Raw genomic sequence first — 72,089 nt, forward strand, 5'->3', positions numbered from 1 at the left:
ATAGCCGGACCGTAGATCAATCTTGGAAAACACAACTGCCCCATGTAGCTGATCCATCAAATCATCAATTCTAGGCAAAGGGTACTTATTCTTGATGGTTAATTTGTTAAGTTGCCTATAATCCACACACAATCTTGAACTGTCATCCTTCTTCTTTACAAGTAATACAGGCGCACCCCAAGGAGAAACACTAGGCCGGATGAACTGCTTCTCCAACAACTCTTCAACCTGCTTTTTCAATTCGGCCAATTCGGCTGGCGCCATGCGATATGGGGCTATAGAGATAGGCCCTACTCCAGATACAAGGTCTATAGAAAACTCTACCTCTCTTGGAGGAGGTAAGCCAGGAATCTCCTCAGGAAATACATCTAGAAATTCACTGACTACCGAGAGGTCTACGCCAGAATCTCCTTGCTTCACTTCCATGTGTGATAGTATCAGGAAACAGCATGCACCTTCTATTAGGTCTTGTCTCAACACACCAGGAGTCAGAGGTGTGTAATCCTCCTCATTGGGAAATACTAGCTTTTTCTCTCCACAATCAATGAGAATACGATTAACAGACAACCAATCCATCCCTAGGATGACATCCAAACCTTGCAAAGGTAAACATATCAAGTTTACCTTGTACTGACGCCCCTCAACCACTACTGAACATCTAACACAAACTGTAGATGTCTTCACTATCCCAGAAGTAGGAGTAGATACAATCAAGTCATACTGTAGCTCTCTCACTGGTAACCCCAACTCTCTAGCACAAGTCTCAGACACAAATGAGTGTGTCGCTCCAGAGTCAAACAACACCATGCAAGATCTACCACTCAATACACATGTATCGAAAATCAAATCACCTGAGCTAGCTGCTTCTGTCCCTGTCAGTGCATAAACACGTCCAGTGGCCTGAGGTCTGATGCCACCTCTGTGCTGAGATCTCCCTGCATGCTGCGGCTGGGAAGTAGCTCTCCTACCCATAGGGCAATCACGCTCATAGTGGCCCTCCTTGTGGCATCGGTTGCACCTCCGAAAATTAGTCCTCTGGGGACATGAAGACAAGTAGTGCGAACCGCCACATCCATAGCATCTCACGCCACTCAGAGATGAGGACTGGCTCGGCTGAACAGAAGGCTGAGAAGATCCTCCAGAGCTACGAGAAGAAGAAGATCTGGAGTATGGTGTCTTCCTGGAACTGGACCCGCCTCTAGACATGGCTGGTCCCCCAACCCTCAGTGGCTGGACCTGACGGCTCGGGTATCCCTCAGCTTCTCTCTTTGTCTTCTCCATATCCCTAGCCATCTCCACAAGAGCTGGAAACTCCCTCAGACGGTGACTTCTCACCAAGAGCTTGATGTCACCGCGCAACCCGTTTTCAAACTTGCGGCATTGCCACTCTTCATCCACTGACATGGTGTTAAGTCTAAGAAGATGTTTGAAGCGGTCAGTATACTCAGATACCGACATATTTCCCTGCACTAGCTCCAAAAACTCCACTTCCTTAGCATATCTAAGAGTGTCAGGGAAGTATTCCCTATAGAACTTCCTCTTAAATAAGTCCCATGTGATAGGGGTTCTAGTCCCCTCCAAGATCATCCGTGCACTGCTCCACCAGTGGCTTGCCTCTCTAGTCAATAGATACTCAGTATAGGACAACCTGTTTTCATCAAGGCACCTCTTGGCGTTGTAGACTCTCTCCATATCATGAAGCCACTGATCGGCTTCATCTGGTGAGCACTTGCCATCAAACTTGGCGGGATGATGCTGCAAGAAATTTTCCAAACTCCATTCTTGAGTTGGAGCAGCCGAAGAAGAAGAAGGACCGGTGGGAATCCTGCCACTAGTCATCACCTCCAAGAACTGTCTTTGGGTGGCCTCGGCTGCCACCCTAGCACTTTCCGAGGCCACTCTAGCGGCTTCTAAGTTTTGGAGTGCCATGGTATTTTGCTGGACTAGTGCATGATTTTGTTGTTGCATGGAGTTCATCACTCAAGAATTTAGAAAGCTTCCGTACATTTAAGGCACACAAGCACAAGTAAGGAATGTACATAACCTACAGGTTCTCTAAGGATAAAAACTGCTCTGATACCATCTGTAACGTCCCGGCAACTCATAGGGACCATCGACTGCCCCCACAGATCACCACCAGGCTTTCCAGTGTGTTTTGTCCTCACTCGCACACGCTTAACTATGGAGTTCTTATGAGTCAGGCTACCGAAAAGCAAATGCATTTTGGTGATATGAGTAGTCAAATAAATTCCTTTAAGCTATCTTTTAACTGTATAGTCCCATACCTACACAGTCTCCAGATCCCTCTCATTTCGGTGTATGTTCGATTCATCCATGTACCCCTTCCACCCGAAGCTGCCAGGAGCCGCTCCTTGTCTGTGCCCCCTGCACCATGCCTCTTGCACCGGCGTCACTCCCCGCCCTCGTCAGTGCCCGGGTGTCACATGCCCACCAGCTTCCGCATGGTTCGTCCTCGAACCACACCGTACTGGGAGAGGCTAGGCTCTGATACCATAAATGTGACATCCCAAAATATATAACAATGTATATACGTAGAATGCATCGATTATAATAATAGAAAGCAGTTAAGAGTACACAATAGATTGAATTAAGGAGTACAGTTATCCAAGTCTGGCTGGAAAACTTTTAAAACTTAAGTACAAGTTCACAATTCTCCAAAACACAGATCATGCTAAAAATGAAGGCTAGAAGTCTTTCAAAATAAAGAGCCATTTAACATAATAGCTAGTAGAAATCCTAAGCACTAGGAGCTGGGTCTTCCTCAACTTCCAAAGCTTGCTCCAAAGGTACATCATCACCTACTGCTCACATCCAAAGGATTGGATGATCATCGCGAGGGGGAAAGCAAACACATGCAACACATACAAATGCAAGGGTGAGCTAGGTCTCAAACAATCATACAATTCATTTTAAATCAATCTAGCATTTATTTCATAAAACTCATCAAGACAAGCATCTTATCATGTTAAGATTCTAGACACGTCCGGACATAGAATGTATGTAGAGCTGGGGCGGGTTGTGCACTTGTGATGGCCTCTACTGCTTTGCAAAGCCATTGCCGAGGGGTTCCACCCGACCATACACAAGGCTAGTCCGTTACCGCGGAATAGACCTCCAGTGATAGCGTCTACCCTAGGACCTCCCACTACTCCCACCACACGCGTCAATCCTCTCTAAGTGAGAATGAAAGACCGTTGGAGTGTTAGGGATAACCCCCCATATGGAAGCCTCTTACATTCATTCAATACACTAACCGATCCCACCGAGAGATCTTAATTTCCGATTAAATCCTACCATTTTAAATCTCATGATATTTCTTTTGGATCAACAATGTACATCATAAACCATTTATAACCATACACTTTCAACCAATCTGGATCACATGAAGATGCATTCATAAATTGTAATCGAAATATTTAAATAACATAACTTACTGGATGAGAGAAAACATAACAGAAAATATCACCACTGAACGAACACTATTTGGACGAGCGCCAAAAGCCCTTGGGCGGACACTGCTTGGACGAACGTCAAAAGCACTTGGACGAACCCTATTTGGACGAACGTCAAAAGCACTTGGATGAACCCTATTTGGACGAACGTCAAAAGCACTTGGACGAACCCTATTTGGACGAACGTCAAAAGCACTTGGACGAACCCTATTTGGACGAACGTCAAAAGCACTTGGACGAACCCTATTTGGACGAACGTCAAAAGCACTTGGACGAACCCTATTTGTACGAACGCCAAAAGATTAAACCTCCTGACCGAACGCTACACTCACCAGGACGAACGCTCAGTATAATACTTAAGGACAAACGCTCACTATAACATTTAAGGACGAACGCTCACTATAACATTTAAGGACGAACGCTCACTATAACATTTAAGGACGAACGCTCCCTATAACATTTAAGGACGAACGCTCACTATAACATTTAAGGACGAACGCTCACTATAACATTTAAGGACGAACGCTCCCTATAACATTTAAGGACGAACGCTCCCTATAACATTTAAGGACGAACGCTCACTATAACATTTAAGGACGAACGCTCACTATAACATTTAAGGACGAACGCTCAACATAACAACGAACGCGAACGTTCATACCACCAAAACCGAACGCGCATAATATTTGGCCGACCACTAATTGGTCGAGCCATTTGGAACGAACGCGCGTTCTACAGAATTCTGCAGAAACGCACCAGATTTCCAGAAAACCCAGAAAACCCCAATTTTTCATCCCCTTCTTCCCAGATTTTCTTCAACAACACAATTTTACAACCACTCATGCAGATTTACATACAACCAGGTCACTCTGAGTACGAAATTTGTTCATGAACGAAGCTATATTATAGATTTTCCTAAACACATACATGATTCATACAATCTAAAGAAAAGGATCTAGCTCCCCTTACCTCTTGAAGACTTCCTTTGCAAAATCTTTGAATCTCCCTCCCACGGTCTCCTTGCAATTGCAGAGCTCTCAACCTCACCTTTCAGATTTTTGCAGCCCAAAACTCTATTTTCTCCTCTCTGTAGTTTTAAAGCCATGCCTCAGCTCCCTTGTTGCTCTTGGACGGTGCAGGTTGAAAGAAATGGACCCTCTGAGTGTTGCTCCCCATTAGCAATAAAATAGAAGCCCACTTCTGATATTGGGGCGGCTGGTGCTTCTAAGCATGATGACTGCCGCCTCCCTCCCACTGAGAACGTGCGACCCTTACATTGTTTATGTAACCTTTTATATATATATATATATATATATATATATATATATATATATATATATATATATATATATATGTATATATATATATATATATATTATGTAATCGTTAATTATACCTGTGTTATATTTAAAATATTTCAAGTAAAGAGATATAATATAAAAACATGTTTGATACAATGTAATCAATTAATTTAATAAATTATTATAGATTATTTTAGTTTCTATATTTTGCATTCTTGTTTGCATAATCCATTATGACTCACAAAAAAATATTAATTATATTAATTGCTTTAATTTTTATAAACGAAATATACTTAATTATTAAAAATAAAATTTATTTAAGATTATAAAAATAGGTCAAAAATTATATTTTAGTTTATCATTATCTTCCGTTATTAATTGTTCTTGGGTTTTATTAAAAAAGTAATATTGATAAACAGTTATTTAAAGGATAAAATTAATAAAATAATTATTTTAATTAAAAAAAAATCATTTAAAGGGTATAATTGAAAATAAAATGTGGACACTACAAAAGGGTTTTATTATAAAAGTTATGGTCGCCTCATATTTTTATATATGCCTTATTATTCCTTTACAATAATGACTCCTTTTATTAATACTAGTGGAAACAGAGATGTTGTTGAGTCTTTGTGTATGTATCTTTAAAATATTTATACTAAATACATACACGCACACACTACTTACAAGAACTCATACACGCACATACTAGTACTCACACTATCAACGTACAAATATTAATAACTTATGTCATAATACAAATATATAAAAATATGATGTAAAATCGAACACAGATAGAAAAGAAGAGGAAAAATATTAAAACATCGAACATAGATAGAGAAAAAGAGAAACAAGCATTCAAAATCCTTTCCAAATTAGAAAGAAAAGTACTGGAAAAAAAATACTGAAGATGTACTGATAAAAATTTCTTTCCCACTTTAACAATGAATCTTTGTCTTTTAAAAAGTAAATTTGGAAATCTATTCTTAAATCACAATTGTGCTTATTAAATGTTTCTGTTATATCATTAATGTTTTCTGTTTTGTAATTACTGTTCATAAGAACACTAATATTGTTTTAGGATTATTTGATTTAGGGGTTTTTATTTTTCTGTTAGGGATTCTAACGAATTCCTTTTGTATAATCAATACTCACCAGAACCCTATATAATAGGGATTCCAGCGTTTCTATTCTATACAGAAAAAAAGCATAAAATAATCATCATTTTCTCATTCAGTAAAATATAATACTCTGATTCTTTCTTACCTATGTTACACGCTCCTTCATCTTTAATCTGTGCTTTGCGTTTTCCGTTCGAGCATCGCCGTTGTAAGCCTCGTCGGAGCACCATGGAGATTGCCTTCTTCTCTTCTCTCTCGCATGAAAACTCTCGATGTTGTAGCTCACCTAACTTCTGACTTGCAGAAGGTTCAAGTGAGATTTTTGTCTCACACTATTGGGCCACAGATTTTGGGCCTCAGTCTTTCAGACTTTGGGCCTGTGTTTTCATTATGGTACCAAAGCAGGTCCTGTACTTGTTCTGCCACTGTTTCCGCTACACATACTTCTTCTTCTTGCTCTTATCTTGGTATTAATCTTTTCTTTAAGCCTTTCTTGCTATCATGGAGAATATGGATCAATTCAACAATCCTTATAGTCCCTTTTATCTTCACCCAAGAGAGAACCCAGACACCTCTCTTATTTCTCAGGTTCTCAACGAATCTAACTACACTTCTTGGAGTAGAAATATGAGAAGGGCCCTTCTTTCCAAGAACAAATTAAAATTCATAGATGGAGGGATCAAAAAGCCTCAAAGAGATTATCTCCTTTTTTATTCTTGGGAAAGAAGCAATATGATGGTGTTGTCTTGGATCATCAAGACTCTTTCACCCTAAATAGTAGAAAGTGTGATATATGTGGAGGATGCTCAAGAACTATGGGAAGAATTGAAAGAAAGGTTTTCCAAAGGAGATTACTTTAAATTTTCAAACTTACTCCAAGAAATTCATTCTATTAAATAAGGAGAAAGAAGTGTAAACCAGTATTTTACTGATCTGAAGATCTTATGGGAGGAATTGGAGTTTCTTAGACCCATTCCATGCTGTAGCTGCAAAATTCCTTGCAGCTGTGGTTTATCCAGAGTTTCTCATAAATACAGGGAGATGGAGCATGTTATTTGCTTTCTAAAGGGCTTGAACGAATGTTATAATACTGTTAAGACACAAATATTGCTTATGGAACCTTTACCCAGCATTAACTGTGTATTTTCTCTCATTATACAGCAAGAAAGACAGGAGAAACATGACTCTGGCCTCACCAATCAAAATGACATCAAAATTCTTGTTAACACCATTGAAAAATAGAATTAGTGAAAGAGTGACAGGGCTGAAGGACTCATGGACGTGGAAATCCCTCTAGAAGTCAAGGAAGAGGGAGAGGAAGAAATCCCAATTATGGGAAACAATGTTCCCATTGCCATAAAATGAACCACACAGTTGATGAGTGTTATTATAAACATGGATATCCACCGTGGTACAAGAAGAACGACAATAATGGTCAAAGTAATATGGGACAGAATGAATGGGGTTTGGCCAATACTTGTTCTACCTCTACTGCATCACAGACCAGCCAACAGAGTGTTGTTCAAAACTTTTTCACTCATGAACAGATGCAGAAGATATTACAAATGCTGGAAAAGGCTGATAGCTCTTCTCATAGAATCAGTCAAATAAAAAAAGACAATGCAGAGGACACACAAGGTATGTTCTCATGGATTATAGATACAGGGGCCACTGATCATGTGACCCATGACAAGAATCAATTCACAACTTTCAGTAAAATCAAGCCTATATCTGTTAAACTGCCCAATTATTCTATTGTTACTGCACACTATGCAGGGACCATATAATTTTCTAAAGATTTTATAATTTTCAATGTTTTATACATACCTGAATTTATATTTAATCTCATATATGTTCAATGTTTAACTAGAGATATAAATTGTACTCTAACTTTTTCCTCTAAGATGTGTGAAATTCAGGACAACTCTACATTGAAGATGATTGGATATGCTAGTGTGTGCAAATGACTTTACTACTTGTAATCTTTTGGAAGGAATCTGGCTCCTAGTTTTGTTTTCTCTTATGAACATGACAATGTAAATCTGTGGCATTGTATGCTAGGCCATCCTGGACATAAAATTGTTGAAAAAATATGTAAAATTTTCCCTTATGTTCAAACTACTTTTGATAATGATTGTGACATTTGCTATTATGCTAAGCAGCACAAACTACCTTTTCCTAAGAGTAATTCTTTATCTGCTAACTGTTTTGATATGATTCATTGTGATATTTGGGGTCCTATCTCCATTCCATCTATACATGGGCATAAATACTTTCTCACTATTATTGATGATTGCAGTAGGCATACTTGGGCTTTTCTCATGCATAATAAGGGTCAGACTAGGGAACTCTTACAAGCTTTTATCATGAGAATTAGGACTCAATTTAATAAGACTATCAAAGTCATTAGGAGAGATAATGGTCCTAAGTTTAATTGTTCCAACACTTATGATTCTTATGGAATTGAACATCAAAGGAGCTGTGTTGAAACTCCACAACAAAATTCTGTTGTGGAGCACAAACACCAACACATATTGAATGTTACTCGTAGTTTAATTCAATCTAATATTCCTCATGCCTATTGGTCTTATGCTCTATCCCATGCTATATATTTGATTAATAGGCTGCCTTCCCCTGTCATTAAAGATAAAACCCCTTTTGATGTTCTGCATAATAATCCACCCACCTATCTTTATCTAAAAGTTTTTGGTTGTTTATGTTTTGCTTCTACTTTAGAAAGCAACAGAAATAAGCTTGATCCTAGAGCTAGAAAGGGTATATTTCTAGGATACAAAAATGGAGTAAAAGGGTATATTGTTCTCGACATTAACAATAGAGAAATATTCATTAGTAGAAACGTCATTTTTTATGAGGACATTTTTCCATACAAGAACAAACAAGGAGGTAGAGAAAATTGTAATAACAATAAAGACAACATATTTTTTCTTGATGATGTTACCTACAGCTATGAGAAGGACTCTGTTGAGGATAGAAGAGGAAGTCCGAGCCCTACTAAGAGCACCAATACTGGTACTGAAGACACTAATATCATAGAACAGGAATAGGGAAACAATCAAAGGAGATGTAACAGAGTTAAAAGAACTCCTGAATACTTGAAGGACTACATACAACAAAGTGATCAATCCCCATATGCCTATTTGTGTGCCAAGAATGGTTTGAGTACTCCTTACCCTATAACAAATACTTTGTCTTATAAATCTCTGTCTGATAAACATTTAAGGTACACTCTTGCCATAACTGCTAACAAGGAACCCAACTCCTATGATGAGGCTAAAAACAACCCTAAATGGGCCGATGCTATGCAAAAGGAAATTCGGGCTCTACAAGACAATGAGACCTGGTTTTTGACTCAACTTTCTCCTGGAAAGAGATCCATTAGGTGTAGGTGGGTCTACAAGGTAAAACACAAGGTTGATGGCACTATTGAAAGATATAAGGCTCGGTTGGTTGCAAAAGGCTACACCCAACAAGAGGGAATAGATCTTTTAGATACTTTTTCCCCTGTTGCTATGCTTACTTCTGTTAGGTTATTACTTGCTCCTTCTGCCTCGAGGAATTGGTTCCTACATCAACTTGATGTACACAATGCTTTCTTACATGGAGACTTAAATGAGGATGTGTACATGGATCCTCCTCCTGGTTTAAATACTAGCATCAAGGGACAAGTTTGTAAGCTCACTAAATCCCTATATGGCTTGAAATAAGCCAGTAGACAATGGTTTGACAAACTCTCCACCTTTCTTATTTCTTCTGATTATGTTCAATCCAAATCTGACCATTCCCTTTTTGTTAAGAAAACTCCTACAGATTTCACAGCTTTACTTGTGTATGTTGATGATATTGTTTTAGAAGGGAATTTCATGAATGAGATCAGTCACATAAAGACTCTTTTGCACAACCAATTCCAAATTAAGGATTTAGGAGAACTCAAGTATTTTCTAGGTTTTGAAGTCGTTGGATCTAAGAAAGAGATACATCTTTGTCAAAGGAAGTATGCCCTTGATATTCTTGAAGAAATAGGAATGTTAGGGAGCAAACCCTGCTCTACTCCTTTTCTGAGTAGCACCAACTCCTTATACAAGACAGAGAATTATATGGACAATCCTAGTGATTATCGAAGATTGATAGGGAAGCTCTTCTATCTTACTAATACTAGACCTGATTTGTGTTTTACAGTTAACCTTTTAAGTCAATTTATGTAGGAACCTACCAACTATCATTATCAAGCCTTACAACATGTCCTTAGATATGTCAAATCTAGTCCTTCTGAAGGACTCTTCTTTGCTGCAGATTCTGATATACAAATAAAGGGGTTTAGTGATTCGGATTGGGCCACATGTCCTAATACGAGAAGGTCTACTACTGGTTACTGCATTTTCATAGGTGCTTCTCTTGTTTCATGGAGGTCAAAGAAACAAAACACAGTCTCGAGATCCTCTATAGAAGCAAAGTATCGAGCTCTTACAGCCACTGTTTGTGAGATGCAATGGCTACACTACCTCCTTCAAGATCTCCAAATTCAACCCATTGCCACTGTTTTCCTCTACTGTGACAACAACTCTGCCAGACACATTGCTCATAACCAAAGTTTTCATGAGCGAACCAAGCACATAGAGTTGGATTGTCACGTTGTAGTGAGAAGATACAAGCCAAGTTTCTATATCTACTTCCCATTCGGTCAGAAGAGCAACTCGCAGATGTCTTCACCAAGTTTCTTCACTGCACTCATTTAAGATCAATCATTCCCAAGCTTGGATTGGTGAATATCCACCATCCAGCTTAAAGGGAGGGGCTATTAAATTTTTCTATTTTATCATTAATGTTTTCTGTTTTGTAATTATTGTTCATAAGAACAGTAATCTTGTTTTAGGGTTATTTGATTTAGGGGTTTTTATTTTTCTGTTAGGGATTCTAACGAATTCCTTTTATATAATCAACACTCATCGGAACCCTATATAATAGGGATTCCAGCGTTTCTATTCTATACAAAAAAAAGCACAAAATAATCATCATTTTCTCATTTAGTAAAATAGAATACTTTGATTCTTTCTTACCTCTGTTACACGCTCCTTCATCTTTAATCTCTGCTTTGCGTTTTCCATTTTTTGCACCGTCGCTGTAAGCCTCGTTGGAGCACCATGGAGATCGCCTTCTTCTCTTCTCTCTCGCACGAAGACTCTCGATGTTGCAGCTCACCTAACTTCTGACTTGCAGAAGGTTCAAGTGAGATTTTTGTCTCACGCTGTTGGGTCACAGATTTTGGGCCTCAGTCTTTCAGACTTTGGGCCTGTGTTTTCATTAGTGCTTACAATGGTGCAGTGAAAGAAAAGTATGTTTGTTAAGTGAAAAATACAAAAAGAATAAAAGAAAGAGTAGTTAGTTTAGTTGATCTTCTTGGTCCTGTTGTTGAGAACCACCCGCGCCGAGGACACGACTTGGTCACCATCACCAAGTGCTCGATTTGCCGAAAAGAATTTCCACATCCTTACCAAAGACCTTGTGGTTGGTTGGCTTGCCGTAGTGAAGGTTGTCATTGTCCATGCAGGGCAAATCATCATGGATGAGCAACATAGTATGGATCATTTTGACAGGAGATAAAAGTGGCCTCGTTTCCACAAACGAGCTTGCATGCAATGATATTCAATTTAAAAAGTGTTGTATACATGACTATTCTTGACATTAATGACACTTGGGGTTAGGTTTGAAAAAGAAACTAAGAATAAAAAACATAGAGAAAAGGAAAAAAGATAGTACCGTTCTTGGTCGATAGTGTCCCAGATCTGAACAGAGTCACCAATTAGCACCCACGACAGAAAACGAAAATGAAAATCCTTAATACGAGCACAACAACGGTAGAAAGCGAAAAAAAAATCCAGCAAACACTTAAACCTAATAAGAATAAAAATGTAATTTCATTTTCTAAATGGGTAGCGAATTCATGCCAGTACAAATAGTGTGATACACGAACATGATCCGTTAGTTAGTTGGTACTAATTATTTAAGTTTTAAAAGTTAATAACTAGGGTAAAATTGAAAAAATAAAAAATAAAAATAAAGATGTGTATCCTCTTTATATATCTAGTTAGAGATATGAAACATTTCTTAAGTGCAAAAACGAGATTATGAAAATTAGGGTAGGAAGAAAAATTTGGGTGTAGGAAGAAATAATGGGTCTTGAATTTTTGACTCTGTTTTCGAAACCATAGGTTTTTTAATCCAATTTCATTAATTATTGGGTTATATACAACCTTTATATATTTTTTTTATGATTGAATAGTGGTAAAAAACTTTGATTTAATATAAAATCATAAGTTAAGTACAAGCATGATAAAAGAAAGTTATTTTTTTTTGGATAATATATATATATATATATATGGGGTTTGCTAACGCGCGTACGCCTGTTTTTCAGTTGGTACGTTTTAGCAATGTGTACCGGGTTTTAGTAGACAAAATTACCCTAATATATCATGGATTCTAAGTTTTAAGGTTAAGGGTATTTTAATAATTTTCATTCTCAAAACTAAAAAAAAAAAAAAAAGAAACCCCCAAACCCTTACTCACCTCCCTCATTCCTCTCAACCCTTTCTCTTTCATCTTTCTCACTCCAACATTTTCTCTGTCATCCTATGGTAGCTCCAACTGAAAAAATCAGAAACACTTACCTAACCCTAATCCACCTTCCTCACTTATTCAATATGTTTCTCTCTCATCTCCATACTCTCTGTCATCTCCATACTCTCTGTCTGTCACATACATACAGCAACCCGCGACACCGTAATTTGTTGCTCTTACTCTGTTTGTTCATTTGTTTTCCTTCTTCTTATTATTAAATTTCATTTTTCAAATTTTAGAATTAAAAGTTTATTTTGAGGAGATTTAATATTTTGACTATTAAGTTATTCGAAAATACTGCATATCGCATAAATAAAGAAATTAGATATACTGTTACTTTTTAAATTGATTCCATTTTTTTTATAAACCCTAAATTTAATTGTATGCAATGTTACTCAGCTTATAAGAAAATACACTACAAGAAATTAGCCAGTTATCTGCGGATCAGTATATACGGATTCAGATCCGTATATAATATATTTATTATATACGGATGTGATATACGGATAAGCTACATACGGAAAATTCCGTATATAATGACAAAAAATATTTACATACGGAATTGCCGTATATAAAATCCTTATGTAAAATGGTTAAAATCTTACCGGCTGATAATACATACGGATATAAGGAAAAAAAATTAAAAAATTGAAAGTCTGCCTAAAATGCTATGTGCTCTCTCTCGAAATGTTTCCCCTTTCTTTCTCGACAAAGCTCTTTCTCCAGAAAACCTAAAATGCTCCCTCTTGCTTGTCCTTCGATTCTCCCAATCACGAGATTGCTTTTCTTCATTGAGCTGTCGCAGCTAAGTTGCAGTGTGGCAGTAGCATTTTGATCTTTTGACCATCGCGAGTTGGAAGCTTTGAGCTTGTTTTATTGATTGCTTTCTTTGTCGAAGCCTGGAGCTGTGGTTGTCCCTGTCTCGAGCCCTTTCCACTTTCGTTGTCCATCGCGCTCTGGTTCTTCATCCTCTCTCTCGAGCTGTCTCCTTCATCAAACACTGTTGTTGGGCGTCATTGTTCGGTTCGGTTCGGTGTTGGAAAGAATACTTTCATCTGGTAATTAAATCCTAATTTTGAGCAATTGATGAAATCCTTAAATAGTGAAAATGTCGAACCCTAATCTGGTTTTTTTTTACATATTTGTGGTTCGGCTCCCAAGCTGTGGTTGGAGTGTTAGGAAGCATCCATTGAGGGTACTGTGTGGCGGTTTAAGAAGATTGTTACTCGTATTAAGGACGAAGACATATACTATTTGGAGTTACGAAGGCCCTTAGTGAAGGAAGCAAAGGTGAGTGAGTTCCTTTGGACTATTACAATTTTGTCTTTGTTTGATTCAGTGTTGTGTTGATCTGTATGGCTGTTATTAGTTGTCTTCAATTCACATGTTGTTCATCGTTATCCTTTACTGTCTTGTGTTCTGAGTTTTTAATCATTGTTTGTTTGATTAATTAGGTTTCGAAATCCTGTTGAATTTGTGTTGGGTATATAGGGAAGTATTGTATGATTTCATTACATGAAATAAGGTTACATGTTAGCAGTAAGAAACCTGTCATAACAATTTGAAGTCAAATAACCACATATAACAAGAAAAATAACGTACTATCAATATGCCGAATCCAATGTCTCAAATAACTTCCCAATAATCAACAAATTTACTAATAATAAAGCAGTCCAACAATGACAAAGGTAAAAGATTTCAGTGATTAAGAATATATAGAGGATGATGGAGAAACTAATAAAAAATTTAAGCAAAATAATATTAAGCCAGAGATGAAGTTCAAGTTGTTGAATGTGACGAGGTTGGAACACAAACAGAGACAACACTGACACAATAACCACACAAAAATATTAGCAAAATTTATGCTTCGTAGATCATATAGAATACCAAAGATGACATGAACAAATATTCTTAACAATAGACCACTAACACGCAAAATGTATACTAACAATGTCCTCAACCTTGCCGAAGCATAAGTTAAAATAAGATATAATTCATTTCCTAACTAAGATATAATTCATTTCCTGATCATGTGGGTAGAATTGGGTGGAGTGGTATAAATTCAAAACTTTGAGTCTGGAAATCTGCTGCCACAGGGCATGTATTTTTGCCCAAAAGAAAAGAATTTTGTCAAAAGATGAAGGGTAAATTTCCTTAAGTCACACTATACTGCTCATCTATTCATTATGGTAATCAATCATTGTTTGTCCATGACAACAGGCAAATTAATACTATGTTGTTATATGATATCTCAAAGCAAAGAAAAGAGCCTGAGTAATGATTCCTCAAGATAATGCATCCCTCAAGATAAACCAAAACAATATATTCTGCATGACCAATATCTAAAATAAAATTAATATCCCTCAAGATAATGCATCCCTCAAGTTATATGTGTGTTTTCAAATCATAATTGTAAACAAAAGCATTACAATTACTAGAACTTGCCACTGTTTTCAGTGGCAGCAGCTGGAAGAGATAGTCTTAGCTCCAAATCTGGTTATGTGGTGTTGAAGGATGTTCCACCAAGTTCTACTACTGTTAAATGTTTAGAAGTAATTTAGAAGTGCCACTCTATTTTAGATAAAATTTAGAAAAACTTGGCATCACCACAACTTTGTGACGTTAGTCTTGATGATATTGATGATCAACACTTCCTGTGCTAATTAGTTGTTTTTAGACCATTATTAGTGTAGTGTCTTAAATTGATAGATTTCACTGACTTAGTTTAGTAGTAGTTTAAATTGTTTGGCTTTTCATTGTAAATTTGATTTGAATTTCACCAAAAGAAGTACTTCTTAGTTGTGTTAGATGAACATTAAAAACTGTTTTAGACAACTTAGTGGATTTTTAGATTACCCTTAGATAGATTTTGTTGTACTTAGTGTGCATGTTAGATGAACTGACTTTGTGGATGCCCACACTGGCCACCTGCTAGCAGGGTTCAGCTCTGAAACTCCTTTCTCTGCCTCATCAAAAAACATCCTTGTCCTCTTTACAATGTCCCGTCATGAATTTACTAGGTTTATCTATAACTTTACCTAGGAAAATGTCATCATCTAAAAGCCTAGCTTTTGCCAATTCATCTTGTCCCTCCTCCTAGTTTACTTCCCCTTTGTTGACAATGGCATAGTACCTTATCTGCTACTCTTCTTTCTGTTAATTACGAATAATCTTCTGCAGATCAAGCTTTGTTTGTCAAATCTGCTTCTACTTCTATTACTGCATTATTTGTTTAGGTGGATGATATTGTTTTAATTAGCAATGATATGGCAGAAATTAATCATCTTAAGCACATCTTAGATACCAAATTTTAAATCAAAGACCTAGGATCTTTAAGATACTTTCTCGGTCTTGAAATTACAAGGTCCAAATCTGGAATTCACATGAATAAGAGAAAATATATTCTTGAACTTCTCGATGACAGTGGTTTGATTGGTTCTAAACCTACTAACACTCCTTCTCATCCTTCTATTAAACTTATGGCAAATCATGGACAAGTTTTATGTAATGCTGCTGGTTACTGGCAGTTAGTTGGCAAACCTTTTTACCTCACCATCATCAAGCAAGATATTGATTATGTGTACAACAACTCAGCCAATTTCTATGCAAACCTCTTGATACTTATTACAATGCTGCTCAAAGAATCTTTCATTACCTCAATGGATCCCCTGCTCATGGCTTGTTCTTCTTTGCTTCATCAGACCTTAGAATCTCGGCTTTTGCCAATTCAGCTGAGCATGCTATTTGGATACCAGAAGGTCTATCATTGGCTTTTGAGTTTTTGTTGACTCTTCATTGATCTCTTGGAAATCAAAGAAGCAGACTACTGTTTCCTTGATGTAAGAAACCTTTTTCTCAATTTGAATACAATGAGAATTCTTGCAAAATGTGAGAACTAAGAAAACTGTTGTGTCTGCAAGCTCTATATAATATAACAACTAAACAACTATTTTCTACTTTCTTTAAGATCAATAATAGAACAACAACTATATAAAAAATCTTTCTTTTCTTTTCTTACTTAATCCCCAGTTTTTCAAAATAAACATAAACACCAGATGAATTATATTTACTCTGAACTGCAATGAGTTGTTACAGTGGTAATGATAATTAAAATCTAAATATTATCTATGTGTATGTATATCTAAATCCCCAGTTGTCAACGTCACCCTTCCACTTTGTCTATGTCTCTCTCCCAACCTTCATTTTGCTTCCCTTGTCAATGGATGGTCATGGTCTTCCTTGCTCCCATGCCACCCCAACTATCTCTTCTTACATTGGTTCTTCACCCCCTTATGTCCCCCTCCTCCTGTTCTTTCTCATTTCCACTCTCTCATGACCAACCATCACTTCAAACACTCCATTCTGTCAGTTTTTCTCATGCCGTCACCATCTTCATCTTCCTCTGCATATTCCCTTTACAATTCTTACATGGTTTCCAACTTCATGGTATCAATTACAGTGGCAAAAATAGCAGTGGTGCTGCTATCCAGGAGCTGGATTTGTCCAGCAAATTTTTTAACGGGACACTTCCAAATTCTTTGCTGGAGAACCTGGCAGCTGCTGCAGCTGGAGGAAGTTTGGTGTCTTTGAATTCAGAAATTCAGGTTCCTCTCCCCTTCCTAAGATGCTACCTTGGTAAGGAAAGGCCTCTGCAACTTGAATGCTCCAATTGGACTTCACAACACCATTGCAATCATCCAAAACACTCACCAAACAGATTAAAAATCTGCACCAGTTTCAACACCAAAATTTTACTTCAACTTCACAATTTAAGAGGCCAAAAGCTCAAAAGCAATAAAAAAAGGTTTACAACAGAAGTAGGCACTCAAATGGATCCTAATGTAAGGTTGTAGAACAGATTAAGAAAGCAAGAAAATTGGATTTCAAAGTACATTCATGAAAACAGATTCAGTTTTCAACACTGCACCAGAAAATTGGCTTGGTTTTGGTGGTTTGAAACTCAAATTTCCACATAAGTGTCTTAAACTCTAAATGAATCACTTCAGCAACTTTAATTAGTGATTTGAAACGTGTTAAAACTCTGAAATGAGTTAAAAACAGATTGCTACTCAAATTGACCTTGCCACTTCCTAATATAACTCAAAATATTATGGTTTAAGACAGAAGTCTGCACTTAGGCCAAGATATTACTAATTGAAATCTGGTAGGAACTTTTAAACACCATTTTAAACTTGTTCAACCTATGAAATAGCTCAGAATTATCCGAAATCAAAATCAGACTTTGTTATGGCCAATTTGTGCAGAAAAATACAGCAACAATCCACCAAAAACACTAGTTTTGACTAGTTTGATCTCAAATTTGGTATCACCACTGATTTAACATTTTTCTTATTCCAGTACTGTTTTGAGCATTTTATCATCTTTCTTTAATGATCTGTGAACCCCGAATTACTCCATTCCATGCATTTTACATGTTTTGACTCATTAAGCACATTTTAGCGTACCTAGACTTAAGAATTTTTAAGTTGAATGCCCCTCTATTACTTAATTATAAATTGATATGGGATGTTTTTTCTTTTGTAGTTGCGCTGAGTACCAGCAATCCAGAATAGAACAAGTCATTTTGACAATCAACCAAAGGTCCTAGTAAGACCTAAACCTTCAAATAATTGTCCTTTTGCAAATGTATGCTTATGCAACTGTATGTAACATATTAGGAGGGTTATTTAGTTCTTTAAATGTTGAATTTTTAATTAAAATTATTTAGCTAAACAATTAAACACATCAAGCACTATTTACTGTAATTTGATATTTCTTTAATTATGGTAGGTTGTAGTGAAAGTTTTAGCTCAACTTGTAGGTTGGCCAATATCCTTCTATCTTGAAAGCTTAAAACAATATTGTACATAGTGATTAATATAAAACAATAACATTGTACATAGTGATTTACATGTACAAAACAAGTATTAAGATAGAGACATGTTGAAAAACAAAATAAAGATATTGTGCAGAGAAGAGGACCTAAATTAATTTAGGTTATTGTTTAGGAAGCCATTTGATAGGGCACGTGTCCTACTATGGAGACGTGTATTAACCGTTGGCTAATTGTTTTGTAATCGATTTATGTACAGAACATGGATGATGCTCAACCAAATCGTTCATGGATGTACGATAGGTGTCATAGAGGAAGAGGTGCTTTGAAAGAGTCTTTTGTATTGGGTGTTGAAGAGTTTATAAGTAAAGCTTGTGAGCAAGAACGTTATCGTAGAGACGGGGGTCTTCGATGTCCATGTTTAAAGTGCGATTGTACAAAAATTCTGCACGAAAGAGTTGTAAAGGTTCACCTTTACAAGAACGGTTTCAAGCCTAATTATTTCATTTGGGAAGATCATGGGGAAAGATTGCCAGAAGATCATGTACAGAATCATGAAAGTTCGATGGCTGTAGAGACGGAAGGTGGTCAAATTAACCAATTTCAAACAATGGAAGACATGGTGCATGATGCTCTTAGGCAAAATGAGTCGTGGCAAGCATCTACTTCTAATAACATTGAAGAGGCTCCGAATGAAGAAACACAAAGGTTTTTTAATTTTTTGTTGGATGCAAACCAGCCGTTGTATGGAGGAGCATCAGACTCGAAATTATCAATGTGTGTCAGACTATTAGCTTGCAAGTCAAATTGGAATATTCCCAACCAATGCATAGATTTTATTGCAAAAATGGTTATGGATGCAACACCCATCAAATCAGGTTTGCCTAAAACATACTACGATGCAAAAAAGTGTGTATCAAAGTTGGGATTACAATCGCAGAGGATTGATTGTTGCGTGGATGGTTGCATGTTGTTCTATGATAATGAATATGGTAAGAATGATGGCGCCTTGCTTGAATGCAAATTTTGTGGAAAGCCAAGATATCAACCACGTAACACGGGAGCAACTACTAGCAAACAAGTTCCTATGAAATCAATGTTCTATTTGCCATTAATTCCCAGACTACAAAGAATGTATGCCTCAACACAAACTGCAGGACAAATGACATGGCACTATCAGAACATGTCGACGAATGGTGTTTTGCGTCATCCATGCGATGGAGAGGCTTGGAAGCACTTTGATAGAGTATATCCTGACTTTGGTATCGAGCCACGCAATGTTCGACTCGGTTTATGCTCTGACGGTTTTAACCCATATGTACAGGCATCAAATATACCATATTCATGTTGGCCAGTTATTGTCACTCCTTATAATCTTCCTCCTGAAATGTGCATGTCTAAACCTTACATGTTCTTAACATGTCTCATTCCCGGGCCATTCAATCCAAAGGTTGGCATAGATGTGTACTTAGAGCCCTTGATAGACGAATTGAAGAAGCTGTGGACGGGTGTGGTAACATATGATATTTCAAGGAAACAAAACTTTATTTTGAGGGCCATGCTAATGTGGACAATTAATGATTTTCCTGCTTATGGTATGTTGTCCGGCTGGAGCACTCATGGTAAACTAGCATGCCCACATTGCATGGAGCATACAAAGGCTTTTAGATTATATCATGGGGCAAAAAATTCATGGTTTGACTCTCATCGGAGGTTTTTACCGAAAGACCATGCTTTTAGGAGGAATAGGAATGCTTTCAAGAAGGGGGAAGTGGAGATGGATGACGCACCACCATATCTTACAGGACCAGAAGTTTGGAATAGAATCAATGGTTATCCTAAAATAACTGAAAACGGTGCACCAAGAATTGATGGATACGGTGAGTGGCATAATTGGACGAAAAAAAGCATCTTTTGGGATCTACCCTATTGGAAGGATAATTTGTTAAGGCATAATCTTGACTTCATGCACATTGAAAAAAATTTCTTTGACAACATCTTTAATACTGTGATGAATGTTGCGGGGAAGACAAAAGACAATGACAAGGCCCGAATGGATATAGGTTTGTACTGTAGACGAAAAGATTTGGAGCTTAAAAGTCATAGCAATGGAAACATGTATAGACCAAAAGCAAATTATACACTATCAACAGACCAAATAAAACAAGTCTGTCATTGGGTAAAAGGTCTTAGGATGTCTGATGGACATTCTTCTAACTTGTCAAGGTGTGTTGATGTGAATAGGGGAAAGCTCATTGGGATGAAAAGTCATGATTGCCATGTGTTTATGGAATGCTTACTTCCTATAGCGTTTAGTTCTTTACCGGCTCATGTTCTTAATCCCATTACAGAGATAAGTCATTTCTTTAGAGATTTGTGTTCTACAACATTGAACAAGGAAGACCTGGCGAAGATGGAAGAAAACATTCCCATCATTCTGTGCAAGATGGAGAGAATATTTCCTCCCTCATTCTTTGATTCTATGGAACATCTCCCTATCCATCTTCCATATGAGGCACGACTTGGTGGACCAGTCCAGTATAGGTGGATGTACCCATTTGAAAGGTACCCATATGACATGTTATTGTTCAATTTACCAGGCATAATTCAAAAACCCTAACACATCAATTTGAAATTTGTAGGTTCATGGGATATGCTAAACGTTCAGTAAAGAATAAGGCTAGGGTTGAAGGATCTATTTGCGCATCATACTTACACAGAGAAACAACTCATTTTTGTTCCCACTATTTCAAAAACTTCATGTTAACACCACAAAGCAATAGAAATGAAGTACACATTGAAATAGAAAGCTTTACGACAACATTATCAGTGTTTAACCAACCTGGCCGTCATTCTGGAAGGGAATCAACACATTGGTTAAGTGATGAAGAATTGAGATCAGCTCATGTTCATGTATTGATCAATTGCAATGAAGTTGAACCTTACCTTCAGTAAGCCTCCAAAATAAATTATATTTCCCAATTCTTTCATTTGATATAATTAATTTTCTTTGACCTAATCTGGACATACATGTCGACAGCTCATTCTTACATGTCTATCAACTATCTGAGTCAAACAGTTCGACGTACGTACATGCTAATTTCCCATTGTGGTTCAGGCAAAAAGTACGACTTCCTATCAATCTTACACATTCATTTCTTCCTTAATTTTTTAAGATTCCATTGTTGAATAGTTTCATATCATGAATGGTTGTAGGTTCATAACGATCCTTTAAGTGTGAGAAACCAACATCTTAGAGATTTATCACTTGGTCCTTTAAGGTGTGTAAAGGAATGGCACACCTTCTTTGCTAATGGATACAAATTTCATACCCATGCATGGAGTCAGGGCAAGAGGACAATAAATAGTGGGGTTCATGTTAAAGGCCTAACAGAAGGAGGTCAAGATGATTTTTATGGTGTCATTAAACACATCTATGAGTTGGAATACAATTCAACAACCACTGAAAAGAAAATTGTATTATTTTATTGTGATTGGTTTGATCCATCGAGAGTAGGTACAAGGGTGGATTCAAAGTATGGCATTGTGGATATTCGAATGGATAAAAGATATGTGTTGTTTGATCCTTTTATCATTGCACACAATGTACAACAAGTGTATTATGTACCATATCCTACATCACGCACGGACAAACGAGGTTGGTGTGTTGCGATAAAAACGAAGCCTAGAGGTCGCATTGATTCTAATGATGTAGAAGCCGATGTGCCATACCAAGTGGAGGAAATGTCACATGTTAATGACATCATTGAAGTTGAAGAAGTGGTCCGATTACAAGATGTAGAAGCTGGTCTTGAAGAAGTTGACCCTAACAATATTTCATCATTTCAAGGGCAAATAGATGAAGATACAACGGAATCAGAAGAATACAATGCAGAAGGACAGGGTGAAGATGACAATGAAGATGAATTTCATAGTTCTAGCACTGAATAGAGTTAGGGTGTATTGCTCCTTATTTTTGTCGCTTTATTATAATGTTCTCCACAATCTTAAGAGTTAGGGTGTATTGCTCATTATTTATTTAACTTTATTAATTTAGAAAGTGTTTGATAGAAACAGTAAAACAGTTAAAACCAAAAAAAAATTAAAATTACAGCAGGAAATAATAACAATACAAACAGTAAGTACAAAATTTTCAAACATATTCTTTCACCTGTTCTTTTGAGATCTATTGAGTTTCGGCCTTGATTTTTTTTCCCTCCATGGCCATCGATGTTATCTCATTAGTAGATACTGTTTTAGACCAATTTCCCAATGCTGAAGATGGGGATTTGAAAAATTAAAAGCAAAGCAAAGAAAAGTCTACATTCACCATCATATATGCAATATTATATTCATATTCCCATAAAAGCTGGACATTTACTTCTTGTACAATACAACAAGAAGTCACATACTCAGACCTTCCTCTCTGTTTCTGTCTCTCTCCATTGCACCTTCCCTTCTTCTTTTCTCTGTCATTTCTGAGATTCCTTTACTGGTTTTTTCTCTTGTACATATTTCTAGCTACAACACCCAGATATCAATTTCTGTAATTCTGTGTGTTCTGTGATGTTTATGTGAGTTGTTTTAAGGACAGTAAAACAAACTCTTCTGGGTGTATTGGCTTCTGCTGCCTTTGTTCTTGCAAACTGTTTTCTGGGTTTGCTGCTGAAGAAAGCCTTCAATACCCTTTTTTTCTGCTATTTTTTCTACATATTTTCCCCTTTACTTGAGGAAAAGTTTGAGGCATGGGCAAGCAAGGGAAAATTTCTGGCCAATTTAAACAATTGGGATAATTTAGTTTAATGTTCTTTATTTGGATGTATTAGAATTCAACCATATAAACATTCCTGTTGCCCAGAAAATTTGGAAAAGGAAGTTCTGGAAAATTCAATTATATTAACTTCCTCTGTTGATGTGTTCTGTGTCTCATTCAGTGGGTCTTTGCGTTCCTTGACTATGTCTGAAGTGTGTGAAAATGTAATTCATGCAAATTTAATCTCGGAATGGATTGAATATTACAACGAACCTTTTTCTCAATAAGCAAAACATCTGTTGTTCTAAATCATCTTTATTAGAAGAGTCAACCCAATCTCCATTCATTTGCATGTTATGTGAACAAGAGAAAGTAAGAAAAGGAAAGGAAGATAACTGTGCTTTTGCAAAATGTCCATAGTAATCTACTCCATTTCCGAAAGGATTTTACAGAGTTGTTCGTTGTCACTTTGTCTACCTAGCAATTTCTCATTGTATGTTACAATTTTTTTTCTCCTTGCATTGCAGTCATCCTACTCAAATCTTACTTAATTGTCTCTGGCTGGGATGACAGTTCAATTGCTATGACTAATCATTTCTATATCTTCAATCTTTCTCAACTTTGCTGATAACCTTGATACAACTTAAGCCTTAGAGATGTTCATTGTTTTTCTGATAAACTTCAAACTGTTGTCTGTGTTATTGGTTTGCACTTCAGAATTTGAGTGCCAGTGTTTGAGAAAATGTTAATATAACTTACAAACAAAATTAAACAAGTATTTAATAAGTATAGTCTGAACAGTTCTGGAATAGTTTTGCTTGTTTACACTCGTAACAATGAGGAAAAAGATCACCATATACATGGTGGATGGTGTGACGGCCTATGGACAGCTGTGATGAATGATAAAAAAGTGTACAAAATCTAAAGAGTAAATGGCAAAAATATATCAAAGAAACAGCAGAACCTTATGCTAAAATCCAATAAAATATCATTAGTCTCAAAAGAATGCTTTGGAGGCAATGACATTTCTCTATAAATGAAAAAAACTTGGGAACATCGTAGGTTTAATAAAAAAAAGCATAGAACATGAAATTCTAAAAGACAACTAAATTCTGAGTTTCTAAAACATAACTAAATCCTTTAACTTTGATAAAACAGAGTGCAAACAGATGAAGAACAAGTATAGCCACACTTAAGTTGCCGTTGACTGGTGGTCACTAGAGAAGGTCTCCAGAGTTGCTTGCTTAGGTAGTTCCCAATAGAAAAGACAGGGTTTCACATTTAAACACCAGGGAGAAAGAGTGAACACAAAAATGAAATGGGGGTCCGATATGTTCTAAAGAATAAAGTACCCCTTAAAAGGGATTTTAAAACTGAAAAAAAAAACATGGGATGTTCTGCCATGGGTGTTGCAGTGCTGTGGCATTATAGGTGCCTTGGCAGATACCACAGATGGTGCCATTCATTGGGAAAAGTAAATTGTGGTAGCAAAATTCGGTGCTGAAGCAGAGTTCTGGGCAATGGCTCAAGGGTTCTGTGAATTACCATTGTTGAAAATCATCTTGGAATACTTAAGAGTAAAGTGGGATGAACCAATGCAACTTTACTGTGATAATAAATTTGCTATTGGCATAGCCCATAATCCTATTTAACATGATAAAACTAAACACTTTGAAATTTATCAGCATTTTATCAAAGATAAATTAGTGGTCAAATCTGCATTCCAAAATGTTAATATAACTTACAGAAAATGTTAATTGTTTTGGTTCAAATGAAAGCATTGTCTTTCTACCATTATGCACGTCTTCTTAACTTGAGTTTGTCCATATCTGCTGCTGGATGAATGTGAAGTGTACACTAATCTGTGAAAACTACTGTGAAAAACTATTAACGTGATTTCATATGTTCTACAAAGTTCCACACATCACAATCACAATATTATATTATCTTGCTGAAAAATTCTTGCCAAATACCTTTATCACAATCACATTATTATATTATCTCACAAGTTGGTTACAGAATAGAGTTTTATTGCATTTATCTATGATTGTACTATTTCTAAATTTTCTTTTCTTCTATTGTATACAAATATATATTATGTTCAAGAATATGGCATCAGGTCCTTCTGGCCCTCCTATTCCACCTTCAGGAAATTATGATAAGGGCAAGGGGAAGAAATCTTACGTAGTCAAGTTGATGACACGTTTCAATAATGAAATTGGTTCAACCAGTCAACCAAATACACCTACCTCTACCTCTACTGGTAGATCTATTCCACCTCCATTAGTTGTTCCTGCCTTCACTCCCACTCCACATCAAGTTCCTACATCTTCACCTACCTCTGTTGGTACATCTCTTCCACCTCCAATACAAGTGCCTGGCTTGACACCCACTCCATACCAAGTACCTCCTTATCTTCAGGCTTCACTCTCTCCCAATGTTGGTTCTAACCCATCAACTCCCAGAAATATTGCACCATCACCGGGTATAGAGGATGCATATCCACATTCTAGTTCAGCCGCCAATAACATGGAAGAATGTTCCAATAGTCGTCCAATGATTACACCCGTTGGAGGAGGGTAAGAAAAAAAAATACCTCAATTAATATATACACAATTCATTGTTATATTATTGTAATGTTTGAGTTTAATTTTGTTTTAGGTTTTATCCTACAAAAACTGCATCCAAGGTAATCACAGCCACCATCAAGGAACAGTTTGATGAGCCATGGCTAACATGGGGTGCAATCCCTAAGTCAACCAGAGATGTCTTCTTCGAACGTTTTAAGGTAAACACTTTTGATTCCTAATCCTGTTAGAAGTCAATAGTTGATGTCCTGCATTTAATTTATACTTTGAACTTGTTTACTTATTCAAACCTATTATTTCTAATATAACAGAGAAGGGTTTCATGGAAGCCTGAAGATGAGGAAAAGGTCAAAAAAAATTTTCACACCAAGGCATCTCATAGACTCTCAGAGATGTATAAAAAAGCTAGAACTCTAGGAAAAAGACCTGATTGGCTGGGGGACGATACTTGGAATGCTCTTTTGGAAAAGTGGAACATGCCACTTTATAGACAAAAGTGTGAAACGGCAAAGAAGAATCGGACATCTGAAAAGGGTGGTTGTTTGCACACTGGAGGATCTATAAGCGTGCATGAGCATGCTATTCGTTTGGTATATAACTTGTACATTTTTTTTCTTATATTTGTAATCATAAACTTTACAAATATTTATTAACAACTCCTTTTGTTTGCAGTCACAAGAGCTTGGTCGGTCTGTGCATGTTGATGAAATATTTCAACAGACACATATTCGTCAATCAACAGGAGAATTTGTGGACGAAAGGTCTAGGCGGACCCATGTAAGTTTCTACTAACTCTATCACATTATAAAATTTCGTTTTTTAAACCTCATGTGTAATGATAATATTTATTCATTTAACAGGAACAATTTGTTGCAAAATTTTCTGAAATTAGATCTGAGACTGCATCTGTTGGTGTCTCAACATCTCCTCTAGACCCTGCGGAGGAGGAAAGATTGAGAAACCGATGTTGGTTAGAGGCTGCTGGTGGAAAATACAAGGGACGCGTATACGGCATTGGAAATGTCACTTCCCAAGATGACTGTGTTGATAGTTACATCCAACAGACACAGGCATCTTCTACTGCTCAACCTCAAAATTCAGAAGAAATTCTTAACCTGAAATCGCAGTTACAACAATATGGTCAGCAACTTCAAAATCTTGAAGGCTTTATTGGCGTCCTCCTGCCATTCCTTCCGGCTTCAGCAGCCGCGGCTGCACAACAATTTTTAAACCTTCAAAATCCTCAAGTTCAAAATGGCGTACCCAATATAGTCCAACCAGAACAGCAACCTCCAGAACAGCAACCTCCAGAACAGCAACCACCAAACCAGCAACCACCAGATGAACAACCACAAGATGGAAATGATGATTACATGCATTATTAGGCATTTTATAGAACTTATTTCCATTACTGTTGAACTTATTTAGAACCACAACTACAATCTGTTTATGAACTTACCAAATGTTGCAGTTATATGTACATTATACAATATTTATGTATTCATATACAATGTTTTCTTTGTGGATTAAGTGTATTTGAAAACCTTATTAAAATTATATGTCAATGTGCAATGTATCCAGGTTTGCTTGTAACAATTATGAATGTTAACTATAATGTCCAGGTCTGCATGTATATTGTGGATGGGGAACTGCTATATACAGAGAATTTATTTAGCTCCTGTTAAACCATTATATACGGAAATATCCGTATATAATTTCCGTATATAAGTTATATACGGATAAATCCGTATATAACTTATATACGGATTTATCCGTATATAATTTATATACGGAAATTATATACGGATATTTCTGTATATAAGTTATATACGGATGAATCCGTATATAATTTCCGTATATAAATTATATACGGATTTATCCGTATGTAAACTTAGCTACGATGGTATTATATACGGATTTTTGTCCGTATATAATCCGTATATAAACACAGAATATATACGGATTTTGGGTCTTATATACGGATTTTTGCTGTATGTAAGTCACTTTTTTCTTGTAGTGATAGAAACATATTGGCGTTTGTGTGAGACTGAGAGGAAGGGTTGCATTTTCTGATCATTCAGAGGACGAAAGGCTAAGTTTCTGGAAGGTTCCCGGTGCGAAGGAAGTCATGGAGCGTGGGATTGGTAATTGCGTGGATGAAGTTGTAATGTCATTAAACAACTCCCAACACAGGTATGAGAAAAGTGTATTCAAGTTTTAAATTCTCGTAAATTTGAAAAGTGTTTATTATTATAAGACTCTCCATATATAAGAAATTGTCTCCATATATAAGAAATTGCTGATCTTTTATAATTTTTATAACTTTTGCTTTTCATATTAAACATTAAGAATATTTATGCGTTACTAAATGATAAAAAGAGAACATTAAAAATTATTCATATATTGGTAAAATGCATGATTATGTTAGAAGTATATGGAAAAAGAGCAGAAGTTAAATAGTCTATTATATGAATATATATATAATTTGTACATCTAATTATAATTTTTGTCTTATCTAATTTTATCTAATTTTCACAAGTATAATGACATCCGAAGGAATTGGTAATTGGCCTCAAGGGTTATTTAGAGATGATGATTCAACATCTGCAGATAATGAAATTAGAGAGGTTAGTGAAGATGATGAAATGGAAGAGATCTTGAATAAACCTATGGTTGAAGGCGAATATGCCAATGACTCAACTCTTTACAAAGGAAAATTGTTTAACAGCGACACCGATGCTTACAATTTTTATTGTTTATTTGCAAAGACTTCTGGTTTTTCAATTAGACGTGGACATAGTTACAAACGGATCAACAATAACATTGAAGATATATATAAAAGAAAGTTTATTTGTCACCGAGCAGGTGTTGCTAAACAAAGAAAAATTACTGAAGTAGAAAACCAAAGGAAACGAAAAAGTTCCAGATGTAATTGTAGTGCAAAATTGTTGATATCTAAAAGAACATTTGGCTTCGAGGAAAAATGGATGGTTACATGTTTCGAAAACTCTCATAATCATGCGTTATTAGATGAGAAAGAAATTCGATTTCTTCCAGCTTATCGTGATATCCCTATTAATGATCAAGCTCGTATATTATTATTATCGAAAGTTGGTTGCTCGGTAAGTCTCATTATGAGAGTGCTTGAAGCGGAGAAAGGGATAGAGGCAGGACATCTACCATTTATGGACAAAGATATTAGAAATTTTATTAAATCTCAAAGTAGCATTGATAAAGAGAACGACGCTTCAGGTGTTCTCAAATTATGCAAAGATTTGAAAGACAAAGATGATGCTTTCCAATATGATTTTACATTGGATGAAAGTAACAAGTTGGAACATATTATTTGGGTATTTGGTGATTCGATGCGAGCATATGAAGCTTTTGGGGATGTGGTTGTCTTTGATACTACGTATCGGATTAATCGTTATGATATGCCTCTTGGACTATGGGTTGGAGTTGATAATCATGGAAGTTCCATTTTTTTTGGTTGTGTTCTATTAAGGGATGAGAAGATACCTTCCTTCACATGGGCTTTAAAGGTAAGTTATAATTATTTGTTGTTATTTTTGTTTCTTAAATATTAACTTTTGTATTTTCATAATTTTTATTATTTTTTATATTTTCAGAGTTTTGTACGCATTGTCAAAGGAAAATATCCACAAACAATTCTAACTGATCAAGACCATGCACTTAAAGAAGCTGTTTCAACAGAATTGCCAAATACAAAGCATGCTTTTTGCATATGGCATATTGCGACAAAGTTGCCAACTTGGTTTTCTTTCGTTTTGGGTACAAAATATGACGACTTCAAAACTGAGTTTTATAGGCTATATAATTTAGAATGTGAAAGTGATTTTGAACAACAATGGGATTTGATGGTTGACCGCTTTCATGTAAGTAATAACACATACATTGAGGCATTGTATTCTCATCGTCAATTTTGGGCCTTAGCCTATTTGAAAGAATTCTTTTTCGCTGGGATGACGACAACCGGACGTTCAGAATCTATAAATTCATATATTAAAAGATTCTTGGATGTTAAAACGAGTTTGGTGGACTTTGTGAATCAAGTAAGAATATATTATTGTTTGGTGCTACAAGTTTTTTCTCTTCCTTTTTTATAATCAACTTATAAGTTTTTCATATTTCCTTTTTTTAAGGTTGGAGTTGCTGTGAACATTAGAAATCAAGTTGGAGAAGAGGCGAGAATGCGTCAAAAATATCATAATCCTCTAATGAAAAGAGTTTTCCGATTGAGGAACATGCTGCATCCATACTCACACCATATGCCTTTGAGTTGCTTCAACATGAGATTGAGTTATCTACATAATATGCAGCAACTGTGGTTAACAATGACTCTTACTTGGTGCGGCATCATACCAAACTTGATGGAGGTCGTTCTGTAACTTGGATAAAGGAAAAAAATTCAATTCGTTGTTCTTGTAAACAATTTGAATTTTCTGGGATACTATGTAGACATGCTATTCGAGTGTTGTTGAAGAATGACTATTTTAGCATTCCAGAAGAATATCTTCTTTCTCAATGGAGAAGAGAAAGCTCATTGATCCCACAATCAAGACACATAATCAACTATAATGATAACTCCTCTGTTGAGTTTCGATCACTCATGCAATGTTTAGAGGTTGAATCTTTAAAGACCAAAGATCGAGTTGAAGTAGCTACTAAAGAGTTAAAGAAAGTCATTCACTATTAAAAAGACATGCCTGATGTTCAAGAAAATTCAATTGATCTAGAACATGGTGTTTTAAATGTTGATGAGTGTGATGTTGAAAATCCTATCACTTCTAAAACAAAAGGTCGACCAAGAGGATCAAGGGCAAAAGGAGGAGTTGAAGCTGCAAAGAAGTCTCGTCATTGTCATTATCCTAATTGTGGTGGAACCGATCATGACTCACGAAATTGTCCAATTAAAAGGAAGAAAGATTCATTATTAGCTTCTCAATCATCTCCTAATAAGTAATGCATGATTCTGTTGTATTCTAAAGTTTCATTAATTTGTAATATGTAGGTGATTGATTGAGAGTGACATGTATTGGTTATATTTTCCTCTTAATTAAACTTGTGATATTGGTTATATTATGTGATTGTTGCACTGCTTTTTTCAGTAGAACTTTATTACACTGCACTATATTTTTCAAGACGGTGAAAATGGAGACAAAACAAAACGCATAAATTTCCTAAAAATGAAATACCAAAAACGACATTCATTTTTCTCATTATTTACTAACACAAAAATGACTATACCTTTTTTTTTATTATACGTTATTACATAACATTTAATAATAATAACCATTTTTAACTTATTATAAACTAGTTTTAGTTCTTAGATAAACTTATTTTATTTTCTTTTTCTTATTTTCTTCTCCTTAAAAAAAGTGTTTATATAGATGTTCATGTAAATAAGTCTAATGTTAAAAAACAACAAATACATAAACTGTTTTTTGTAGTACCTCAATTCTAGCACAGTGTTACAGAAAAAGGAGTGTTTTACTTATTTAATGACTTCATGTTTTACTTTTACGGTCTTAATTATAAGATCAAAATTCCCATAAAAGAAATGAAAGTGTAAAATTTCAAAATTAGTTCATGGCCATTTTGTGTACCAAGGAGTGATCCAAGTTTTGAATGTTTATCGTGAACTGTCTTTGTTGGTCAGTCACCTAAATTTCAGAAGATTTCAAACAAGTTAAAAGTTGAGTATAAACTTTTTGAATTGAACGAGTTACCTGCAAATATGCCTACACAATTAGACTTAATAGAAAGCATGAGCTATATGAAGGTATTTAACAAAAATCCTATTCATACTTAAAATGTATCTCCTCATCATGTCCAACCCCTGCTGTGGTGAAACTGGCTAACATCTGGCATTCTTCATAAGACTTTGCCTCAGAAACAACTCCATTAGATTTGATGATCTCGAAATCATCTGGTAAAACTTTGGCCATATAATTGTGAAGTTGCTGATATGCACTGTCTCAAGATCCTCAACTGTGTTGCCAATATCAAGATGTATAACACTAACATCATCAATCTTAAAATGCTTCAAGGACCCTTTGCCAACGAGTTCAAAGAACTCAAGTGCACAATCTTTCAAGTGCAAGGTCTCAAGCCCGTCAGCCTCCAATATAAACTTGTCCAAACTGATTGATTCTACATACACCTTCTTCAGCGTTGAACTACTCAATTCAACAGTCACCTGTGCATCAGACATTGCAATCTCAGGATTCACAAGCTCCAAAGCTTCAATCTTCAGGCATGCATATACCAGAAGATTCAGATCCAATGCAGATATACTGACATAACTCAAGGAAAGAGACTTCAAGCAAGGGAATAATTTTTTTTTTTAATTTTAATAATTATCACTAAAAAAAAGTCATGTATACACATCAATAAATAGACTCAATGTATACTGTGATAAAAATATAATGAAATGTAGTGTAGACGTGCAAATGATGCATGGAAATTTATATGATTTAAAAAAAAAATGAGACCCTTACTCACATCTCTCGTTCTTATCAACCCTTTCTTTTTCATCTCTCTCACTCCAACCTTTTCTCTGTCATCCCTACCGTGACTTAATTTAAAAATAAAATTTAATAATAATAAGAAGGGAAAATATATAACATAATCCTCCAATCAAAAATCAACATCAACATCATCAATTATTTTGTTATTAAAGTGAAAAACAAATGAACGAACAGAGCATGAGCAATTCTAAAATTTAAAAATGAAATTTAATAATAATAAGAATGAAAATAAATGAACGAACAGAAGAGCAATTCTAAAATTTAAAAATGAAATTTAATAATAATAAGAAGGAAAACAAATGAACGAACAGAGTAAGAGTAACAAATTGCGGTATCGTGGGTTGTTGTATGGAGATGACAGAGAGTATGGAGATGAGAGAGAAACAGATTGAATAAGTGAGGAAGGTGAATTAGGGTTAGGTAAGTGTTTCTGATTTTTTCAGTTGGGGCTACCATAGTATGACAGAGAAAATGTTGGAGTGAGAAAGATGAAAGAGAAAGGGTTGAGAGGAATGAGGGAGGTGAGTAAGGGTTTGGGGGTTTCCTTTTTTTTTTTTTTAGTTTTGAGAATGAAAATTATTAAAATACCCTTAACCTTAAAACTTAGAATCCATGATATATTAGGGTAATTTTGTCTACTAAAACCCGGTACACATTGCTAAAACGTACCAACTGAAAAATAGGCGTACGCGCGTTAGCAAACTCCTATATATATATAACTTTTATATATTTTTTATGATTGAATAATGGTAAACAACTTTGATCTAATATAAAATTATAATTTAAATACAAACATGATATAAGAAAGTTATTTTTATAGAAAACTTAGGGGGTAAATAATGTTATTTTGAAAAAAATATTTTTTCTAACAAACAATTCATAATTAAAATTTTGAAATGGTTATTCGTGTAATACAGGCAAACATGCTAAATTCGTAAACTGTATAGAATGAATATGAATTTTCTAAATTTGAATCCATTTAGAGTGATATTTAATATTTATGGTATATTGATTGGCTTCTTATGGTGAAGGCATCATCAGATGTGAGATGAAAATGACACAAAATAGTCAACATCAATTTGGTATTAATTAAGTTTGTTTTACCTTACGAAGCATTCAAGTATGAATTGGAATCTTAAATTAAATACAACTGGATAAAATAAATAATATACAAAAAGATAATATTTATATATCTATTATTTTGATATATTGAGTTTAAGGTAATATTTTCATTTTTTATATAATTATATTTATAATTTATTCTAATATAATATTTTTAGTATAGGACAGAGTTTTTATTTATAGTTGTTGGATTGGGAATCAAAAACAAAAATCTCTTCGTAATTTGGCATGAACGTAGCGATCGAGAACGAAGAATCCAACTTGTTTTCCTAGTGAAAAAAAATTCAACACATATGAAGCACTTGTTTAATTCAACTTTGCTTTTACTTATTTTTGGAACAATAATTTAAAGTAAAACTATATGATAAATAGTCCTGGCAATTACATTGAAATATTTATTGAAACACTTGAAAATTGAATTTTGAGTGATAGGTAAGACCGGTCTGAATATGATTATTCATTTTTATTTCTGTAGTAAAAGTTTATGTAGATTTTCATTCATATTTCCATCGGGTGATGAAATTTCAGTATAAACTTTTTTTCTCATTTTCATTGAAGAATCAATATATTTTTATATCTGCTTATATCTGTCGATTTATTTTTTAAAATATTAAATTAATACTTTTTCAAACATTAATTTTTTTAAATAAAACATGATATTATTAAGTATTTAATACCAAAATGATAATTTATTTTTTTCTTTTTCTCTTCTCTAGTGTTAAATATAAAAAAAAATTATAATTATACAAATATCAAATAACAGTATCAAATAAAAATTAGATAAATGTCAAAGAACCATAAACATATAATAAGATATGTATTTTAAAAATAAATTACTACTAAAGAAAAGTTAATATAAATTTGATATATTACAAAATAAATTAAATTAAAAATGTTATAATAATCAAAATGGGAATAAATATTAGATGAGGGTGGGATGAGACAAATATACACAGAGTTCTCATTTGTGTTCCTACTTATCTTAAAAAATCAAATATGACTAATATTTAATACAAAAAAATTTCGTCAAAATCTGAATACGTTCGGAAAATATCTTTTTAATTTGATATTCTAATTAATAAGATTGTTTATTTTATTTTTATAATGTCATCGAATTATAAATAATATTCTCCGGGTTTCATAAGTGTCAATTTTACATTTTCAGGGAAAACTTTATATATATATATATATATATATATATATATATATTAAGATTATTGATTTTATGATAATTATTTTAAAGCGTATAGCACACACTTTAACCTCCTTTATATCATTAATAAAATTTATTAAAAGCTAAAAACTCGAGATGAAACATTAAACAGAAAAAACTGACAAATTTATGTGTCCTTTTAATAAATTTCAACTCCTAATAAAGAGTGTCTTTATTCATACATTTCTAATATTTTTCATATCTAAAAACGATATTTAACTAATGGAAACAATCAAAATCTTCAGACTAACAAATAAGAACATAAAAATGCAAAAACGATTTGACAAAAGAAAGAGAGAGAGAGAGAGAAAAAATACAAGAACTGGCTCTACCTTATGTTTAAAGAATTTTACAAAATGGTATATACATAAATGGCAATGAAGAATGAAACTGAGAAAGAGATTAGAAACATGAAGAATAATTTTCCTTTTGTCCTTTGTTTTTCTCTTTATTCTGCATGAGTTGGATGGCTCTAATGAATCAGTTTTGTTCTTGAATATGGTGAATGGATGGTGCTGGCTTGGCCATGTAAGTAGGGTTGGTTTCTCCAGCCATTATAACAACAATCTTGGGCTCGGAATTCACCTCCATTGCCATTCTCTTTGCTCTTTCTGCATCACCATTTGATGAATAACTTTTACTGTAAGAACAAGCAAGGATAAGCAATGCCAACCCTACGAGTGCAAGCATGAGAGCAAGGCCACCAAAGAGGTAGGGAATGGGAGAAATAGAGTTTTTTAAACTACCACTTGGTGCCTCAGCCATGGAGTAGGAGTAGTTGCTTCCACTTGCATGCCCCATTCATATAATGTTTTTCCCAACAAAACAAAATATACAAAAATCCCTTCTTTTTTTGTTGTTGATTTCTACCTTGTGTTTCAGCTAGGGTTTGGGTTTGCTAATAAGGCACTGATATATATGCATTAGAAAGAGGTATTTGGGAATTTATATAGTGCAAGTTAAAGTAGACACATAATGTTTGTTTGGATGGTGATCAAAGGGAAGGGATTGTGAAGTTACTCATGAGTGGCCCCACATGTTTGAATTGTGCATGAAATTTCATTATATTCTTTTCTTGAAAATTTGGTTCAAGTTGGAATTTTTCTATGATGTGTTTGTTGATTCTTTGGTGTGTTTTGAAGCATCATATCCTTCATTGTCTTTTGATGACGTTCTTTCACTCTTCGGGCTATGGATTAATTCCTTTCTATCAATATTAATCAAACCAGGGCCCCCCTAATACGTCTAAACAGATTTTTTTTAATTATGATATTTGTGCCTAAATTTGTTGTTGCTAAATAGTTTGTTTTAATTATCTTTTTCATCGATGAAATTGTTATGATGATTAGTTTCACTTAAACTATATGTAATAACCTTATTGATAGATATAGGTGTAGAAAAGATTGTGATGAAGTTTTCTATTAAAGCTTGATTTGAACTTACCAGTTGTAAATTGTTTGGTTATGTTATATTGGTCCATCATTTAAAAAAAAATATATACTAATTATAAAATAAAAATAAAATATCAGACCAAAAAATTTGTTAGTATTGAAGTCGGAAATTTAATGGTTTGACCTGTTGATCACATTTTTAGACAATATAATTTGGATTGAGCTGTGCATGAGAGAATTTATACAATCTTGTTTAATTTTATTTACCAAATAAACTCTTAAGTTTATAATTGAAGGTGTTTTGATTAAACATGAAAAAAAAAAACAAAGACTGATGTTGCTTATATTCTAATATAAATAGATGCATAGGATTGTACATTTAATTTTAGTGACAATGAGAATGAGAGATAAAAAATTTATTGAGAATTATTTATCATTTATTACAAAAATGTTATTATGTTTATAATTAGAACTAATATAAAAAGTTTTCTTCTAATTACAAAATATCTATCGGACAATTCTCTATAACAACTATAATTAGAAGCGATATAAAAATTGTTAATTTATTTACAATACTACTTATACTGTGTGAGTTTCAACCATTATAAAAAACTTGCTATAGAAAAAAACGATTTTTACATTATTGGCTAGTTGTTAAAGTGAAAATTATACATAATATTATCTCTATCTGGTATAAAGTTTGTATCTCATCTCCGTCCTGTCAAATAGTAGGCATACATGTATCTCCTACATATTGTCCAAAATATTAATTAAATATTTTTTTTGACAGAAATAAAATAAAAAACATGATATTATTAAAAATTCAATGTTAAATAAATAAATATTTTCTTTTCTTCAATTTCAAATATCATAAAAAAAATTGAATAAATCTTAAAATTGAGTACCAAATAAAATTACAGTAATTATCATATATAAATTTTTAATCATTATTTATATATATAAGTTATAAAATAAATATAATATATAGTAATTTTATCATTTGCGCATTACTTAATTTATAATAAATTGTTATATGGTTTGTCATGAATTGGCATACATTATATAAGATTAAAAGATTACGGTTGTAACCCAAAGAAAAGCACTCGTGAAAAATGATGAATCCACCTATGCAATTCAAACATTTTTGTTTTGTATTTTTCATACATAGTAAAAAACATTTATATCCAAGGGAAGTTTTCTTTTTGTGTGCCTTAATCTGTTAATTTTTTAAAGAATGGCGTATGCATGAAACCATCATCACTATTCTCCCTTTTACAAAGAAGGAAAGGAATCTCATATATAATGTAAAGTTATGAGAAAAAAAAGAAAAGTGGGAAATCCTTGAGCTGCAAGGACACGTTTTCTGGGGCCTATTATATAATATTGTATAAGCAAAGTCTTAAATGTGCCAATAATTTCAAATTTATATATTCTTTCTCAAAAGCTACTTATAAAAGAGTATACTACACCACTATACCAGCTATTAATTCCATACGTGTATTTATATACTTAAGATTATTGTGCTGATTATTTTCTTCAATTTAGAAATACCAAATCATCTTATTTAAGTCTCAACTTATCCGAATAAGATTCTGCATTTTATAAATAAAAGCTACCCTCATACGAACTTTCATGATCATAATTTGTGAAAAATCGAAAAAAAAGTTAATTATGCATTTAATTACTCTATATGATTATTATTTCAAAAACCGAATTATTAAGTCTTTTTCTGTACATTAAGCATCAATGTTTTTTTTTTAATTTTCACATCAATTATCGATTCAATATATATCTAACAAAGGAAGATGTGTCATGAAAAAAAAATAGAAAAATAAGATCAAATGACATCATATTGTAAACAAATAGTAAAATGAAATTATTTTTATTCAAAAAATAGAAAAATAAGATCAAATGACATCATAAGAAAAGACTCTTTTTTCTATTCTTTAAAGAATTTTAATTGACAGATAATTCTTTTCTGGATAATTATTTTCTACAAAATTATAACATTTGTAAGTATTTTCTATTGTGAAATATGTTTTGTTCAGAATATTTTACAAAACAATTGGTAACATTTTCTTACAAATTATTATTCATAACAAAATTTATAAGTATTTCCTAATAAAAAAATTAAAAGAAAACGTGTTTTTTTTAAATAGTGTGATAAAAATATATTGTAAAAAATCGTATACCTTTAGAAATTATTATTGATAAATGTTATGTTAAAATTGTATTTGACATATAAATATAAATATAAGAAAGATAATTAGTTTTAAAGAATTTTTTATTATGAAAAGAATAAAACTATAAAGAAATTTTCTTAATGAATTCTTGTTATGAAGGGTTCATATTAATTAATTTCATCTGGAAAGGAATTTTCATTCATCCTTTGTGTTAATAAGAATTTTTGTCATCACATCTACTAGAATATTAGAAGTAACAAACTTCTCTACCAAAAAATCTTAATGTGTTGAAATAATCAGTATGTTCTCTCCTTTCATGTTTCATGATACATTTTCTTGGTTGCAATTTAACAAACATAAAACACTGTATTGTCCTTTTGACTTACAACAAGATCACTAACAAGACATTTAAGTAATCAGGCTTCTTTCACCACTTCTATAGATATTACATACTTTTATATATACTTTATATTTATAGTTGTCAAGGCAACAATGAACTATAAAGTTTCATGTCAACTAATATATAAGTGTGAAAATATAACTAGTTAATAACCCTATATGATCAAGATCGATAACATAATTTATATCACAAAATCCAATAACATATATCTTTTATTTGTTTTTCTTCTATACATGTATCATTATAAATATATGTCAACTTTCATATTTCACCGTATCATTCTTGTTTATCAAAACAAGATGATTCTAGTGGTCCTCCACCTTGGACCTATCACGCATGTTTCCAACTGTTCACTCCAACACTAAACTCAACACGAGTCGAAACCCTTCGGACGAGACCTCCATTCCTTTCTACCCCTTGAAAGAGGAAAAAGTAACACTTGAATCCTAGTCCCTTACATCGTCCCTCCAAGATGAAGAGACTCATCTCTTTCACCACCACTTAAAGAAAAATAAATCAACCTTTCTACATTCCCGCAAGGGGAAAGGTGACTACCTTTCTACCCCCTCGAAAGAGGAAAGAACAGCACTCAAATTCTTGTCCCTTCCACCACCCATCATGGAAGAAGATACCCATCTATTCCACCGCCTTTTAAAGATAGAGAGATCCACCTTTCTATCTCCTCGAAAGAGGAAAGGTTAATACCTTTCTAACCCCCCCCCCCCCCCCCCCCCCCCCCCCCCCCACAAGAGAAAAATTGACTATATTTCTACCCCCTCAAAAGAGGAAAGGTACAACCCCAAATTAACTAAGTATAGCCAGAAAATCATACTTAAAACATACCCACCATTACACCACATAGTTGGTTCAACATTGTGACTCTCTCATTAAGTTAACCAATGATCACGAAAACCATTATCGTTCTTCTCGTAACCCATCATCTTCCCCTGTCTCACATACATGAAAGAGAGACCCTAACTTTAAAGGTATCATTGCCACAATATTATATCACTTCCTACTCTTGAATAACATCATGCAGGAAGGGATAATCGATTATCATTCCAGATAATTGATTATGATGATAATCAATTATTTCTGAAATCACATTCATATTAAAAAAACATTCAAAACAAACTTTTTTTCTAAGGAACTACATAATTAGAAGTAAAAGGATTTGAAACCTATTATGAACAAATTTTAAACAAATAAGAAAAAAGAATTTCTACCTAAAAATCTCATTGATAATTTTAATTAAGGCATAAAACTTGGTTAATAATTTATATTCTATAAAAGTCATTATTAATAATAAAATACCAATTATCTTTGTTTGTATTCACTACTTAAATATAAATAATTAGTTTTTTTATTTAGTTATAATATAAATATTATTATTATTATTATTAAATAGAGTGTTTCATTTATTATAGAAAGCATGACAAATTCTTATACAATAAATTCATCATGAATTGAATATGGTGTAAATTTTATTTATAAAATACATATTTATTTGATAATAGCTTGTAGTCACTAAATAGACTTACAAAAATATGACTATTATAAATTTATAATCTATTTAAAAAAATATTTATAAAGGTCACCACAAATTTATTCTAGGAAAAAAAGAAACTAAGACAAAAGAACACATTTTAAATTGGGCTGGGCCATTTTAAATTGGGCTGGGCCATTTTAAATTGGGCTAAGTCCATTAGGGTTGAACTTGTACATAAAACATGATTCAAAACCCTACTTCACATAATTATTGTAAGCGGCCGCCTTCTAGCGTATCAACAACTAGTAATCTAATGCTATAAATAAACAAGAAATGGAGAACCCTAGAGTACACCAACAATATCACATACTAAAGGTTTTCAAAGAGTGGTGTAGTAGTTATCCATTTTATATCGATGGAGAACTTGTAGCGAACGAATAGAGTGCATAAAAAGAAAAAAAATATGAAAATGAGGTTGTTATCTCCGGAGATAGTCCTCAGAGACGATTAGGGTCAAATGGTAACAGTGATTGGTGTTTCACAAATCATATCGATTTTATTTATTTTCTTTAACTTTGACTCTGATTTTAATACACTTTCATTTATTTTTTACAATTTTGAAACATATTCATGAACAAAATTTTCATGTAAGATTTTTTACTAGTTATTGAAGATGGTTAAATTTTTTTAAGTGGTTGGTAGAAATTGGGTGGTGGAAAAGACACAATAAAAATATGTATTTTATTTATTATCATAATTTTTTCTCTTGTTATTTTTATCATTCTTATGAAGTTTTTGGTGATTGGAAACCCTAAACCTTAGATGACTTAAATACATGTGTATACCTAGCTAATATATTTTTGGTGAAGAGTTAAAATGGATATTGGTTTTGGTTACAAGAACACATTCTTGCTTTGTACACTGTTTCTTTATTGATATATTTAATGTGTAAAGTTGCATCTCCTTTAACTTCTACTATTGATAATCTTTATAATTTTTAAAACAATAAAACACATTATTCTCCTTTATATTATATATGATGTTATTCTTGAGATAATATGTGGCATCTGCTCAATATTTATCATCTTTTTTTGTTCACATTTAACCCATATTTATTACAATTATATTGTTATTTTTATTCTCATATTAAAGCATCAAATATCAAATATGAAATAAAGATATATTCTTGTTCTATTTTTTTTTTTTAATTTTATGTAATAGATAGAAGATCTCAACTAAGAAATGATGATAATTCACAGTAGTATTAAGAATTTTTTTTAATTTTAATTCATATTATATATTTCAAATGGATTTGTGAAAAGTTAAGTGATATATATATATATATATATATATATATATATATATATATATATATATATATATATATATATATATATAACACATAGAAATTGCATATATTGCTATTTAATTCCAACATATTTTATAGCATAACGGTGAACAAGATTTCCTCAACTATTTTTACAATTTCATGTTATGGTTATTATTCTCATCACATGAATCTTCAATATCAAAATTCACATGAAGGAGAAAATACTATTACTTACCAAAATGTGGTTGTTAATAATTATTACTCTGACTATGACAATGTGAATTTTGTCCTTGAAGGTGAGAATGATTACGAAAATATCAAGTCCAAAAATAATTAAGGATTTAATTTTAAACCATTAATGTCTATAACCTTGTTTTAGATTTACTTCACAATAAGTGTTATCAGACTCTCTCTTTCGAACAGCTTGTTAGTCTCTTTTCCTAAATTTGTTTTGCTTATAAATATGATAATTATATTTGACTTCTCATAATCAGAATAATTGTTAGTACATAAGGAAAGAGGTTGATGAGACTTGGCAAATAGTTACATAGATCGGGGAGGAGTTAGCATGGATATGAAAATAGAATAGTTGAAGGGGATAAAATTCACTCAGACCTTTTACTTAGCATTATTAAATTGAGTCGTGGTTGTAATTTTCAGTTTGATTTAGTGTTTAGTTAATCAATCTATATTTAAATTGATTAATAAGTAAATGTATGATCTTTTGATCTAATCGATATAGAAATTACTGGGTAAATTTCTCTCATTCTTATTTCTTTATTTTACTGTTGTGATTTCTAAGTTAAAATAAAGTAAAATCTTTTATAAATTTATGATTTTTTCAGGGAAAAATATTTAAAATTTCAATCTTTAATATCAAACCAATTTATCCATTTCTTATTTTTGTCCAGCAACAAATATTTCGTTCTATCTAACACAAATCGAGGTTACATCAAATAACTTTGCTAGCTCATTAAAATGCCTAAATAACTTTAAAACTTGAGACAAAAACAAGCAAGATACATGAAGAAAAAACGATTCATAAATGTTGTAGTGGTGCGTATGTGTTCTATAAACTTGTACGTAACACTTTCAGTGACTAGTACCACAACATTATTGTTGACTTGTAGCATCATCTTCAAATGCTGAAACTTTGCTTGATGCCGTGAATATAAATTAACATCAACCACATTCACATCAAAAGTTTATCTAATGTAAAAAGTAAAAAATATTCTATATAAAACTTCTCTTTTGTAATAGTGAAAATTGTACATTTTAAATTAATTTAAAGATTTATAAAAAGTAATGGACTGTGAACTAGTTTCATATGTGATCACCACCCTTATGGTCTTGAGTTTTAGGAAAATGCTATATACTCATACCATTTAATTGTATATTAAAGAAAATTATCATTTAACTCCAACCTAGCTTTAAAATAGGCATAAACCTACAAAGAAAAGTGTTCTCCCATGTATTAAAGATACAATCTTTTCGCTTACCTCTTTTTCTTCTACATCCGTTGCTACTTTTGGACACATGAATTGATTTTCAACAAAATAGTTAGAAGTTGAACCATTGATTAATATACGAAATTCGGATGTATACAAGTCAGATAAGAAGAACTCTTTCTATTTCACTGTAATGGAATTTTTTCTTCAATACTCGAAATGTAAGAAAATAATACTTTATTGTCTTTAAAGACATTGTTTTTTTTGTAATTTTTGAAAAATAAAAAAATTAATAAGTTTAAATAGACACACACTCAAATTATTAGAAAATCAACATATATTTAAGTAAATATATACCACACATAAGAAACTTGTGAAAAACTTTCTTCTTCTTTTTTGTAAAAGACCTTTAGACTATCAAATACAATGTATACATACCTTGAGGAGAAGAGTGACACGAAAAAGAAAGAGATACATTAATTGATGGAATCAAATTATAAAAATATATTAACCTTTGTCACTTTTGTCTTTAACCAAGGAAATAACTTTCTACAAGTAATCACTATAGTAAAAAATATATTGTTTTTATTAGTTGCATATAACTAATATTAAAAAGTTATAATGTTTTACATCATTTTATAATGTAATAACAACCGGTATTTGAAATTTATATTTTATGTAAATTGAATCAACCTTATGATCTTTTAAATACGATATCTGTCATATGTAGATTAAACAAGGTACACTTATAAAAGTAATTGATTCTAAATAGCAATTAATTCACCGTATCATAATTGAGACTTCAAAATAAGATGATCAACAATTATCAAAATCAGAACCAAACATGTAGAAATTTAAAGAGAAATATGTGGAATAAAGGGGACATTTTGCAGTTTAGTATACAAAAAGTATGTTAGAATATTCCAAGCACTGAACCCTTTGCAATGGTGTGACTACTTTGCAGCCATGCAACATGAATCTTGCTCTTGTGGAGGAGAATTATGAGTGGTAAAGGTAATATGTAACCAATGATTATGCAGATATAGATTATTCTAATATTCTAAGACGATGACAACACGAAAGTTAAGTCACTAAGTGCAAGTGCAGCATGTTTCTTTATCTTCCCAATTTCCAATCTCAGATTACTAACATTCTCATCATAGCACATAAAGCCTTGTCATGCCATACCTTCATCTTCCACGTCTGTTGTTCTTTTTGAGAAATATTCAGCTCCACGATAGCTAAAAGTGCAGCTAAGCTTTTCTTTATCACTTTCGGATTCACACTCTAGCATATGCCATTCAGAAAGGGTGAAAAAATTAACCATTCTTTGCCACGAAGCCTCTCATTGATGCCCTAGTGCTTACATCATGTTCAACTTCATGTTCAATTATATTGATATATGTTTTTCAACCTACAAATATATATGGCTGTCAAAATTTGAGATTTTTCAAAGATAATTTAAGATTTTATTTTCTATTTGATCGGTGGTTAAATTTAATTATAAATCTTATTTTTGTGATAAAGTTGATTGCATAGTCATTGATTAGGTAAAATTATTTTATACAAGTTTACATCTCTCTTGCATTTATTGAACAAAGACAAATCTTTTGTAATTTTACACTCAAAAAATTAAAGGAGATTATCTACCTTTTCTCTGATTTTCCAATGTTTCTCTTATTTCATTACATGGTATCAAAGAGTTTCTTATTTTTAAGGGTTTGTGAGGGAGTGAAATCAGTTGAAAAATCGTATACAAATAAAAAAAATACTCAAAAGAAGAATGACATTAAGCAACCATTATTTACTAACAATGTATAAAAGAATTATGTGGGCTACAAAAATGAGAACTTCTTTGAGGAGATCAAACTTTGTGGGAAGTGACGGTAAATGGAAGTAATCTAGTTCCTTTATCAAACAACCCAACATTGCCTCAAATAAGATTTCATAATGAAGAATAGCAAAGGAAGGTAGAGCACTTGTCATTATACATGCAACAATACATGATAATGTTTTTATAAAGATATTGACTCTTTTTATAAAGATATTGACTCTTGAGGCAACAAAAAAAACTTGAGACAAGCTCGAGAAGGAGTTCCAAGGTAGTTAAAGAATAAGAAGAATGAAGGCAATGAATCGGAGAAGAGATTTCAAGCAATCAAACTGAAGAAGTCTAAAATAGTGAAGCTTTTTAATAAACTTTCAAACTGGTTACTCAAATTAGATTGCTAGGTGAAGAGCTTAAAGATAAAAATGTTGTGGAGAAAATATTGGTGTGTCTTCCAAAGATATGTTTGAGTAAAAAATCTCATCTCTTAGATAAAATAAAGGTTTTTCTGACTTCACTTGCAGAACTTGTCAATGCTTTGCAATCCATTGAGTAAAGAAGATCACTTACAATGGAAGATAATGTTGAAGGTTCTTTTATGGCTAAATCTAAAAACAAACCTCAAGGTAAGTAGCTATGAAAAAGGGCCCTTTGGTACGAAGAAATGGAAAGGATAAAAAGAGAACAAGACAACAACAAAAGTGAAGGTTGGAAAGATAAGTTTCCACCTTCCCTTTTATTGTAAAAAGGCAAACCATATACAATATTATTGTTTGTTCATATTTGAAGTCAAATGTAGGGTTTCCAACCAACTTGGTAATATAGAAAAAAATTTGCAAATCAAGGTAAAGCAGTAAGGTCAGCACGCTTAAGTTGTTGACCATCAAGAACAAATTAAGAAGCAATTATTTGTTACTTATTGTTATTTTAAAAGTAGTAGTAACGAAGTTTGTCTCATAGGTATATTAATCATATGACTCATGATGCAAGTTTTCTAGAGAAACTTGATTGGTCCTACTTCTCCAAAGTCACTATTGATAATGATGAAAGTATTGATGTTAAAAGTAAGTGAGTGGTTTTTGTTGAAACCCCATCAAGTATCTAATACATTTCAAATGTTTTTTGTGTGCCTAATTGAACTCAAAGTCTTTTAATTGTGGAACAAATGCTTGAAAGGACTTATGCTTTGCATTTTATGGTATGCCATATGTCGCAACCGGAATCGCGACGGGACGACGATCCAATAAAAAAAAAGAGATAATTTTGAAAAAAGAGATTTTGGAGTCGCCACCATAGTTTATTCTGGAAAACTACGGAAAAACCATAAAATGATAAGGCATGGTCAAATTGAACCAGATTCTTGGTTCGAGAGTCAGTTACGTGTAGGGAAGGTATTAGCACCCTACAACGCCTGCCCTAAGGCAGTACCTTTAACTAAATGCGCGAATGTGGATGTGGTTTTCAAAGTGTTTAACCTTCCCTTAAAATAAAACTCAAAAGAAACAAACAATATTTTTTAGCTTTTTGGGCCCGACAAGGATTGACCTTGCTCCTACGTATTCTCATGTGAGAAATCAGGGTTACGTAGTTCTTTTGAAAACTGTTTGAGAAAATTGTTTGGAAATTTGTTTGAAAATTTGTTTTGAAATTATTTGGAAAATGATTTTTGGGGAGAATGAGCCTGACAAGGACTGGCCTTGCTCCTACGTATCTCCACTTTTGATGGAGAATCAAGGATCACGTAGTTCTGGCAAGGCGATATTGTTTGTAGTTTTGAAAAAGTGAATGTTTTTGGTTTTTGAGGATTTTTATATTTTTTTGGTATTTTTTTGAAGAAAAGGGAAAAGGTTTTTGGCACAAGGACGATGCGTGCGATCACACATGTGCCTAAACCTTTAAAACGTATTTTTTGGTATTTTTGAAGAAAGAGAAAAGGTTTTTGGCACAAGGACGATGCGTGCGATCACACATGTGCCTAAACCTTTAAAACATATTTTTTTGGTATTTTGATGTAAGAAAGAGAAAAGGTTTTTGGCACAAGGACGATGCGTGTGATCACACATGTGCCTAAACCTTTTAAAACATATTTTTTTGGTATTTTGATGTAAGAAAGAGAAAAGGTTTTTGGCACAAGGACGATGCGTGCGATCACACATGTGCCTAAACCTTTAAAACATATTTTTTGGCATTTTGATGTAAGAAAGAGAAAAGGTTTTTGGCACAAGGACGATGCGTGCGATCACACATGTGCCTAAACCTTTAAAACGTATTTTTGGGATTTTGTCAAATTCATTATTTATTTTATTTATTTATTTTTTGTAATTTTTGTTCATTTATAAAAAAAAGCGTGCGTAGTGTTTAGCAAATAAACAAGACAAATACAGTACAGAGGGATGGGGGTTACTTTACAAGGGGATTACACGATATAAATTAATGACCAAACAAAATAATAATAAAATTAAGAAACTAAAGCGTAAAAAACAAAACAAGAGAAAATTAACAAAATTAAGGGTACAGAGATAAAACCAGGATTGACGTGTGAAATTGAAGCTCCTTTGCAACTGCCAGGGGTGTAAAGATGAAATCTGGAGGAGATGCATCTGGTGAATGTGTGTTGGGTCCAAATCTTCTTCCTTTTTTTTTATTGCCTAGATAAAAAGGGTGCAGATATATGATCCAGGGGTGCAGAAAAACGGCTGAGACCCTCTTTTTATTTTGTTTGTGGAAGGGCTTAAGCCCAGATGAAAGGGGATGTGCGGGTGAGAAACAGGGGGTGCTTGAAAGGGAAAATGTAATTTTTTTACTATGTGGATCTGGCCCAAGGCTTTTTTTTTGTTCCTGTTCAGGAGAAAGTTAGGGGTTCTCCCATTTTCCCCATCACGCCTCACTCAAATGAAACCCACAGTTTATTTCTCTCCCAAAAACGCTCAAACGGCCGCCGCTGCCAGTGCCGCTTTCAGTCTTATCGGCGACGACATCACTCCGTCGGAGCCAACACCGGCCACGACATCACTGTTCTCTCTCTCGTCTTCGAAAATGGCAACCCAGGGAAGGGTCTGCCTCTGCCGCACACGCACTGCGGCCTCTGCCAGACTCCTCGTCGCTGCGTCGTTGAACCCAGCTGCTTCCTCCGACACCGGCAGGCCAGGGAGGGGTTCGTTTCTGCCACCAGATCCAGGCCCCTCCTGATCTCTAATGTTGCCGGCAGTTCACAGACGTTTCCAAGGCCGCCGCTAGCCGCAGCGTCAGATCTTGCCCCTTTCTTCGCTGTTGATGGTGATTTGGGAATGGGTTGGGTTATTTGGTTGTGTGAGTTGGGTAATTGAAAAATGGTAAGAATGGGTGATACGGTGACGGGAAATGTAGTGGAAATAGTGAGTGAGTTGTGAAGAAGAAATGGTTGGGTGAGAGGAGCAGAGGGGTTGGAGAATGGTCTGAGAAGATGAAGGGGCTGACCGTGAGTTGTTGGCTGTGTGTGAATATGGAGGATGATGATCAAGTGTTGGAGGTGAATGAAAAGGAATGGTCAGAGGTTGGAAATGAAGATGATGGGTGTTTGAGGTGAAGGGTAGTGAGAAAGAAACAGGCTTGGTTGGAAAGCTGGAAGATATCGGGAAAGTTAGGGAAGGTTGATAGGTGTTGGCCGTGTATAAGGTGTAAGGATCAAGATGATGGTCGTGAGGGAATGAGGATGAAGCTGATGATTGGGTGAGGGAATAAGGATGGTGATGGTGGAAGGGAGTTCACGGGTGATCATGATGGATGTTGGCCGCGAAAAAGAGGAGGGAAGGGCATTAGTGGAGGCTATGGTTTATGAGTATGGATGTTGGATATGATGTCCAGAGGTTGAAGATGAAAAAGTATGTGGTTATATGCGATGGTTGGAATTGATGGAGTTGGGGCGGAAAGGAAGTTAGGCCGTGGTATTCATTGTTGGAGGTGAAACTGAAGAAGAAAAGGATGGAGGTAATGGGTGGATGAAGATCAAGCGTTGGAGGTGATTACGGATCAGATGATGATGATAATGGTGGAGATGGTGTAAGGATGATAGGTGCAGTGGGTGAATATGGATGATGACTGTAATTGACGGGTGGAAGATCGTAATCTGTCCCGAGTTTTGAGTTCACCCCTGGTCTCCCCCAGATGATGGAAAGTGTTGGTTGTGTGAATGATGATGGCCGAGAGGTGTAGTTGCAGCAGAGGATGAATGATGATGGGTTTTTGGAGGTGATGAAAATGGAGGGAGAAAAGTGAGGTGGTTGGGTCACGGTGGGTGTTGGGGATCCATCAGAAGTGATGAAAAACTGGCCCTTAATCTGGTTTGGTGGCGTTCCCAGGTGTGGTGAGTGATCAAGGGATGAAGGGGTTCCCCTGTGAGTTGTTGGCTCTGTCTGGGAATATCCAGGATGTATGTTCCGTCTGGAAGGATTTGGTGTTGATGGTGATATAAGGATGAAAATGATCAGAGAGGGGTCAGTGGTGGATATGGATGATGGGCAGTTACTGGAGTGGGAGTGAAAAAGGAAAAAATGGTTGGGGTTACGGGTGTTGGCCGTGAGGTATTGGAGGGTGAGGATAGGTTGAAGATAGATGTCTCCAGGTGAGGATAGGTTGAAGATAGATGTCTCCAGTAGCCGTGGGGGTATTTGGGTTAAGAAAGATGGCCGGAGATGAAAGATAAGCTTGCTGGCTAGGATGGTGATGGGTGAAGTAACTAGCGTCCCGCCCGGTTCCCCTGATGAGTGAAGAAGAAACAATTTTTATAAAAAAAAAACTTCAAAACCCGTGAGCCTCTCCTCCTATTCAGAAATAATCCGTGAGTACACATTCCATTGCATGCTGAGCAACAGTCCCTGGGCGTGAGGAAATAGGGTAAGGGCCCCTCCATCTTGTCTTCATCTTCATACTGTGGGCATCCTTCTGTGCGTGTGGTATGCTGGATGGTGATGTTCTCGGTGATGGGTTCAAAAAACATTGGTTTATTGGTTTCGAATGGGTACTTGATGGATGGAACAAAAGGATGGAAAGGTGATGAAGCAACGGAGGATAGCACGAATTGCTCATTGAGAGGATAAAGAGGTGTTGGAGATGAAGGCCGTGAGGTTGGAAAATGAGGATGATGATCTGGAGATAGTGCTGTTCTTTTTTCCTTTTTGCATTGGGGTTGAGCGGTATTTAAGGGGTGAGGTGGACGAGCGCTCAGGACGAGCGTTGTCTGAGGGGTGAGGTGGACGAGCGCTCAGAATGAGCGTTGAGAAAGGGGTGTTGTGAACGAGCGCTCAGGACGAGCGCTCTGGACGAATGGTAGAAGGGAAATAGGACGAACGTTCTCGCAACAAGAGAATGAACGCTCAAAGAACTCAGGACGAGCACTCAGAGGGTTGAGGTGGACGAGCGGCAGAGGATGGGAGTGATTAGGACGAACGCCTTACACTTTCTTTGACGAATGATGTTTGCTGCTGGGCCGAACGCTAGACAAACGAACGCTGAAGACAAACACATGGAGACCGAACGTTCAAATGAGACCGAGCGTTCAAGTGAAGACCGAACGCTCATTAAACAATATAAACCGAACGCTCAAAATCAAACGTACACCAATAACGAGCCCCCAAAACCGAACGCTAAAAAACAATCACACACCAAAAACGAACGTTCAAATGAGTGTAAATAACTTCAAAACCGAACGTTCACTAACACAAAACCGAACGGTAACAAATATGACCGAATGCTTGATGAGGAGGACGAACGTCCAAAATGATAAAATGGCCGAACGGTCGAATAGTGAACGTTTGATGACCGAACGGTTGAAGATGAGGACGAACGTCCTAAAAGAAACGAAATGCCGAACGGTCAAACAAAGCAAAAGACGAACGGTCGAATCAGTGCAAAGGACGAACGGTCGAACAGTGCAACAAGACGAACGGTCACTGTTCGGACGAACGGCAACAGCAACAATGGGGAAGGACGAACGGTTACTGTTTGGACGAACGTCCACAGTATCAGAGGACGAACGTCTGAACAACAGTTGGGAAGGACGAACGTTTACTGTTTGGACGAACGGTTGAACAATGGGGAAGGACGAACGGTTCAACAGTGGGCAAGGACGAACGGTTCAACAGTGGGCAAGGACGAACGGTTCGACAATGGGGAAGGACGAACGTCACAACAGTGGGGAATGAACGAACGGTTCAACAGTTGGGGAAGGACGAACGCTCACTGTTTGGACGAACGTCTGATCTTTTTTTTTTTTTTCTTATTTTTTATTATTTATTATTTTTTTTTCTTTTTATATACACACACATTTTTTAATTTTTTCTTTTATGAGGATAAAACAATAAAACAAATTATTTAGTCAATCCGGACGAAATTGAGTGTTGACACCATATATTTGGATGTGCATATATCTTTGGATGTGAGATATTGTCTATTAAAATGAGAGAGAAAAGTTTTCCTTTAGAATGGAAACAAACTATTGTGCAAGCTTTTCCAAATTATGTAGGTTATTCTTCCTTATGACATAAAAGGCTTTGCCATTTTAGTACTCAACCTTAAAGGTAATGAATAATAACTAGTTCAAAATATGCCTTCTATTCAAGAACATGATGATGTGTGTGATGTATTTCAATATAGAATCAAAGCAAAATGCCATTTTTTTATTGAAGTAAGCTGGATTGAAAAATTGCAGCTTATACACACTGATGTGTGTGGCCTAATGATCTCACCATCTTAAAATGGTAGTCAATACTTTCTGTTGGTTGTATATAATTTTACAAGGATAAGTTGGGTATTTTTTTTTCTAAAATAAAAGTCAAAGATGGTTGATGTTTTTCAAAAGTTCAAGCTTGTAATTGAAAATAAGGCTGAATGAAGAATTAAAAAGCTCATTACTAATAATGGAAAGGCTATAATTCAACATTAGTTAATTGTTGCTTACACTCCTCGACAAAATAGAGTAAGTGAAAGGAAAAATAGGTCAATTATAGAGATGACAAGGTGTTTACTCATTGAAAAGATTTTTAAAAGTATTTTTGTGCAAAAGCAACTAATACCTCTACATATTTATTGAGTGTGTTGCCTACCAAAACCTAGAAAAGAAAAACACCTTTTAAAGAATAGTATAGAAGGAAGCATTTGGTTGTGTACGTTATACTCTTGTTCTATATGTTAAGAGCAACAAGCTAGATCATAAATTAGAAGTTGATATTTTTTTGGGATATAGTAATAACTCCAAAGGTTATATGATATACAATCCTTTGATGAAGAAGACTATCATTTGTAGAAATGTGAAGTTTGATAAGTTTTCTAGATGGAATTGGGAGAAATGCAAAGTATAAGCCTCAAGAAAAAACCTAACTTGGAATGGACAATCTCCAAGAACAATATTCAGAAGTTGAAGAAGATTTAGATGATGATGATGATGATGATTTTCCAGAGGCATTAGAACTCTTGCTAAAATTTATGAAAGGTATAACAATGATGCATAGAACCTAAAGAATACAATGAAGCTGCTAAAAATAAATGGGTGGAAATGTGTTATGTAGGAGGAGATGAATACGGTTGAGAGAAACAAAACCTAACAACTTGTAAAACAAGCTAAGTAGTGAAAAGGTTAAGGGTTTTGGAAACAAACTAAAGTCTAGATTGATTGTTAAAGGCTAATGGAATTGATTTTTCAAATACATTTGTTTTGGTGCCAAGACATCATACAATTAGGTTGCTAGTTGCATTTTACCGTTTTAATGTGAAATAAACTTTTTTTAAATGATTGAAAACCAATGAAAAAACTTTTTGTTGTAAATGATAAGTTGTCACTTAATGATGTCAACAGCAAAGTAGAAACTTTTACCTATAAAAGCTTAATTGATAATCTACTGTATCTTACAACCATTAGACTAAAACATAAGTTTGCTATAATTTTGTTGTTGAAATTTATGTATTGTTCTAGTCAAGATCATTATCATGTTGCAAAACAAGTATTAAGATACATAAGAGACTCAACTAAGGTTAACTACGTAAATAAAGTCCAGCATAGAGACTAATCTTAGCATAACTAAGATTAGCTGCATAAATCAATCCCAACACAATCAAAGGATGATAATAATACAACTAAGGTCAACTAAATAATCCATCCTATCATGACCAAAAGCTCATTTTAGCACCGCTAAGGTTGGCTACATAAATCAATCCCAAATTAAGTAGAGACTAATCATAACACAATTAAGGTTAACTATATAAATTACTCCTACCATGACTATAGGATAATTTTAACACAGGTAAGGTCAACTACATAAATCATTCTCAACACAATTGAAGATTGATCTTAACACAACTAAGGTCATCTATATAAATCAATCCCAAGGTAGCTAGAGGATGATCTTAGCACAACTAAGCAACTCCTAACTTGATTGTAGGTTGATCTTGAAACAACTAAGATCAACATACTCAAAACATAAAAGCAATCTTACTTAATATACCATCATGATGTGGACGACCTTCTAATATTGTCTAAGCTTTTATATCTAAATCAACTGAGAGTTTGTGGTTGTGTGTCATAACAAAACAAAACCCATATACCAAGTTGAGATCTGACATAATATAGATAAGCTTCTAAAATCATCTAAGCCTTTGCACCTAAATCTGTTTAAGATTGTGTATAGTCATAATAAGACAATATCCATATATTGAACCAAGATTGAGGTTCCTATTCTCACTACATGGATAAGCTTCTAAAATTGCTTAACTCTTTATCCTATCAACTTAAGACCGAGAAATTGCATACTTTCATAATAGGCCAACACCCATATACCGAATAAAAAGATTGGAAAACATATATACATTACACCATATGATCATAACGAAGTATAAAATCAATGAGAATTTCGATAAAATCAGATAACTTAAAACATATTTTCCTATAATCTTGAAAGTGTTTATAAGATAAATTTATTCTAAAAATCGATAAATATAAAATATAGTTTCCAATACTTTATATTGGAACATGTGCCAATATATGTAAATTGTTGCTAACCATATTAGTTATAAATGCAAAAACAATATAAGAGCATGACTTTAATGCTCTATTTTGAAGCTACCTAAAGTTTAAACCAGAATAATAGGTATTGCAAAATAGTTTATTTTAGGAGTTTTAGCTTATGAATTGGAAACTATAATTTACTTAAGCTAACTTCTAACTTGTAGCTTATTTAATTATTATCCTTAATTTCTTTTTCTCAATAATTACTTATTTTAATTTTATAAATACAATTAACTATTTTTCTACGTTTAGTATTTGTTGGCTTACGTTTGAAACTTTTTATGTAATTTGAATTAAAAAAAGTAACATTATACTTTAAAGCAGCTAATGTTTTATTACATGATTCTGTGTAAAATTACACAAATAAAAAAATTATAAAATATATAAACTCAATATAACAGTATATGAAATTGAGAAATAAAAATAAATAAATTTCCGAAAATAAATAAAAATTAAATTTGATTAAACTCATTATATAAACTAATATGAACAAATTACTGGTCTAAATAAAAAATCCCTTCTAGATTTAAAAGAAAATAAAAGCACCAATAAATTTAATAAAAATCTAATTATTTTAAAATCTAATTATTTTTAAAAATCTGAAATTATAATTCTTTTTGTCTTAAAAAAACACAAATGTTATTTATATAATAAAAATTGTCGTTAAATCCTTTTACATTTTTCTACATTTGCAAACTTATCAGATAGTTCATATACTTCTAATCCAATAAATAAACTAACATCTCTGTTCCAAACTTATAAGGTTATGCGCAGGTTATCGCTCTATCAACTTGGATGTTATTCGATAATTTTACCAAAAGAATAAAAACCTAAGACATTATTTTTATTTCTTGAGCAAACAATTTTTTTTATCAATTATAAAGTAAATAGATTATCTCGTAAAATATTGTGGTATGATTAATTTATAAAATTATGAAAAACCCTAGTAATGATTTGAACAGAGACAATTTACCGGCAAGCAAAAGTCCCAACTTATGAGGTGCTTCACCAAGAACTTGAGCACCTCATCCTCCTTCCAATGAATTCTAGTCATTCTGCAGTTTGTTTTGAAAACAATGAATCAAACAAGAAAAGAAGCTACATTAATAAAGATTCAGAAAGCTATTAGAACAGCATTATAGAAAGCCAAAAACGTTCCCAAATGGGTCCTGAAAATCCTACTCTTGAGAAGCTTCTCGAACCTCATGAGCAGTCTAGCCAGTCCGGTGGGGTTCAGATTCAGAGCCCCATCGACGACGGAGGAGAGAAAGAGCGTGGCGGGGATTCTGCTCTGTTGAGAGCATCTCTGCAAGTGGCTTCAGGAAGGAGAAAGGAGATATGATTTTCGTCACATCATTTTAGTAGATCTAAAACACTTTAAATATTTCTTTCTTTTTCTCATTTTTAAAACAATATCTGGAAATTATAGTTATTGATTCTATGTATATGAAATTTCTAACATGTATTTTTTAAAAATCTTCTTTCTGAGTTTTTATATAAAACCTCCGAAACTTATCAGGAGTTTGAGAAATTTCTATTATGTGCATCCATTTTAACATCCATCTATAAACGCCTGTTAAATTAACATTTTTTCTAGTGCCTTTGGATTCTTCAACTCCACACACATCAACTGAACTTAGGCTTCATTTTGAGGTAGAAGAGAAACCGTTTGTTTGCTGTTAACTTTCATTTATTAGGTAAATATTACTTTCCCAGTTAATGTTAATCCGATGGACAAATACAAATTTGAAGAAAAATATAAACAGACAACAAAATTAAGAAATTAAATTATAAGGCAAAATTTTCAGAATTAGCTGACTTAATATATATAAGTACTATATTTATAAAGCATAAGTACAGAAAAATAGTCCAAACTAATTAGACAGCATAAAAGTTACATTAAAAGTGGTGGTGCCTTGTCTTCTATGTCTTGGCTAATGATAATTTATTCTCTTTCCATTCCTAGAAAGATGGGAAAATGGTTCCTCCAACTTCATTGAAGAGTGCTGTGGAGAGCATTTGGTCCACTTCAGCTTCCACATCAGTTCTCTTTGCAAATCTACCCTTGATGCGTGGTCTGGTTTCTGCATAAGCCTTCCTTGAGGCATACCTTATCTTCTTTTCAAACTTTCTTGTCTTCTTTTTCTCCCTATATCTTAGGACTCTGGCCTCTCTGTCCATTGGTGTAAGATGTGAAGGCATGGGAAGGGGAGGAAATAGGTCACTTGTCCCTATTGGTGACTTTGAATAGGACACTGAGATGTCACTTATTGTTGATTCTGGGACTACACCAACTTCCATTGATGAAACTGATACCTGGATTAACAACAACAAAGGTTATTATAAAGCACAAAGTGTAACAATAACAAAAGGGATGTTAGTCACAAATTTTGTAAACTGATTGCTCATGGCTAACCATTTTTGTGAAACTGTTGTTGGTTTCACATCTCAGAAGAAAAAAAAATACGACAAAAACGAAAGGTATGAAAGAAAAATTGAGAGATGTAATGGATATATGACAGAAAGAAAGGAGAAAATACAAAAGAAAAGAAATGCAAAAGAGAAAAAGTATAAAAGAAAGGTGTCAACAGATTAATGCCCCCACCAATTTTTTTGCTTTGAGAAAACAGGCTCTCAGGCTCTTATTTTGTGTTGAAGCTTCAGAATTAAGGGAATTTAACACACAATTGATGAAATTGTGTTAAAATGAGATGGAAAACAAAGTTTAGGGATGAAAATTGGTGAAAAAAGTTACCCTTTAAAGTATGTGTTTATAAGGAATCGCAGCTAGAACTAGCTAGCTAATACAAGAAACATTAAAAAGGGTAAAACTTATGTTTACGACAAAAAGATATCATTCAGAGACAGAAAAGTGAACGAAAAAGGGTAGTCAAAGAAATAAGAAACATTTTGAAATGAATAAGAGTAACACGGGAAAGGAACTACTGTAGTTACTGCTTCTAAATCCCACTTTGGTTCCAAAGGTTTTAAATTTAAAAATCACTTTGTGAGTGAAATTTCGACTACAACATCAATGTTTCAGACTTTTCTTGACTGAACCTAAAATCGTATCAACAATGTTTGATCCTCATAAATTGGGAGAAAACTACCATAAAGAGTGCTACTGCAATTTAAGACCTTTTCTGAAACGAAAGGAAAAAGTAAAGAAATTGGTAGTTGGGAAGGAAGAGTGAACACAGGTTAAGCAAAAATCTGATAGAGTACAATTCAATTGATGAATAAAGAGTTTGGAAGAAGAAAAAGTAGAATTCAAAAAGCCGTTGTTAGAAGAAGTAAGAGGAAGATCCTTACGCTTTGGCTAATAGAACCATCGTAACTGAACCCAGCTTTTGACGAGTCAAATTCCAAACCCGGTTGAAAGTGCTGCAATTGTTGCAGCACCTGAACTGGAACCACTGCATAGTTCTGAGGGACAGTGTTGTAGTTCTGCTGCTGCTGAAAAACGTTGCTAAACTGGTTATGGTGACCACACGAGTTACAATCCACAAGGTTGTCCAAATACTCATCACCGTACAAAAAACCATTCTCCTCCTCTTGGTTACCCTTCACAGGATGTGGCAACAACCACGAAGCAGCTTCAATCTCATCATCGTACTCATCGAAAACTTCTTCCTCTTCCTCTTCCACCTCGTTCACGAAACCATGTTCCGGTTCGTGATCTGGTTCCACCAAGAGGGGACCCAAGATGGGGAGAATGGGGACACGGTGGTGGCGGCTGGCAAGAGGGTTTGCTGAGTGAATGTCAGCATCACACGAAGTACAAAGAGAAGCTGCGTCAGCTTTGCAAAGAAACGCTGCGGGAGCACGTTCACACGCTTCACACACCCACACACGCTCGTGCCTTGAGGCCACACGGTTGGCTGCATGGACACGAGCATCACAGGATGAACACAGGTATGCTGAGTCTGCATGGCAGTAGACTATGCATGGAGCTGACCGGCACGTGTCGCAGACACGTGACCAGGTGCTGGAGCTGCCACCAACGTTGTTGGTGCCTTCCTTCAACATGTTTTCTGTGGAAATATTGTATGAGGGGTGGAGTAGTGTTTGTACTTGGTTGGTTTCTGTGTATGTTTGTTTGTGTGTTTTGGAGAAAGAAGGGAAGTGAAGTGAAGTGAGTGAGTGTGAAGGTTTGAGTTCAGTGAGCTGAACCAAGTAGTGTTGGGGGAGAATCAAGAGTGCCATCGTGGCAGAAAGTTAGTGGCCTGCAAAAGTTCTTGCTTATCTAGTGGTTTCTTGTGTTTCAGGGTTACCAAAAGCAAGGACAATAGGTTTTGATTGTTTTCAGTGTAATCAGTGTTACCAAAGTATCAACTTTAGATATATACACATGATGGGAAAAACCAGTTTTTTCAGTTTAATAATTACTAGTTTCAGGCTTTTGCACCAAACTAGGCATATTTGCCTATTACGTAAATGGGCAAATTTTGACTAAATATGAAGTCGTGGGGGTCAAAACGACTTCAAATGAAGAAGTTGTGTTTCCCTGTACGACTTCACACTGTTCATTTGACCAGTGGTGAAGTCGTGCACCCCAAAAACGACTTCTGGGTCGTGTAATCGATTACAAGATCCTGTAATCGATTACACAATGTTGAAATTGTGACCCCCTGCACGACTTCAGTGTAGTAGGCAAAAATGATACTGGTAATCGATTACGACACTTTTGTAATCGATTATCAGTGTTTTAAGTGTACAAGAAGCACCTTGGTAAGCAATTACAAGCTTGTTGTAATCGATTACCAGTGTGTTTTGGTTGGTTTATGAAAATTTCTATTGTGTTGTAAAGCATTATTTGAAGTTAATTATGTGTAATGATTTGAATATTTGTAAGCATACATTGTTGTTTATGACATTGTGATATATTGTTATGTATAGGAAGAGTAATTAATTTAATGTAAATAGAACAAAGAAAGTAAAATCATAAGACAAAATCATAAATGAAATTTGTAGTCTTTTATTGAATTCAAAATACATTACAAAAGCAAGAAGCTTAAATAAAAAAAAACGACAATACAATAACATTGAAAGGTATATAGGAAGATATTGTATTGTCGTTTTTTTTTTAAGCTTCTTGCTTTTATAATGCATTTTGAATTCAATAAAAGACTACAAATTTCATTTATGATTTTGTCTTATGATTTTACTTTCTTTGTTCTATTTACATTAAATTAATTACTCTTCCTATACATAACAATATATCACAATGTCATCAACAACAATGTGTACTTACAAATATTCAAATCATTACACATAATTAACTTCAAATAATGTTTTACAACACAATAGAAATTTTCGTAAACCAGCCAAAACACACTGGTAATCGATTACAACAAGCTTGTAATTGCTTACCATGGTTCTTGCATACTTAAAACATTGGTAATCGATTAAGTGTCGTAATCGATTACCAGTATCATTTTTGCTAACTACACTAAAGTCGTGCAGGGAGGTCATGATTTCAACATTGTGTAATCGATTACAGGATTTTGTAATCGATTACAGGACCCAGAAGTCGTTTTTGGGGTGTACAACTTCACCGTTGGTCAAATGAACAGTGTGAAGTCATGCAGGGGACACGACTTCTTCATTTGAAGTTGTTTTGGCCCCCACGACTTCTCCATTTTGATAATTTGAATTGAATTTACCTATTCTCGTAATATATGATCCATTTTTGCCTATTTTAGTAAGAAAGCCCTAGTTTCAAGTATAAATCTTTCCCTATACAACTGTACCAAACACTTAGAAAAAGTGCTAACGATTTCCTTGATTGGCAGTACTAAAATAATAGGAGATGGGGTTTTGTTTTGGAATCATTAAAGAGATGTCTTATATTGCTTCTTTGCCTTTTGGAATCATTAAAGAGATGTTGAGGCCTTTATTCATACTGTTGGTGGCACAACTTGGAGACACGTGTACATTTGGGTCCAGAGTAGATTCTCTAGGCATGCAATGCAACAGTCAAAATCTCAAGTTACTCCTTAATATATGCTCTTCTCGTAAATTCAGTGGTTGTGTAAGGATTTAATCACTGTGAAGATAAGTAATTAGTTATATATGGAGTGTGGAGTGTATATGACTGTGACATATGAATCTTCCTCTCAGTGGGGAAGCAAGTAACCTGAAGCACTAAAAATTTAACAAATGCCGTTGCAGATATAGATCATTGCAATGTTCCAAACCATTATAGCCTTAAATCTAAAGCGAAATAGTGCGAGTGAAAATGTGCAATGTGTTTATCACACAATGGGAATAAAGCAATCTCTTGGGTGTTTGTTCTGCATGTATCTCGTTCCTTCTCTACTAAAGATTAAAAGTGCACACACTTTTTCGGACCACTTACTTCACTCAATGACTTTGAACTAAGGACTACTTTACCAATATTTCGACAACCTTATTTCTACTCTCAACTGCAAAAATAGTATTACTGTTCTTACCAACAACCTTATTCATTTTTTTCTTTTGTACCGTTAAAATGATTAACAAGTTAGAGGAATTACATTAGCCAGTCATTGTTATTTAACTTTCTTCATGGATCAGTTCCACAGACTTTTTCTAGAGCGTTTCTAGAGCATAAAAAGTCGTTTTCTTATCATTTTCACTGATAAATTAATCTTTAGAACACTCACAAAAGCTATATTTAAGTAAACTAAACAATAAACACAAACACAAGCTGGTAATAATGTTTTTTCTTCTTTTAAATAGCATTTGACAGTCCAATATACACTGTTTGAGGAAAAGAAAGATGGGAAGAGAAAAGGGAAAGCAATAGATGGAAGAACATGGAAGTGACATATGTGCACTTTAGTGTACAAAGAGGGTCTTGGAATATTCCAACCACTCAACCCTTTGCAGTGTGCAGCTGCAGCTCTCTGGTGTCACTGTTTTGCAGCCATGAAACGTGAATCTTCCTCTTTGTGGAGGAGAATGGCGAGTGATAAAGGTAACATGTAACCAATGGCATTGCAGATACAGATTATTGATATTCGAAGACCATGACAGCCCCTTATTTAAAGTCACTAAGTTCAGTGCAATGTGAGCTTCTCTTTCTTACCATTTTTTAAATCTGAGATTACTAACATTCTCATCACACAATGGATGAAAATTAAGCATTGTCTTTCATTCATGGTAGAGTTTGTCAAACCTTGATTTAACTCTTTCACGTGTGTTGTTCTTTTTGTGAAATATTCATTTCCACGATGGCTAAAAGTGCAGCTAAACTGTTCTTTTACACTTTCATTCACACATGTGGCAATATGCCATTTAGAAAGAGTGCAAAAGATTAACCATTTATGCTTGGGAGGGTCTTATTGATGCCCCTGGGGCTCACACCATGATGAAGCAAAATGTTAGTATTATTAATTCCTTTTCAGCCTAGAAATATGGATTTAAAGATTTAGTATCATGTTCATATTTATATATTTTCTCCAAATCCAAATGTAAGTCCACCACAAAACTTAATTAGGACTATGAATACTGTAAATATGAAGTTTTAAAGTTTGTTAAATAATTTGTATGTAGCCAACAGCAATCAATGAGACAAACATTTGCATAGTACATATACATCGAGCTTGTTAACTTGACCCAAACCACTACTTAAAAAGTGCACTGGATTAAAAAAAAATCAGATCAAAGGCTTAAAAGTCTCATACATCAAAACCAATCCAAGGATTATTAAATAAAATATTAAAAATTAAAATAGAAAAACATTTATTGAGAAAAAAAATTGCATGTATGAAAGCCATATTTAAATCTAACTCATGTTCATCTTAGTCTAGGTTAGGTTGAGTTAAGTTTAGGTCAAACCACAACCAAATTGGATCATGTTAGATCAAGTTAAGATGAGATCTAAACTAAGTCGAGATTGAATCGAGGTTTGTTTAAGTGAGGTTCAATTGAATCAGGTCAAGTTGGGTCTTAGTCAACAAAAGTTTGGTCGAGTGTTTAAATAATGCAAGATTGGGTCTGGTCGAGTCAAAGTCAAGCTAAGTTGTTCTAAACACAAGAAAATTGGGTTAGGTTAACCCAAGTCAAGTTGAATTGGTTAGGGTTTAACCCAAAGTTAGTTTTGATTAAGTCAGAATGAGCTTAATTTAGGTTGTGTTGGATCTAACCCAGTTCAATATAAAGTCAAAGCTTGATTAGGTCGAACTTAATTGAAGTCAAGGTAATATCAAATTGAGTCGTGTTAGTATAACTAAAAAAATGTGTAAGTCATCTAATGTCAATTCAAACCAAGTCAAGTTAGACTCAGAAAAATTAGATTAGACTTCTTGCAATTAAGTTGAAAATAATAAAAAATAATTAAAGGTCAATTTAAAGATCAATTTAAAATTTAGAATATTTAAATTTTGAACAATAATTAAGAGTTAATTGAAGTCTTATTTCAAAATTAACCTTAATTCATTTATGTGAAAGCTTTCAAATTACTTATTTTGTGAACCAATGAAAAAGAACATTAAAATTTACTCATATGTCATTACATTCACAACTCTAAATATATCACACTTAGTTTTAATATTCCAAATTGAATTATGATAACTCAAACGTTGTATATGAATACAAATAACTTTTTCTTCTTTCCAGTTGGGAAAGAATAAGTTAATCGAGACACAAAGGCACACAAGATTTAGTAATTTAACAGAAAAATCTTAAAATTCTATGAACCTGAAACCAGAATAGTAAAGAAAAGAAAAATTGGACCTAACTAAAGGGAGTTTTTTTTTTTGTCTTGAGAATCAATTTGAAGGGTGGAAGTAACTATCTGAAGCTCATCTGATAGTTGGTGAATATTAGTGAGATATCCAGTAGATCAGCACAAAGAAGAGTATAAATCCGTACAAATGTGTAACAACAACATCTACATTCTTTCTCTAACTTCATTCCATGTGTACTTCAAAGCTTTTCAAAAGTAAAAAAGTGCAGCCACTTTTGAGGACCACCTAGCTACAGTCTTAAGTCTCTGTGTTTGGACTAGAAAATTTATACAGAGAAGAAAAGGTTAAACATGTTGAACTAAATTTAGTATACCTTATCAGTGAAAGTATTATATGAAATTAAAGGAGAATGATGACCCTTTTAATTTTAGCAATTATCTAATTTTTGAAAGTTAATCTAGAAAGGATCCAATTCACATGAGTGTATTTGTGGAATTTCTGGTGTATGAGTTAAACTAAGAATATTCTAAGTCTGAACACAACTGTGAACTCTGGTTTGGTTTCTTCATTGCTTTGCAATTGCAACCATGAAATGTGAATCTTGGTGAGTGTGGAAGAAAAGTGAAGGCCAACAACATGTAACAAATAACATTGCAGATTTTGATTATTCTAATATTCCTAGACCATGACAACCTAAAATTTAAAGAGAAAAAGTGCAACTAAACTTCTCTTTTCTTCCTCACTTTAAGATTTCAAATTACCAATTCCATCTCTCATAATGGGTATAAAGCAATCACGTGGCCGAATCTACCATGGAATTGAAAGATAGTATAATTTTAGTGTTTTGTTTTTATATCTTAGGTCAAATATTCATGTCCACGAAGATAAAAAAGTGCATGCAAACTTTGCATTCGCACATTCAATCATTCAATCATACAATATAAATCGTATATCCATTTAGGAAGATGGCGAAACAATTTTCTTTATTGAAAGTTCGATTCCCCTAGAGGAACTCACTTTTTCTTGTGAGTGTTATATTCATGGTTTGTTTTTTTTCTTTTCTTTTTTCTTTTATTTAAGATTGACATTCAAGTACTTAAGATAAACCATGTCGACCCAAATCATGTTACGTACCCTAAAAACATGGTGATTGACATTGCTGACCAGATTAAACAATGAAGTTAAGTGCTTACGGTACTCTCTAAACTTCGCATTAATTAGAATAATTATATCATGTTATACTTAAATATTAACTTTAATACCGTGTTTAATCGTGCATAGGTTTAATCTTATTAAATATTCACTCTTAATTCACGTAATCAAGGTTAAATATACGGCGAGGGAGAGAGAAAAACACGGCTTTTGAACCTTATAAGAATAAGGTTACTTTATAATTTTGTGTTAACAATAAAAAAAAGTTTACTTTAGACATTAATTAATTTACCTGTGTTCAACTAATATTTGGTTGTGTAAATTTTTATAACAAACTAGCATGACAGAATTTTAATTCGCTCAGGAATGTTCTGTAAAAAGAAAAAAGAACAAAAGGTTGGGGTTGAAAACATAGAGGGCGCTGCTAGCAATGTCCTTTGATATTTAGTTGGGGACTTGCTTTTTGCACCTTCATCATGTCCTGAAGCAGTTGACGGGTAAATCAAAGAAAAGTGAAATCTAAAATAAAAATTAGGCAAAGAAAGTATATATAGAAGATAAGAAAGTTAACATATAATTCCAGCAGCAGAATGAGAAAGTTGGCCTGCTAATGCAAATGGTGAAAATGCTATAACACCACACACTTGCTCATGTTTGATTCCCTCTGGTTTTCACTTTACAAACTATTTTATAAAATAACTCCTCCATACACTCGAAAACCAATTCCTCATCAAAAACTTAAGTTAAATCGTGTCCGAAACAAATGATTTTAAGATCCAAAAACATAAAGCTTTCGTTTTCATCATTTGAAGATACTCTGCTTCAATTCACTACTCTGTCTTACAACACCCTCCATCAGCTGTATGAGTAATCTTAATACTCTATAAAAATCAGTTTTTAGAATTGTATCAACCTACCCTAATAATGCAACTTTTCATTATGACTTCATATCAACCACATTCATCTCTCACTATAGAAATAAGTAAATTTCAGCAAATGTTTCATTCCAAGCATGTTGGATTAGTAAATTTCAAAGAAAACATTTCCATAAAAAAGTCAAACAACACAAAATTCTGAATCCAAACTCAAAATGATAGCACAAAAAAGATGTCCAATCCAAAAGAACAGCAGCATAATCTACTCTACTCGTCTACTAGTATTGTTCCCTTCTCACTGACGTAAATACCATCAAGGAACTTCCGAATATCCTTGTTTTTAACATGACATTTCTGTAGCAAAGCAAACAAACGAAAAACACAATTAAAGTCTAAACAAGGTAAATTAGAGAAGGCTTTGGGAGAAATAAGATAAACATACCTGGTTAATGAGAGCACAAGACCTGGAAACAAGCTCTATGTCATTTCCATCCAAAACCAACTCGTCCTTCACTTTTTCTGATCGAACAACAGACACACCCTCAAGCATATCCACTTTCCTCACCTGTAACCAAAATTTTATTAAGATAGTTCGTCATCAACCATTGTCACACCAATAAAATTCATTAAATATTTAAAAAATATGGCAAAGAAGTCAAAACCGTTATGATTACACGACTGAAATTTAGGAAATAAAAATCATATTAATAGCATACAACACTTAGAAACCTGCTTGCGTAGAAGATTAAGATTGCAAATTTCTATATCAAATATTAAACCAGAAGTTGGAGAGTAAACCAAAATCGCTCAGCAGTGATATACCTTCAGAACAAATTTAAACAATCGGAAGACTAAAATCATGCAAATACAATACTGGAAACCTAATTTACGTGATTTTAGCTTCAAAGACCAAATCACACATTTTGATATCCAAAACATTAAAATTCATTAAAGTAAATGCTAACAAAACTACGAGTGTAAATAAAAATCGCACAGTAATGATACCTGAAGATCTCAACTATACAATCGGAATTTAAAAGAAAAAGAAAGCATACAAATACAACGCTTGGAAGCCTAATTTGCTTAATTTTAACTTGAGAGGTCAAAATCATACATTGTGAAACGCCGAAAGATTAAAAATGCAATTTTTTCTAGTCAAAAGAAATTTATTAATTAAACTCACGCGTTTCATTCTGCAACATTGGCAGAGAAGCTTTCAGATTATCTACTAAGAAACTATACTGGTGTATAACACTACTAAACATTTTTAAAGCTCTGTACAATATATGCTATTTTGTATGTGAATGTTAAGGACTACTTATTTAAAGCTTGAAAGAATGGATACAAGAAAAAGGTATAGAGACTAAAATAAATAAATAAATAGGTAAATACAGAACAAAATTAAAAAATAAAAACTATCAAACTACACACGACTAAAAGCATATTTAAATAAAAAATAAATAACTAAGAAATTGAAAATAAACCTTCTTCTCGCCAAGGAAGTTTCGGATTTCAATGGATTTGTTGTCGTTGGCGATGCTGGCGTTAATGGGAAAGTGGGCGTAGACAAACCTCATCTTGTAGCGGTAGCCCTTGGTGACACCGGTGATGAGGTTGTCAACGTGGCTTAGGGCGGTGCGAATGGCGGCGGAGGTTTTGCGAGATCCGAACCAGGCATCGATCTTCAGCTTCTTCTTGCCATTCTCGTCGGTGATGAGCTGAAAATCGAGGTTGAGATGTTTAAAATCTCGCACCAATTTTCCACGAGGTCCTTCCACCTCGATCACTTTCGCGTGAACTTTGATGCTCACGCCGTCGGGAATGTTCATCGTTTCGGAAGATAGAATCGTCTTCATGTTTCCTCCTCTCTCTCACACACAACCCTTCACCGGTCTCACAAATACAAAACAAAACCCTAATCCGCACTTTACCGCTTCACTGTTTTGATCTTAAATTGGTAGCCATTGGGCTAGGCCCACAACTTACAAGGCCGCACATTATGAACTTTCGGCCATTTATTCCTGCATTTTTTTTCTTCCTGCATCCCCTAAATTTTAAAATCCCGTATTTGCCCTTACTAAAAGTTATTAAAATAAAAATGAATTAAGTTCTTATCCTTTCTCTTTTTTTGGTTTTTATGTGTGTAGGAAAATTTGGTACAGTAACTACATAAATAAAAATATTTAAAAAAAAATATGACTACATAAATAAAAATTATGAAGTTATGTTGAAATTAGAAGTCTTCTTGTTTCAAAACGACTTTATATTGAGATTGAAACTTCAACATAATGTTATGAATTACATATTTATTGTAATCGATTACATCATCTTAAAATTTTAGGAGGTTGATAACTTTCAATATCAATAGAGTCAAAACAAAAGTAGTGTAAAGTCGTGTGGAAAGTGCACGACTTCTCTATTTAAACTTGTGTGGGAGCTGCACAACTTGCTCGCATAATTTTCTTCAAATTTTCCTATTTTCGTAATTACTACAGTAAATTTGTCTATATAAGTAAAAAAAAATATTGTTTTTCTTAACATTACATCTCGTCATAACACATCACAATGTTTTAAAAAGTTTTTTAATTAGGTATTTCAGTGTTAATTATCCGATTTGGGAAAGTTAACCAGATTACAAAAGCCAAATTTTGAAGGTGGGTTGAATATTGAATCAGTGAATAAGATTTATGTTACAGGTTAAGCAAACTGCAACACGAGGAATTTCATTTAATAAAGAACATGTAAGAGCGGGATCAATTATTCGCCCGCCCAAAAATTAACTTTTTCTTTCTTTCATATTATTCTTATTTCTTGGGAAAAATAAATGAAAATTTTGAATATTCTTTATATAATCTTCTTGCAAAATGACTGTTGGACATAGAGTTGACTTCTTGATAAATTTCTTAATAGCTTTTCTAGTAGCTGATCAAACTCATGTCTACTTTGTAGGGTGTTAGTGCTTTCTTTATGTGTAAGTGGCATCTGAATTCAAAATTCAATTTCAAATACTATATTCTTATTTTTGTGATATTTCATAATTTTTTAGAATAAATTATGATAACGGCTTCAAAATTTTAACTTTAATTTCTGGTTCGTCATAATTTTGATTGCAACCATTGGTTGCAACAATTTGTTTAAGATATCTCTATAGTACTTGTATGGAATAAGAACAAAATTTTATGAATAAGAAACTTTTCTATAACTAAGTATTTTTAAATAACTTTTCTCTCTTCAAAACGCCTCCATAAGTGATATTATTCATCTCTTATTGAGAAGTTGTAGTATGCTCTCACTTGTCTGTTGATTTTATATATCATGACAAGAGAAAAACACCTGAGACGAGACATTGATACACCTACTGACTCGAACTCGAATTTTTCTAGCACCAGGGTTTTGTTTAAATTAGAGAATTTTGAGAGACCGAAATAGGAATGGTCTCAAAGCTTCATCGATAGAACGAATTAGGCTATAGATAACATGATTCCTATAAGGAGAGCAAATAAGAGAAAATCTTTTTAATTCTAAAATTTTATAAAGTTGTCAGAGTATTTTATTTACCATGTGATATCATATAGCAAAATATATTAAAAGTAATGTTTTAAAAGTCCCGTACTAAAATCTAATATACGATGACACCTTTTATAGTTTTATCCAATGATAAAAAGATGTGTTAAATAAATGTACTATTAAAGTTTTTTTTTTAATTTCTTGTTAATATACAAATAATATTAAGATTAAATAAAATATTTGTTAAACTATTTAAAAATATTGAAAACATTAAGTAGTTTAAACATGTATTAAAGACAAAGTGGTTCGTGATCTTACTCGCGAGTTCAGATATTTTGTTGATTTTGGTGTTATTTTTCTTAGACGTCTTTAAATACACTCGTTTTAATACATTAAATATTAAAGCATATTAACAACTTTATTTTAAAGATACAACACACAAGAACCCAATAGAGAATCGAACCATATTTAAGTTATAAAATATATTCTTCCATTTTCAACTTTTTTAATTTTAAATGTAAAACGCATTATATAAAAGGACAACAAAAATATATAATATTTAGGGTAAGAACGAAATGAGTATCACAAAGATTATCCCATAAAAAAAATTTTATCTAGAACTTATTTAAATAAATGAAAGAACAAATAGACAAACTCTCAAAATCTCAAGGACGCAAAAGTTTAATCGCTTTTTTTAATGATTTACGGGACTCTAACTATTCGCATAGGAAATTAAATCTAAAGCAATAAACAAATTAAAATTACAAATTGGAATCGAAATGAAGAATAAACAAAAATGGTAAAATGATGAATATCTCTAATAAATCTATATTAAGCATGGAACATAAGAAAATAGAAGGCAAGTAAGATAATTTTTAGTACCCTCTTCACTGAAAACCTGGCATTTAATTTCTCTTAACTTTACAAAACTTTGCACTACAAATTCATCTTCAACAAATAAGCATATATACATTTGAAAAAGCAAAACAAAAAGAAAAGCCCTTTTCAGCTTTGAAGGCTTCTTCTATCATACAACATATAAATGGACTCAGTGATCACAAGTTGTTGAATTTCATATACTTTCTTTAGGAAGCTAGAAACCCAAATGAGAAAGAAAAAGCAACGTGAATGTAAAAGAGCTAAAAATGAGTATGAAAAATTCACCTGGGGCCTGAGAGTTCCATTGCTTGGACCAACAAAGAAGAGTCATCAGTGAGGTCAGAATACCTATCTGATGAAGAGAGTTCATGTGGTTTGTTGCATTTGCTGTTGTCAGCACTTTGAGAAGCTTCCCATTTCTCTGCAAGACCATCACCTTCAAGCATGCGTACAACTTCTGACATTCTAGGCCTGTGGCCAGGAAGATATTGTGTGCACAAGAGTGCCACTTGAACAATTTCCTCAAGCTCAATCCTGTCATAGTTGCTCATCAGATCCTTGTCCACAAGCAACTCAAGCTTCTTCTCTTGATGGATTTTCCGTACCTGAGAGTCAATATGTCAATACTGTTTGTTTGATTCTTGTTCCAATACACAATATAGAAGCAAAAATATTGAAAACATGTAGGATATGTTCGACTGAAATTTAGTCCAAACACATCCTTACTACTTTGAAAACAACATAATTTACTGTAATGTAGTTGTTCTTGACTCTGATTAAAGGATGTTCGAGGAAAGAAAATAATTTACTCAAATGTAGTAGGTGTTCTATTTGATGGATTTTCTATGAAAAGAACATGTTGGTTACTTTTGACAGTTGGTGATTGTGCTTCCAAACTCACGTTGGACTAACAGTATGTTTAGATACATGTTCTGAACTCACATAGACTGGCATTTTCAATGCAAGTGTTAGGATTCCAAGTGTAAATTTCCATCCTACATTGAGTAGGAATGAACATGATAAATGGTATATTATAAGAAAGAAAACCCACAAACTTATTCTCTTAAGGTTTTAGGTTAGATACGGTGTCTTAACCTTATGGCTCATTCGTGTCAAATCTCTTTAGTGTTTCCTTTTGCAGTTATCCAAAAGTAAGAACAAGTACTTATTTTAACTTTTGGAAAAACCAAATTGTTTTGAGAAAAAAATCAAACAAAATCTTTTTGAGGAAAAAGAAGAATGAATGAGTTAAGCTCTATTCTTAGTAAATTGCAACCATGTTCATCTAAACACAACTACCTCACCTCTTTAAAAGCACACACACAATAACTCTTTGTGCCAACAAAAGTGGGAAAAAAGAACTTAAATGAACAACAAAGGGAAAGAGACTTACCCAATCAAGCATGGCTCCTTTTTGGTTGGCTGCTTTTCCAAATTCCAGTGCCCTCTGGCCAGTAATCAATTCAAGAAGCAGAATGCCAAATCCAAAGACGTCGGTCTTCTCAGAAGATTGCCCTGTGGAAAGATACTCTGGTGCTATATGCCCCACTGTTCCCCTCACTGCAGTTGTGACATGTGAATCTTGATGATCTAAAAGCTTAGCCAACCCAAAATCCCCTACCACTGCCTCACAATAGTCATCAAGCAATATGTTTGCAGCCTTCACATCTCTGTGGATTATCTTTGGATCACACTGCTCATGAAGGTATAGCAGTCCCCTTGCTGCTCCTATGGCAATCTGCTTCCTTGTGCCCCAATCCAACACTGGCTTACCTGGAAATATCCATGCCTCATAGGTTAAAATTAATTAACCGTAACTCAAATTCTTTAGAGCACAAATTGATTTTAACTTACAAGCTTCATTCATTTTACTCTCATTTAATATGTTCAAATAAAGCCCAAGTCTAATAATACACTAACCAATTTTTATTCAAAAGCTTTGTCAGAGATGAGTCTCTATTGGGTTTTTTGGTGCTGTCCTTTGTCGAGCATTAACAATACACTGATGTTGGTACTTTAAAAATCTTTTTAATATATTTTAAAACATAAAAATCAATATCCATCAGTGTATTTTGAAAGCACGGCAGAGGACCAATACAGAAAAATCTAGTAGAGAATCCAAATTCGTATAAAAGAAAGTGATTTTGTCTACAATTGAACTCACCCTTGAGCCTAGAAGCAACACTGCCATTGGACATGTAAGGATAAACCAAAAGCCTTTCTGTTGGTGTCATGCAAAATCCATACAGTTTGAGGAGGTTCCGGTGCACCGCCAAGCTTATCATTTCAACTTCAGTCTGAAATTGTATATCTCCTCCAGTTGCATTGCCATCTTTAAGCCTCTTCACTGCTACAAGAGTGCCATCTGGGAGAATTCCCTTGTAGACATGTCCAAAACCACCCTTGCCGAGGATGTTTTTGTTGCTGAAGTTGTTAGTAGCAATCTGGAGTTCACGTAGTTGGAACCTCTTCAAGTTTCCAAGGTAGACTTCTTCATGATGATGGTCTATAGTGATTCAGAATTAAGACAGATATTGGAGGAACTATTATAGTTGGACCAAATTTATTCAAAATTTGAGATATGTACTATACAACCTTAAGTATAATAAAGATGCATAATTGTAAGCTTCTACTAAAGGTTTTTTATGGGAAGTATACCTTTAACATCAAAGAATGACTTTTGTTTACGCTTGTACCTCCTCAATAGAATAAGTCCAAGACCAAAAGCTACCAAGCAGAGGAATCCAAGACTCAGACCAAAGGCAATGGCCATTTTGTGAGCCTTTGTTCTACCATATGGTAAAGCATCTATGGAAGCAAAGAGATTTGCTATCAACATTAGTACAATTACTGTAAAAATTTATCAAAATACAAATCACAGAGTGTTGTTTGGAAAAATCATTCAATTTAAGAAATTTATTAGCAACTGTGAAGGGATCTTACTCTCAGAACTGTTCAAGTTCATCGACATGGGCATAAGTGTCATCCCATGGCAATTTTTTTCTTTTCCTGTGGTGCAGACTAAGGGGTTTCCTACAATACTGAAACAACACAAGGGAATAAGAAGAATTTGAAGTAAGTACAAAATTTTAATGCATTTTGAAGACACAGAAATACATTGATTGATGTTATCAAAGAGAAAGAAAGTTTTACCTGAAGGATTTGGCCAAAATTCTAGGTATAGGGCCACTCAGATTATTGTAGGACAAGTCACTGAATAGATAATCACAAACAAGAACTCATCTTTGGAAATACAAAGAACAAAATTAATGCAGAGAGAGAAAAAGAAAATGGTCATGAAGATTACAGAAAA

General features: G+C 33.9%; 5 protein-coding genes and 1 pseudogene across 5 annotated transcripts in view; 3 read left to right on the forward strand and 3 right to left on the reverse strand.

Annotated features, from left to right (window-relative positions):
• Positions 1-13,677: 13,677 nt before the first annotated feature.
• LOC128193692 (uncharacterized) lies at positions 13,678-27,194 on the forward strand. Its single transcript, XM_052867770.1, has 6 exons — positions 13,678-13,815; positions 25,218-25,690; positions 25,773-25,899; positions 26,011-26,289; positions 26,372-26,476; positions 26,560-27,194. Exons 2-6 carry the CDS (start codon positions 25,221-25,223, stop codon positions 27,082-27,084), a joined length of 1,506 nt encoding a protein of 501 aa, XP_052723730.1. The 5' UTR covers positions 13,678-13,815; positions 25,218-25,220; the 3' UTR covers positions 27,085-27,194.
• LOC108332707 (uncharacterized) lies at positions 21,057-22,460 on the forward strand. Its single transcript, XM_052866692.1, has 3 exons — positions 21,057-21,309; positions 21,399-21,483; positions 21,575-22,460. Exons 1-3 carry the CDS (start codon positions 21,119-21,121, stop codon positions 22,307-22,309), a joined length of 1,011 nt encoding a protein of 336 aa, XP_052722652.1. The 5' UTR covers positions 21,057-21,118; the 3' UTR covers positions 22,310-22,460.
• A 76-nt stretch (positions 27,195-27,270) lies between the features above and the next one.
• On the forward strand, positions 27,271-30,683 carry LOC128193693 (protein FAR1-RELATED SEQUENCE 11-like; annotated as a pseudogene).
• A 24,812-nt stretch (positions 30,684-55,495) lies between these two features.
• On the reverse strand, positions 55,496-58,191 carry LOC108345179 (zinc finger protein CONSTANS-LIKE 2). Its single transcript, XM_017583760.2, has 2 exons — positions 57,001-58,191; positions 55,496-56,004 (listed from the first exon to the last, which is right to left on the reverse strand). The coding sequence occupies exons 1-2, from the start codon at positions 57,892-57,894 to the stop codon at positions 55,651-55,653; spliced, it is 1,248 nt and encodes a 415-aa protein (XP_017439249.2). The 5' UTR covers positions 57,895-58,191; the 3' UTR covers positions 55,496-55,650.
• A 6,303-nt stretch (positions 58,192-64,494) lies between these two features.
• LOC108344678 (60S ribosomal protein L9) lies at positions 64,495-66,332 on the reverse strand. Its single transcript, XM_017583122.2, has 3 exons — positions 65,875-66,332; positions 64,833-64,955; positions 64,495-64,744 (listed from the first exon to the last, which is right to left on the reverse strand). Exons 1-3 carry the CDS (start codon positions 66,244-66,246, stop codon positions 64,658-64,660), a joined length of 582 nt encoding a protein of 193 aa, XP_017438611.1. The 5' UTR covers positions 66,247-66,332; the 3' UTR covers positions 64,495-64,657.
• A 2,429-nt stretch (positions 66,333-68,761) lies between these two features.
• The window catches only part of LOC108346084 (protein NSP-INTERACTING KINASE 1), a 4,727-nt gene continuing 1,399 nt past the window's right edge, over positions 68,762-72,089 (reverse strand). Inside the window, exons 5-11 of the mRNA XM_017585039.2 lie at positions 72,084-72,089; positions 71,930-71,989; positions 71,720-71,817; positions 71,435-71,584; positions 70,941-71,282; positions 70,170-70,549; positions 68,762-69,381 (exon numbers count right to left, since the gene is read on the reverse strand). The exon at positions 72,084-72,089 is cut by the window's right edge and continues 66 nt beyond it. Of these exons, the coding sequence (XP_017440528.1) occupies positions 69,058-69,381; positions 70,170-70,549; positions 70,941-71,282; positions 71,435-71,584; positions 71,720-71,817; positions 71,930-71,989; positions 72,084-72,089 (1,360 nt within the window). The 3' untranslated portion in view covers positions 68,762-69,057. The remainder of the gene's footprint in view (positions 69,382-70,169; positions 70,550-70,940; positions 71,283-71,434; positions 71,585-71,719; positions 71,818-71,929; positions 71,990-72,083) is intronic.

This window comes from Vigna angularis, chromosome 8 (assembly GCF_016808095.1).
Source record: "Vigna angularis cultivar LongXiaoDou No.4 chromosome 8, ASM1680809v1, whole genome shotgun sequence".
NCBI lineage: Eukaryota > Viridiplantae > Streptophyta > Magnoliopsida > Fabales > Fabaceae > Vigna > Vigna angularis.

Excerpts from the sequence above, each read along its gene's own strand:
- LOC108332707 (XM_052866692.1), top strand. The coding sequence starts at position 21,119 with ATGTTAACACCACAAAGCAATAGAAATGAAGTACACATTGAAATAGAA. Across the intron at positions 21,310-21,398 it reads GAAGTTGAACCTTACCTTCA|CTCATTCTTACATGTCTATC; the intron begins GTAAGCCTCCAA and ends ACATGTCGACAG. Across the intron at positions 21,484-21,574 it reads CATTGTGGTTCAGGCAAAAA|GTTCATAACGATCCTTTAAG; the intron begins GTACGACTTCCT and ends GAATGGTTGTAG.
- LOC128193692 (XM_052867770.1), top strand. The coding sequence starts at position 25,221 with ATGGCATCAGGTCCTTCTGGCCCTCCTATTCCACCTTCAGGAAATTAT. Across the intron at positions 25,691-25,772 it reads ATTACACCCGTTGGAGGAGG|GTTTTATCCTACAAAAACTG; the intron begins GTAAGAAAAAAA and ends ATTTTGTTTTAG. Across the intron at positions 26,290-26,371 it reads ATGAGCATGCTATTCGTTTG|TCACAAGAGCTTGGTCGGTC; the intron begins GTATATAACTTG and ends TTTTGTTTGCAG.
- LOC108345179 (XM_017583760.2), bottom strand. The coding sequence starts at position 57,894 with ATGGCACTCTTGATTCTCCCCCAACACTACTTGGTTCAGCTCACTGAA. Across the intron at positions 56,005-57,000 it reads ATGGTTCTATTAGCCAAAGC|GTATCAGTTTCATCAATGGA; the intron begins GTAAGGATCTTC and ends TTGTTAATCCAG.
- LOC108344678 (XM_017583122.2), bottom strand. The coding sequence starts at position 66,246 with ATGAAGACGATTCTATCTTCCGAAACGATGAACATTCCCGACGGCGTG. Across the intron at positions 64,956-65,874 it reads ACTTCCTTGGCGAGAAGAAG|GTGAGGAAAGTGGATATGCT; the intron begins GTTTATTTTCAA and ends TTTTGGTTACAG. Across the intron at positions 64,745-64,832 it reads CTTGTGCTCTCATTAACCAG|AAATGTCATGTTAAAAACAA; the intron begins GTATGTTTATCT and ends GCTTTGCTACAG.